The sequence below is a fragment of the Dryobates pubescens genome, chromosome 3, assembly GCF_014839835.1.
Source record: "Dryobates pubescens isolate bDryPub1 chromosome 3, bDryPub1.pri, whole genome shotgun sequence".
In the NCBI taxonomy this organism is placed as follows: domain Eukaryota; kingdom Metazoa; phylum Chordata; class Aves; order Piciformes; family Picidae; genus Dryobates; species Dryobates pubescens.
The window spans coordinates 35,300,394-35,371,351 of record NC_071614.1 but is presented as its reverse complement, the minus strand read 5'-3'; the positions used below and the strand labels follow the sequence as shown (position 1 = coordinate 35,371,351).

The following is a 70,958-nucleotide window of genomic DNA, read 5'->3' as shown; positions in this document are numbered from 1 at the left end:
GCACACCTTCACCATCCAGCACTGATGTGTCTCTAAAGTGTTCAGAATCAACCCTGCCACCCAGGTGAGGTCAGTGTTACTATAACCAAATTGTCTGATATTACTAACTTATGCGTGGAAGAAGTTTGGTAGTGTGATTATAAAGTGCATTAGAAAGATGAGACTTAAGGCTGGGGGAAGAATGCAGCCATTAATCAAAAAGATTTGTCATTAAGAGAGCCCTGTAGCTCATAGGTCCTCACTCATAGAGTATGCCAGTACTGTGTGTTCAGCAATGGACACGTAGCTCATATGCTCAGGCTCACAGGACTCCTTTGGGGAGTTTCAGCATCCTCTGTAGCTCTGCTGTAGCTGCCAGGGCAGCTGGAGTTTGCATCTTTATACTGTGCAAGTCAGTTGTGAAAGACAGGACTGTAAGACCCCAGAGAGCTCTGCCAAGTCTCATGTCCTTCTCTTGTCTGGATCAAAGAGGTCCTCCTGCACCGTCTACCATCTGAGTGACTCTGCTGAGTTTGCACAGGAGCAGAGCCAAGGAGCAGAGCCAAGGAGCAGCTTCATGCAAAGAAGCAGAGACCTTGGTCAGGAGGCAGCAAGTATGAGTTGAGAGGTTTGTCCAGTGGTTGTTTGGACCTAATTTGCTCACGACAGCAGCAGCTCAGCTGGCATCTTGGATTAAACCCCAGAATCTAGGTCCAGTTGACACATGTGGTGTGGATGTTGTCTTACAGGTTGCCTGACATGAACCTCTCCTGGCTCATATCCATTCCTGAGGAGTTGGCTAACACAGTCCTGTGGGGCTCCCTCTATTCTTTCCTCTGCTGTGGGAAACTTGCCTTTATGTCACCCCTGAGGTCATCAGTGCACCCATGAGCACCAAATTCTCCAACATTGACCTATGAAGAAGGACTCAGTGAGATATTAAGTTTATAAGCCAAGGGGTTACAGTTGTAAGGGGGCATTCATGATTCCAGCAGCAAGCACATGCTGATGCTAAGCATGCTCCAGGACTGTGGCAGTGCACCTTGAGGCATCTGCCCTTGGGACTCTGGCCAAGGTGTGCCTCACATACCAGCAGCAGGGCACACTGACATATGGGGGACTGCATGTGTGTTTGAGTGCAAGGACTGGTGGGTTTCTCTTTCCATTCTTCCATGTTTTTCCACATGAAACTGAAAATGCAGAAGGTTTTCATTGCAGTAAAAAAGTCAACCCTGGATCATGCTGTGCAGTTTAAAACAAAGCTTCAAATCCAAGATGTCTTTTCTGCACAACTTGTGTAATGTGGTGACCATTCTAATGTAGTCAGTGAACATTAAGGTGCTTTCTGTAGGACAGCTATTCCCTAAGGAGTCCTTTTCCTGAGCACCAGGGAGCCCAGGTGGAGGACTCTGCAGATAATCCTGCTTTGCCCCCCGACCCGCCGAGAGCCCCAGGCAGCCACTGATGAGAGCTGTCACCCTTTCTTCCCTGCATGCTGTGAGGCAGCTTGGGTGCGAAACACGGCTGGAGGGGACCTCTGCAGAGGAGGACCCCCAGCTCTGGTCGCAGGAAGAATGGCAGTACTGGCAACAAGGGGTGAAAGGAGGATCATCTGCACATCCAGGGTAGAAGCAGTAACACAAGAAGATAAAGGAGTCAGAAGGAGACAAAACGAGGCTATGGTGAACGCAAAGTGCCTTGCCAGCGCTTGTGGATGCCCAGCACGAACTCGTCACTCCCCAGGGAGTGCTAAGGGAGGGCAGGCAGCTGCTGCTGGCCAGGCTAGTCTCCGGCTCAGCGCTAGCGTTTACCACCATCTCGTGGTGAAACATGAGATAGAGACCAGCTCTGTACTCTTTATACTTACTCGTTCATAGCAAGGGGAAGGGGCAGCGAGTTCATGCTCGCGTGTTACAACTGGTGATGTTCCCGGACACCCCCAGCACAGAGGAAATGCCAGGAACTCACTGACCAAGAGTGAAAGAAGCATCACTGAACTAATTTCATGGAGATCACAGGCAATGTGCAACATGTGCCCAGCCCAGGACAGGCCTGAAAAGGGCTGTCTGCCAGATCTGTGCTTGTCTGTGCTCACCAGGGTCACAAAACTTTAGTAAAAGTCCTGCCTTCCAAGGAGCCTTCAGTGTTGAGGGGTGCTGCAAGAGGATATGATGCTTCTCCAACACTGGCATAAGTGCTTTGTTTGTGGGAGGAGATAAAAAATAACCTCCTTGCTCCTTTTCCTGTGAGATGCTAAAATACATGAAACCAACAAAGGTAGCAAGGCAGGTTCACAGTGAAAGAAATTATGGAACTCAGTTTAGAAAACAGAAACACAGAAACACAGGAGGGCAGCGGAGGAAGAGGGCTGCCAAAAGGACACAGAAACACAGGAGGGCAGCGGAGGAAGAGGGCTGCCAAAAGGACAGAGAAGATTTATGACTTCCTACTGAAAATATGTGAAGCAGTTACGAGCTTTGGTTCAGCTGCTTTCAGAAAGCAGTGACATGGTAACAAGCATTAATGCACCATTCTTTATGTAGGAAACTCACTTAATGCACCATGGACTAATGTCTACCTTTGAGATTCTCCCCAGCCTGATAATAAATCAGAAAAAGGTCTCTTGGGTTGGGGGTGTGAGTTTAGCAAGCTGCAATTTGAACCAGATGGAAGGTAGCTGAGGATTAATACAATGCAAACCCAAGGATGCTTACTGAGCACTCCTGGAAAACAATGTATCTCAGCATTGCTCATCCTGTAGCCTACAGGAATAATTTTTTTTTCCCTTCCAGCTCCTGCTTTGAACCAAAATGAGGGAGAGAAAGAGGGATCCCTGTGCTCTGACTTTCATCTCCTGTAGAAAAAAAATAAAAAGCCAATACTTTCTTCTCCCATTTTTGAGGGATTCCTACTGTGGACTGTTTTGCCTGTGCATCTCATGCCAAGCTCCCTGCATTCCTTTGCTTGTTTCTTGGATGTCCTCACATGCAATGTGTGCATGATCTGGCTTCTATGTCTTGACGGCCTCACATAGGGTATCTCACCCTTCTCCCCTTTGGGGATGGGCCTGGGGAGAGATCTGCCCTCCCACAGGGTTTGCTTTCTCTCTTTTCTTGATATCCAGCTGATATGGAGCTATTCATGTTATATGGTGGAGAATGGCAGAAACTGAGTTATACTTAGCAATGTTCCCATGCAAAAGATTGGTCTTGTTAAGCGATGTTTGATGTACTGCATCTGGTGAAGTACGGAGCTAAATGAAAGTGCAATTATGTGCCTACTTTTAGAAGGTAAAATAAAACCCATAGTTAGAGTCATTTCTACCTAACTTTGGAAACTTCTAAAATTAATTTCAGGGCAGTCAGTGGCACACTTATAGAATGACCATGAGAAACCCTCAAAGCTAACCACCATTACCCAAGTTGAAAGCTCAGCATAGTGAGATAGCTGAGGCTGCAGACACTGCACAGTGTTGATCTGTGGCGTGTCATTCCCGTTGGATTCACAATAAATTGCTCCTATATAATTTTCAACAAACTTACATTAAACTTTTGAGTCGCTGGACCTGTTATAAGTTTTATTTCTCCTTTTAGACAAGATTGCTTGCTCTGTGGTGTTAATGATCTCATAAGCATTCCTGTTGTTTAATTCTCCATGTAGAGTGATGCCTGATGAGAACAGGGCTGTATTATATTACATTATAATAGCATTTCTCAAACTGATCTAATGAAATACCTGCAGTGGAGCCAGAATGTCCAAGGCATCCTGGTGTGTATTCAACAACAGACCGCACGCAGCTGCGCATATTTCTGTCTGTGCAGCCTACAGACAGAGAAAACCAAAGAGCAGAAAATGAAGGAATTTGTCTAGCCCCTCTGCAACAGAGCCAGTTTATTTGCAGAGCACCTTGAGGCCTGTCTTCTCAGCTGAACTGTGGAAAGACAGACAAACCCGAACCATCTCTCTGGAAACAGGCAATCATTCTAACTTCTGTCCTCGCTAATACACTTACTACAACTTACCACATCCCTCACCTCCATGCTGTACTCTATTTGCAGGATCTAACACATGCTTTTACTGCACACAGAGAACATAACTTACATTGCCAACAGCTCAGTTTATATTTAGTCATTATTAAAAGCCAGGGGAAGCAAATAAAAGACACTGTTGGCTCTGAGAAGCTCTCTGCTCTGTAGGCAGTCAGATGAGATGACCTTGAGAGCTCCTTCGTTGCTGGTTACTGCGGTAATCACTGCAGTTGAGAAAATGAGCCTGAACAGGACAATTTCAGTGCACTAGTTCATTACATTTTTCTGCACTTGTTTTTTATTTTATGGAAAAGCCTCCCACACTCCCAGCTTTAAAATGTTTCCATGTTCTTCAGCTGTCCTAAAGGTTTCTGTCCTTCTCACTGCCTGCTTCCTTCCCTCTTTTTGTTCCCTTCCTTGTGGTTTCCTGATCACTCCTCTCTGAGCCAGACGCACTGTGTATTTCTTTGTGTACTGTTTACTTGTATCCTTGCTACTTCTGTTACTTTATCTTGCCCCTTCTCTGTCTTTTACTTCTCTTCACTTTGGGGTACTCTTTACCCCATCTGTTTTTGCCTTGTGCTTTTTGTTTCTTGGCTTACATACCATTACTTGGACTGGTTCTTTATGTCTGCATGCAACACCCACTGCATTTTTTTTTACTCTTCTTTAGTGCAGTAACAACATTACTTACAATACATTGACTTCACTGATTTCTGGGGCATGGGAAAGAATAAGAAAGTAATCCATTATAGAAGAGATCAGGACCCACACAGTACCAATAGTGACCCACAGAGTGGCAGAATAAGGAAGAGAAACTTTATGATCATTCTCAAGTTAGATGCTTCTGTGTTACAAAGGGAAAACTCTGCCAGGTATATGAATTCACTTGGCCCAGGAGCAGCAGGAGACCTGCTGGCACAGCTGTAACTGGCTTCATTGCCAGAGTGCAAGAAAGCAAGCATGACAGCGAAATTAAAGGATCAGACCTAATAACAATGAATATCTGAGCCAGACTGTCCATTATTTCTGTCATCTTCCTGATGACCAAGCTTGCAGGGCTGGTAATGCTGTTAGGAGCATAACTGCAAATAGGGTAAGGCTTCTGAGCAGCAGTTTATTAGTGTGCATTCATTAAAAATGTTTCATCTAATCCATTCATATTCAGAATTAATGATTTAATATCTGAAACACCCTCATCCTGTACAATTCCTCCTAGATATGCTCAAAACTCCGTATGTCACTCAAAGCTCTTTCAAAGTCCCCAGGACTCCAGGATAAATATATCCTGTTTCTGCAGTGCATGTCTGCTCTTTTTTGGCTCCAGCTGAATAATTTCCTAGTGTTCATAAATGTTCTTTCCAACAGAGTAATTTAAAAATAAAAAGAAAACCAAAGAACAACATAAACTGGTAGGCAGGCCCCATAAGGCTGACTTTGCAAACCAGCCTGCTGAGTGCTGCCCCAGATCAGCCCAGTGAATGCTGGCCGTGGCCATGACTCTCCATCAGCCTCTGAACACTGCAAATGCAGAGGACAACCCTCCTTAGTAGTGCAGATGGCAGGCTGCATTCTACATTGTTGTCATCACTGGAATTGAATTGTAAAGCAATCTGTAACTGGCTAAAAGACTCAAGGAAGTGGTTACAATCTAGAAGTACATCAAATTGTGTCTTTTTCAATTGCATGACATTACAAATTTCTTAAAAGAGCTGTATGAAGTTATCTTGACAACATTGCTAGTAAAAATGCAGTAATTTTATCTATTTTATCTAGAATAGATTATAATGGGGATATGAATATACTGTCCCTTACATTGAATTGCCAGCTCTTGTACTGAAATAGTTTGGACTTTACAATGATTATATTTTTCATGGCAGGAAAGTGTGAGAGTAAATTTTCCTAATGAATGCAGACAGTAGCATGGCTTTCCCACACTGCCCTGGAGCATGGCCTTACATTTTGTTCTCCAGAGCTGTCAGGATTGTATATGCAGGCTGAACTGGGATATGTTTCCAGCTTTTCACCTGTCTCTCATGCATGTCCTCACCATTTGTCATTCTACCATCAGTTCACATGTTTTCTCATGCCCCATCCAGCAGTCTTCCTGCATCTCACTCCTGCTGCCCGGCAGCCTAGGTTGCTGGGACCTGTCCTTGGACAAGTGTGTCAGGGAAGGTAATATCTTCTCCTGTATACCTTTTCTCAGAGGAAAAATATACCAAGTTTTGTACAGAAACTTCATTTTGACAGCAAATCTGTTCAAGTGGTTAAATCCAGGTCTAGCACTTGGTGATGTAGTTGAAACTCCATCTTCATGACTCTGAACAGGGCAGTTTGTTAAATTGCTCTTCCCTTGCCTCTGTCATTACAGGGCTTGGTGCTTACATGCTCATGGAAAGGCTGAGATGGATAGGGACATTAGGAAATCATCCAGACCAAGACCAGGGTCATCCAGCAGGGCCACCTACAGCAGGTTTCCCAGGACTCTGTCCCATCGAATTAGTATCTCCAAGGATGGTTCACAAGGTGATAGGGTTTAGTGTACTACTTTGATGACAACTCCTGTGTTGAGTTGCTGAATTGCTCGGTGAACCCCTGCTTATAGGCCAACAGTTGACAGACTCCTGTTTTCCACTTTGCTCCTGAAGCAAGAGGCCACCAATATTGTGGCTGCTCCCTGAGTCTGGCTGCAGGAGAAGATATGAGGCAGAAAAAGTAGGAAACACGGACTGATGTGGGAAAAATAAGGATGGGGAGAGGTGAGATAAGGGATCCCAGGTGCTTAAGCAAGGGAGAGAGGCTGGATTATGTAAGGGATCTCAGAATAACTGGTAGAAGAGTAGGATCCTGGACTGAGAGGAAGTTGTTAATAGGAGAGGGGTACGTGGGGTTGATGTACCAGTGTAGTCAGATAAGTTTATATTAAAGAAAAGATAGGGCTGGAAGTGTCTTTTCTTCCCTGCTTGTGTGCAGACCATCCAAGGTGTATTTGGAGAAAAGCCATTTTCTCTCTTCAGGCCAGAATGACAGTGTCCCAACTTAGGACTTGTCTTGTGCTGCCTTACTTTTCCTCCCTGGGATCTATTTTTCAGTAAGCTTTGTGCTCTTAGATGTTTCAGCTGCAAAAATTTTTATCAGGCAGGAAGCCTGATGGTACATCAGCCTTTCAACCACAGGCTGTTTGATCAGCTGCACAAGAGGTAGCAGGGAGAATTAAAATAACTCTCTATCTATACAACAGCTACTGTTTCCTCTATCTCCCAACTCCAGAGCTAGAAAACAAAGATGTTGTCTCCAATCTTTGATTCTAAAAGCCAAGGTTTTCAAACAGCATTTTGATCTTACTTTCACTTACTGTCAAGGCAACCAGTTCCTGGCTTGCATACAAAGGGTGCTCACTCTGCCTTGCCTGCTCAGGTCATTGAACTTCAGGGCCTACGTCACTGCTGCTGTTTGCTTCACGGTGGGAAACTACTGCTTCCAGGTAGGCTTATAATGCTAGCATGACATTTTGGTAAAGTTTCATTTCTGCTTTCCAAAGCCACATGTAAAGCCACACAGAGCTATGCCTCTAGCATTAATCTCATCAATGAATTGCACCAAGAAAAACATCCCTCAATCATTTCAATATGGCATAAAGCATCTCTCAAGAAAACCAAAGCAGCAATGTACAATGAGAAAGAGTGGACAGATAAACGCCATGGTCTTTATGATTTAAAAGCTGCATGCATGTGAGAAGTCTGCATCTGATTACCTTAAAAAAAAATACAGTCTTCTCATCTTGTCTCTCCTTTGCTTGGCCTATGGCAAGGAAGAAAATCCATCTATGCTGTTTTTAATGCTTACTGCTGTGGGGTTTGTATTTATGGGGGGTGGGGGGGGTGGGTGGGTGCGGATCATAAAGAAAGGAGAAAGAAAAATTAGGCAAAGTTACAATAATAAGTGAGATACCAAGCAAAGATTAAAGCAAGAAACAAAATGTTACAGCTCAGTGTGGGGTCAAACAGAGAAAAACAGCATTCTGCTTTTAACTCTCCTCTTCCCTCTTTGTCTATATGTTGTCTTTTTAGACTGTCATCACCTGGCCATCTCACATAGACCTGATATATTTTGCATCCTAAAAACTTAAAATGGCAGAAGGATGAAACTTCACTTTTAAATAAGGCAGATATATTTCACATAGAATACACAAATTCCAACTAACCTCAATGTGTGTGCATAAAATACAGGAGTTTCTTGGGGGGAAAGCAGCTCCTTCTCTTTGGTGTGAGAAGCTTAGTCCATGTCAGACTCCCCACTGGGGCTGTTGCCTTTCACTCCCACTCTTTGTGAACCAAATGGGATGCTGCTCAAGTTTGTCAGGTCTTTGCATCTGCATGTGTATGTGTATGTGTATGTGTATGTGTATGTGTATGTATATGTGGTTTTCATATGTCTGTAAGGATTTTGAATTAATAAAGATATAATCCTGTTGAATCATCCAAATTTGGGTGCAGAGAAGGAGCAATATTCAGAATCACAGCTTCACACAGACACATCTAAATCTTGCCTACACATTCTTTTTGTCTGGACCTAAATCTCTATGCTTTAGTACCCAAAGTATTTATTTTATATGGTAACCCTACTTTGGGATAAATTCTGAGATAAAAAGAATTTTTCTCACATTTTCCTGACCCTTTCTATTTAGGGAAGAATAAAGTTTAAAGGTTAACTGGCAATGGAAAATCTTAAACAATGGACAATGGAAAATTGTAGTGTTTCAGGGATTCATTCTGTTAATGAGCAGGAATAAATAGAATCATAGAATCATCTGGTTGGAAAAGAGCTTAAGATTATCGAGTCCAACCATAAACCTATCCTGGTAGCTTTTGTCTTTGTATCTAGTTATTTTGGATAGCCAGCATTGCCATGCACCATTCCAACTGCAAAGCAGTCTCCCTACTGCTGCTTGACTTCCACCCTGGCCAGGAGTATGTATGTACACCTGGGGAACCACATGGATTGTCATGTAATGAAGAGGTATCCATGTAAATTAGCAACACCGTGCTCATGGCTTCAGTACCACTGAATGCTTAGTTAAGGTGTTTGCAGTTCAGACCTTCTCTGCACAAGCACAGAGCAGCAGTCAGGGACAGGTGTGACTGAGGAGTTCACAGCTGGAGACCCGCTAACAACACACCAAACAGTTTTGTTTTCCCATGGGGTAAAAATCCGTGTTGTCTGGTTACATCTGTGTTTCTGTGCTCAGCTAAGGACATCTGCCCAAATAAATGCATCAAAGCTGAACAAAGATAAAGCTCTAAACACATTGTTGATGACAATACATAGATAGTGAATGTAGCTGTGTACCCAGCATGCTGGAGAGGAAGATATAGCTGTATAAACATGGCACTCTTCTTTGAACATAAAACAGCCATACAGTCATCTAATATACTTGCTTAGGAGTATTCTGCCTGGCAGATAAAGTTGTGCCCACCTCAAGAAGTATCCAAAGACAGTGCAAGACAACCCTTGGAGAAGGCTACACAGAGCACTGCAATACTGGTTATGTGAAAAAATATGGCTAACACCTCCCTTTAAACAGAGAGCAGCTCCCTCCAGATGGTGCAAGAGTTTAACTGGAATAATTCTGTCATTTTAATTAAGATTTACTAATATTGCTATTTCACAGAATCAAAGAATCCAAGGGACCTCTGGAGTTCACCTGGTCCAACTTGCCTGCTCAAGCAGGGTGGCCTAGGGCTGGTTGCCCAGGAGCACATCCAGATGGCTTTTAAATATCTCCAAGGATGAAGACTCCTCATCCTCTCTGGGCAACCTCTGCCAGTGTTCAGTCACCTTCACAGTGACAAAGGGCTTCCTTATGTTCAAATTATTATTAACACTAATAACCCCATAGAAGATTCAAAAATACAGACTTTACAGATGGGATGTGACACAGACAGTAAAAAAACATAATTGCTAGACTGCTGGTACTATCCAGCAGACCCAGATCAATAGCAAGTGTGGCCTCCTAATTCTGCGTTCTTCACTCACAGGGCTTCCTTTTCCTTCTTAACTTGCAGTGTGTCCTCCTTTATCTGCCTATTTCAGCTACCCTTATCAGGGGGCAAGAGCAAGCTATGGTCACTGTTGGAGAGGTAGTAATAAGAACCAGAATGGCCAGTGTCTGTCCAGCACAGGACTCTCTTCTATGCTGGACAGCAGCAGATGCACAACAGCACAAGCAAAGCTATGCATAGGCTGAAGTTTCCTCCCAACATGCACTCTCGACCTCCAGCAAAGAGGCATTTAGGAACTTCTGGAGGTGACAGTTTCATCCAAATCCCTGTATATCAATTGAGGATATTCCATGAACTCTTCTAATGACTTCTGGAATCTACTTGTACTTTTGGCCTCCACAAAATCTTTCACAATGTTGTTCTATACTCATGAACAAGTCTTGTTTGTCTTCAAATTTGCTGCCCGGTCATTTTGTTGAGTGCTCTCTACTTTTTGTACTCCAAGAAACAGTGACTAATCATTCCCTTTTTATCATCTGCTCAAGAGTCATCACTTCCTATGCCTGTAGTGCATCCAGACCCAGCATCTCTCTAGATGCAGAACCCAGCATATTTAGTCTTTCTTCACAGTGCTGTGTTCTATGCCTGGTTCTCCTGCATCTACTCCACAGTGTGGTGAGTGGAACTAAGCAGAGGGTTCAGTAAACCAAGGTCAGAGTAGATAAGGAGAGAGACATAAAGCCATGATCAGTTTTGTTCTCAGATCCTGACATTGTTGGCCTTGACAAGAAGGGCACGAAGTAGAAGTCAAAGTGCATAGTCAGCTGAGAGTCACAGACTTGTTCAGGTTGGATGGGGCCCCATGAAGCCTCAAGCCCAACCTTGTCCTCAAAGCAGGGCCAGCTTTGTGGTCAGACCAGGTTACTCAGGCAGTTCTTGAAAATCTGCAAAGATGGGGACTGTTCAACTTCTCTAGTTAATCTAGTTTCACTTCTGGGCTGTCCTTGTGGGGGAAATGCTTCTCCTCATACTCAGTATGAGCTTCTCTCATTTCAACTTACAACAATGTTCTTCATCCTCCCATTATGCACCGTCAAAAGCATAGCTACATCTCCTTGATACCCTTTCTGCAGGCACTGGGTGTGTGCTGCTTTCTGGTCTCTCTGAAACCATTTCTTCTGCAGACTGAACATAACCAGCTCCCTCAGTCTCTCCTCACAAAGCTTGTGTTTCAGCTCTCACCATCTTGGTAGCCTCTGATGAAGCTCCTCCAGGTTATCTATGTGTTGTAAAGGAAGGACTGAGCAAAACCGGACATCCTAATCTAGATGAGCTCTGATGAGTGCAAAGTAAGGGGGAATAAGCACTGACCACACTCCTATTCGTATAAGACCAGATGCTGTTGGCCATCCCTCCTTCCAGGGCCAACTGTTTGCTCAGGCTCAGCTCACTGCCCACTAGGACTCCCAGGGCCTCTTCAGCAGCACTGCCTCCCCCCAGTCATGCCCTAGAGTGAATCACTGACAAGGTTTTTCACAGAATCACAAATTGGTTGAGGTTCAAAGGGACCTCTGAAGGTCATCTGGTCCAAGACCTCTGTTCAGACAGTTACCTCAGCAGGTGGCTCAGGGTCAAGTCTAGAAGGCATCTGAGTATCTCCAAAGATGAAGATTCCCCCACCTCTCTGGGAAACCTGTGAAACACTTTCACAGTGAAAGTGTTTTCTGATGCTCAGCTAAATCCTCCTGTGTTTCAGTTTGTGCCCATTGCCTCTTGTCCTGTCACTGGGCACCACTGAAAAAAGCCTTACATGATCTTCTTTATATCCTCTCTTCAAGTACTGATACACATTGATGAGATCCCCTGAGCCACCTCTTCTCTAGGCTGAACAGTTCCAGCTCTCTCAGCTTTTCCTCATAGAGAGCTGCCCTCATCCTTTAATCACCTTTGTAGCCCTTCATTAGACTTGCTCCAGTATGTCCATGTCTCAGCCCAGAAGTAGACACAGCACTCCAGTGTGGCCTTACTAGTGCCTGAGTAAAGGTGAAGGATCTCTCTTGACCTACTGGCAATACTCCTTTAAATGTAACTCAGGATACTTCTCTGCTTCAAGGGCACACTGCTGGCACATGTTTGACATTCCAGGTGCACAGCTTTGCATTTGTTCTTGTTGAATCTCATACTGTTGCTGTTGGCCCATTTCTCCAGCCTGTCTTAGTCCTTCTGAAGGGTAGTCTGGCACTGAAATGTACCAGGTGGTTGTTCCCCTAATCCAACTTTGTTGTCATCTGCAATTTTGATGAGAATGCCCTCCTGCCCTCACTTCCTCCAGGTCATTGATGAGAGTGTTACACAGGACAGGTCCTAGGACAGATCACTGCAATATGCCATTTATTACTGACCTCCAGGAAAGAGTATAAGCCATCAGCCACAACTTGCTGAGCTCAACCATACAACCAGTTTCTTTCTGGGCTAAAGAATGCTGAAGGTCCAGAAATTTAAATTGGTCAAAATTGGTTCATGAAAGCTTGAAGCTTCAGTTATGCCAGTTATGACCATTACCACCAGTGGAAGAAATGGCTGGAGGAATTTTTACTTTATAGTCAGTGGAGAAATACAGCAAGAGCCTTATCAAAGGATAACCCATTTATCCACTATAACAGATTTTAAAGACAGATGGGATACATCACTGAGGACTAGCTGGCTCCACTACTGAAGGAGCTTAAGCACTAGTTCAGTATCCAACACCTAACCTGCATGTGGTTCCCATCAGTGAGATGAGCCTTACACCTGCCATATTTTAATTCCCTGTCTGTAAAAGGAGGATGCTAATATTTCTCTGTTCCTCACATCTACTTGAAATGTATATAATCACTAAGTTAGGCTGAAAGGTGTTTTGCCTGGCGTCTAGAACAACTGTTATCTTTTCGAACCTCTCTTATTGGCTTCACACTACCACTGTTAATGAGGGGATGAATATTGGGAAGAACTTCTTCACAGAAAGAGTTATCAGGCATTGGAATGGGCTGCCCAGGAAGGTGGTGCAGCCACCATCCATGGAGGTATTCAGTAGACATCTGGATGGGGTGCTTAGGGACATGGTTTAGTGCTAGTAGCTTAGCAGTAGTGTGGTGGGATTGTGAGCTTTAGGCAAGCAGTTGGACTTGATCATTTCACAGGTCTCATCCAACCTCAATAGTTCTGTGATTCTAGAGCAAATAAAATTTGTGCATCTTCACACAAACTAAAAACCTCACACAGATGAGGCATAAGGAACTGAATTTCCACAATTTCTCATTCTCACAACCTTTTGAACTGCTGCCAACTTTGGATCTTAACCTGGCATATTTCTTATTTTGCTGTTTTTAACAAGAGATAATTATAGCTTATTGTTCCACCGCTTACTGTGTAAAATGCTGAGCAGTACTTTTGTCTATTCTTCTTAGCTCTGAGGAACTTTAACTACTTTTGATTCTTGTGTCCCAGATAACCGCTATTTTGAAGTTAAAAGTTCATTAAAAATTAGACCAAACATAGATGAAAATGCCAACAAAAACATGTCTGAAAAGACAGATTAATAAAATGGCATTGCCAACACAAACAGGTTTTCTCACACTGTATTTTGAAACATATCTAATGAACATTCAATAAGCTTTACATATGTTTGATGAAATGGACTTTCTACAAAGTAATTGTCCTAAGGAACTTTAAAATGTGATACGCTGAAGCAGCACCCAATGAAGACACTTTCTGCAAATATCTATATGCATTTCTTTCATGACCCAGAGTTCAAACTCCTCTACTGTTTTGCACACTATGGAAATAGGTGCATAACTCACAAATCAAATGAAGATGGAAGAAGCACATTTGAGTTGCACTCCTGCACTTTTCCACAATTAGGAAGGCAACAGTTTCCTTAGGTTTTCCTCCTCTGGATGTAAAGGAAAATGGCTGCTTAGTACTTCCAAAACATTTCTGTGCTACTCCATCACATCAGTTAGCTCAACAGAAGTAGGTTCCTTCACTCATTCTTTTAATCCAAACTCCAACTGAAAAGCACAGCATTAGAAAACATTCCTTCAGAGGTTACTTGGTTTTTCTTTCTTCATTTGAAAGAACGCATTGAAAGAATGCTCAGATCATCCCGTCTCACAGCTTGAACTTGGCTAATGAGAAGGTCCTCAGCTTTTTTTCTTCTTTGTGGATGGGTAGGGGGAAACTAGTGCTTTTCTTGATAGCAGAAAAACAGAGTGAACGAATAGGGTGTTAGAATCATAGATTAGGACAGAGATTCATCACTGACAGAGAGAACAAGTAATTTCTTAGTAGAAAATATTTAAAACAGCGAAGCACACTTAGAAGCACAAGTTGCAACCAGAATTCCTGCCCAGGTCACAGCAATATAAAATATTTTCCTACTTTTAAAACTAACTCTAAAAGACTAACAATTATTAGTAAGCTTTTGTTTTGTAGCACTGGTTGAAGAAGCTGGCAGAATCAGGGCTGGCAAACAGGCAGCAAGGCAGGATGATAATCTCAAGAGAGTAATAAAAATGTGCCTGTGTGTCGGCAGGCACACTTCACGTGCCAGATGTCTGTGGAAACACACATTAACTAGTGCCTGAAATAATTGTTTAGAGCACAAAGTAGGGCAGTCCTAGTGGAGATACAGATCAGTAGCCACTACTTCTACTAGGGCACTGGCTGGCAGGAAGAGGATACAGATAATCAGAGATATGACTTTCCCTTATGAAGGGAATGGTTTCTTATTTGCCAGAGGCAGCAAATATCCCCATGAAAACTGTTTACAGCAATTGTTTGCAAAGCAGTCCAATGCGAACCTGATGGTCATTCAGAGATGTGAAATGAGCCTCTTTGTTTGTTCATGTTGTGCTATGGGCTGAGACAAACATGAAGCTCTTAAAGAATTAAAATAAAACCAGAATGGTTTTATTAACCCATGAGAGGCCTGATACTGTACCAAAGACCACTGACTAAACTCAGATTGGTTTTATATGTACATGTTTTGGTGAGAAAAGATAACTGAACTTACCTTGACTGGTTCTTGCTTATGTTAAGACTGTTTTATATAATAGGAATGGCTAAGCACCGCACAGTGAACTAAGTAGGGTATGATGCAAATTTTTAAGGAGATGGAAAATCACCCATATGGTAATTATTTATTATGGAGATGTTCAAAAGCATGCATCCTCCACTAAAAATACCAGCAGCTGAGTTCATAAGTTCCCTGTACCTTCAAAGCTTTTTCTCCTCTAATATCATGGGAATTTACATTATTTCTACATTTTTTCCTTAACTGCTGCAGAACTTAATAAATAATGACCCAACTGTAAACTGTTGTGCCCACATGAACCAGAACAGATAAAAAGGAAAATGTAACAAATTAATGAGAAATGTCAAACAGAAAAGAAACAAATTCATACATGTAATAAGATATAAAATATGAAGCCATTGTGGTCACCTTGATAACTTCAATGAAATTGCCTTTCCAGATTAGTTTTGAGCCAACCTAGTGCTTTTCTGTTATTAAACAACTTCAATGATTTGTAGTCCTGTTTGCATGCTATTTCCTTCTATTTAATCTTCACAGGATCAGCGAAATGTTCGCTCAGGGATAATTCTCTCTCAAGCATAAGAGGCTTAGCCAATCGTCTTTACATAAACATCTGAAAATACATAGATCAACTGATTTACCAAAGGCAGTACAGTATCTAACTTGCCCATTCCTTCCTGTCCTGAGATAGTAAAGATTAAACACATGAGATGCTTATGTTTTCCCTATGCTTGGACGGTCATCATAAAAATGCAGATCTGCTAGGTCTGTAGACTAAGAACCAAGGATACTTTGACTCTCTGTGCTTTACCATCACAACAGTGCTTTCAGGTATAAAAACTGATCAAGCAAGCAGTCAAATCCCAAAAGGTTTTCTTCCTCTCATTTCTGAATGATGGTCAGGTAGATGTGTAATGTGGGGCTGAAATAAAATTGATGGCTACAAATTTGGTAAAGTAAGCCAGTGCTGTTCCTCTTTTAGGGCCTGAAATATACAAAAATAGGATAGGTAGCTCTCTCTGATATTTCTGATTGACACCTTCCATCTACAAGAACCTCAGGGACAGGTGAATGCTTTCACACTGCTGAGAACACAAAACACCCCAGGCAGAATGCTGGGGCTGTGATCTGAAACAGCTGTAAGGACTAACACAGGTAGCTGGAGATGCAGGAAGCAGCAGCTTCCCTTAACTAGAACAAAGCTAGCTAAGCCACATGGATCTACCCTTGATTTAAAGCATGGCCTGTAACATCTTAAACAACTACAGTTTGTCATGACAATGGCCAAGTCAGCATTTCCTTCTCTGGAGACTTTCAAAACTCACCTGGATGCATTCCTGTGCAGCCTGCCCTAGGTGATCCTGCTCTGGCAGCAGGGTTGGACTCAGTGATCTCTGGAGGTCCCTTCCAACCCCCAACATTCTCTCATTCTGTGATTCTGTGGTTTCTGGTGCCACCTGGAAATCTGATGTGCTTGATACACCAATTAACAAACATTTTTTTGGGTTCCAGTCTCCCAAATTGTGCAGCTCTGATAGTCTCCCAGCTCTGCCTGGTTAGGTAAACTGCATCAGGAGTGCAGCCAATCTGAACTCACTGTTAAAAATGTGTGCCTTCACCCTCCTTGTGCTTGGTCTCCCTGACACCTGGTCAACACCATGACCAACAAATTTGATCACTCACAGGTGAATCAGACTGAGCAAAGGACTAACCTCCATCTGACAGTTTTAAAAGCTGTTAAGAAAGAATACACGTCAACATTGATTTCAGCTTCTCTGGAATAGCTGAAAGGAGATCTTCTGTCTTCCCATAGTGTCTGCTTCGAAGCTCAAAGAACCTGCAGACCATGAATGCAGCTGAAACAGGCACATCTGCATGCCTGAACACTATACTGAGCCCCTATTTTTACCCACTGTTACAGCTAAGATGGCTAAATTACAAGGTCACGTATTTTGCTGAAGGCCATATCATGAGTCATTTGATTAAAGCTCTGCCCTTCCTGGCTCTCAGTCCTTTGCTCTACTCATTAGTACACACAATGTAATGAAACGTTGGAATATCCCCAGAAGGGAGTCTTGCTTAGACCACTTCCTCTGTAGTTCACTACCACAGACCTCAAATTTTGGCTTGGGCAACTTTCCAACTGAACTACATGATGCAAAATAAGATTTTAAGTTAAAATTCAAGTGGGATAATGAGCAGCTACAGAACTTCAACATTTTTCTAAATTCAAGCAAAACAGCAAGAGGAATTTCAGAGAGTATTCAAGAGAGTAAACAGAATAGAGGCTAAGCAAATACATAGCAGACACTATTCGCCCTTCCTATTATCCATCTTGACAAGCATTCTTTGATGCATTTAGTAACTTATGACCTCTCCTCACATGCCACTTTTTTTCCCCCAATTTTTAGCCAAACCCCTTTACTCAACTCTCTAATCCAGGATGATTGGAAACTGAAAAGCTGGTAAAAGTAACCAGCTGCACTGCATGATAAGAAATCATCGATAACATCAGATGCTTTATGAAAGTTGCATAAAACTTCTTCTATTTTATAACACAGTTTAAGGAAGGGTTCGTTTTATAAACTCATAGGGTGTTGGAATGAAAGATGTGATAGTTCCCATGTAACCTCATAAATTCTCCTGCAAGTCAGTCTGAAGTCTATGAGCTCTAATAAAATTCTCATGAGAACGCAGTATCCGTCCATAAAAACTCCTGAACCCCCCATGGGAATCAGCTGGTTTAGAAGAGTTCAGAGGTTCAAGCCTGTGGTTTATTTATTAAAATTTTCTCAGTAAATATATCATGGTGTAATAGATAACCACCACACTGTTCTGTGCTAACAATATCTGTCTTCCATAAAATGCATGAACAGTAAGCTTCAAAAATAGAAAGGAAGAAACTTAAGTTACATTTAAATGTGGGTGCACTGAACCTCTTCTCTAAAAGAGTCTGAAATCATAAACAAGAGAAATTGCTGCTTCATTTTCCCCCAAAACCACTCTCATCAGAAGCAGCTATAATGCAAAGCTATAAAAAGTTACTTTAGATCACCTGAGCTTTTAATAGACTGGGATGAAGTTAGAGATTTACAGTCCCAAAAGACAATGGTGGCTGAGACATAGCATAGCTGTAGAATTAGAAGTGTGAATCTGATCAGGAATACAGTCTCAGTGCTGGAGCTTTGCACAGTCTGTGGTTAAAGGCTGTGAACCAATTTTACCTCCACCCTCTGACTGGAAGCCAGTGAACAGCAGTAGGAATGTGAGAGACAGTGGTAGCTTTCATGAGGCAATACTGTACCCAAGAATTGCTCAAGTATTTTACTGATGAGTTTGATAGCTAGTTGATGTCAGACTAATTATTTTAACACAGGATCCACAGTCATTTCCACAATAAAAGGCTCCTTAGGGAGGAAAGGTATCACTAAAATCCAGATAGGTTGGTTTTTCTTTTCTTTCAGTATGCAAAATAATTTCCTAAATACTCTGGTGGTGGTGTCCTGAAGAACACTTCCACCCTTCAGAAAAGTACATCCTTCATTGATGTTTTATGGCAGGGCAGTTCAGGCCTTTAGAGGGTGGTGGGAAGAGGGAGGTGACATGGATTTGACAGATGGACCACTTGGTGGATAAGGAATTGGCTGGATGTGTCATTCAAAGAGCTGTGGTCAGTGGCTCAATATCCAAGTCAAGACCAATGACGAATGGTGTTTCTCAAGGGTCAGTACTGAGACAAGTGCTGTTTAACATCTTTGTTGTTGATACAGACAGCAGGGGTGAGTGCACCTTCAGCAAGTCTGCCTACGACATCAGGCTGTGTGGGAAGTCCACATGCTGGAGGGAAGGGATGCCACCCAAAGGGACCTTGACAGGCTTGAGAGGCGGGCCCATGCAAAATTCATGAAGTTCAACAAGGTCAGGCGCAAGGTCCTGCACCTGGGTTGAGGCACAAATACAGGCTGGGCAATGAATGTATTGAAAGCAGCCCCAAGGAGAAGGACTTGGGGCTGTTGGCGGATGACAACCTGACTATGAGCCAGCAATATGCGCTCACAGCCCAAGCGCCAATCACATTCTGGACTGTATTAAAGGAAGCATAGTCTGCAGGTTGGGGAAGTGATTCGCACCCTCTACTCTGCTCTCATGAGACCACATCTGGAGTACTGTGTTCAGCTCTGGACATGGACAAAGGACATAAACTGTTGAAATTAGTCCAGAGGAGTGCCACAGAGATGATTAGATGGCTGGAGCACCTCTTTTATGAAGACAGGCTGAGAGATGGGGTTGTTCAGTCTGGAGAAGAGAAGGCTCCAGGGAGACCTTATAGTAGCCTTCCAGTACTCATAGGGGGCCTACAAGAAAGCTGGGGAGGGACTGTTACAAGGGCATGCAGTGATAGGACAAGTGGTAGCAGTTTCAACCTGAAATAGGGTAGATTTAGATTAGATACTGGAAAAAAATTCTTTACTGTGAGGATGGTCAGGCACTGGAAGAGATTGCCCAGAGAAGGTGTGGATGCCCCATCCCTGGAAGTGTTCAAGACCTGGCTGGACGGTGTGGTGGATTGAGAGAAGGCCTAGCTCTCCCTCCCCCACAGAGAAAGAAACCACAGCTAACTCAGTCGGAGAAGCAAAGGTATATTTACAAGCATATATGGAATGCAGGTTATAGATATACACAATATACACAGTATTTACAATATATATAGAAATATACAGCAAAGGAAAATAACACAACAAAATTCCCTCCTCCAGACAGAGGAGGGTTCCCCCCCCAAACCCCCTCTCTCCCCCTACCTCGCTTTTTTCCCAAAAAGGGGTTAGAGAGAGAAAGAAAGGCAGTTATTAAGGAAGACAGTTCTTATTAGGCTTCAAAGCACATGCAGGGATTAGTTTTGCTTATCTCAAGATCATTCTGGCTAGTTTGCTCAGAAGCAGACAGGCTGGAAAGGCAGAACATGCTGGAACTGAGAAAAATTCCCACTGCACTAAAACTTAAAGTTGCATTCTACCAATCTACCAATGAAATTAGTTTAGAATATCAATGTTTTCATTGTCTTCACCAAAACATTCAGCCAGAGTGTTCCAACACTGTCTCTTTCTATAAGGCACAGCCTCAAACGGTCACAGACGGGCTTTGAAAAACTTGTTCTAGTGGAAGGTGTCTCTGGCAGGATGTTGAAACTAGACAATCTCTAAGGTCTTTTCCAACCCAAACCATCCTGTGATTCCATGAAAGTCACCTTCCTCCTGGCCCTATGGTCAGCTGCCAGCTTTCAGCTCTGAAAACAAACAGGCAGATGGTCACAGATCTTGTGGTCCAAAAGCCATTACTCCATGCAGGTGTGTAAAGCATCACTGCCCCAGCACACTGAGAGATCCAGGACTGTCAAAAGCACTGTTACTCTCAGTTGATGGGGCTCAGCATGCCACACAGTCTCCACATTCTTTACTCATCAGCTCCCATATACTCCACTCTTCTCCTGGCACATATGTATTAAGAAAGAATGGGAGAGGAGGATGCTGAGTGGAAAGGGTGGAATACCCTTGCCTGTTCCCCACCTTGTCTTCCTGAGGCACAAATGCATAGCTTTCATACCCAGCTGCTCTGTGCTCCATGTTTCATCCCATATTCACATCCCCATTCCCTAAAGCTGATGTGGTGTTCACTGTAGGGAGCACAAGGCTGTGCAGTGACTCCTCTCTCTGTAGTCTGTGAGCATGCAGACCCTGCTTGGAAAAATGGGCTCTGTTCTGATTTCTGCCAGCCATCCACTGAAATGTAAATACGTTTTCATTGTTTATTCTCAAACAACTCCAAGCAACTTCACAGGCTTCCTTCACTTACTATAACAACACCTTGAGTATGTTCAGAAAACTTGCTTAGCTTGGATAATAAAGTTCAGGCTTTCTGTTTCAAAGCAGTGCACTTCAAATCCTTCTGGGACTGCATTTTTGTAAAAAAATTCTCTGTATCTTTCCTTTCTTTCCATGTGAGCTCAGCACATGTAGACTATTTTAACACCTGGATTAGAAAGACAGTTAACAAGATATTCAAACAACCTTTTTTTAGTATTTTTTTTAATTGGAAGTCAAACTTTCTGTCTCGGTGTGTGCATGCTCGTGCATGTGACAGAGCCTGTTTCCTTCAAACTGACAGACCCAATACATGTTGAAATAGAAATGTAGATGTGCAATTCAACGGTTCAACATGTAATGCAATCATTAAAAATCTTTCTTAATTTGTTCATGGAATCAGGAGTTTGATCCTACAATCAGGGTACACTGCTGTATGTCATTAACCAGCTGTAGCTGTGCGCACACAGGAAGCCTGCAGGCACAGTACCTTCACATATCTGTGCATCTTTTCTCTGGTGTTTGCATTTGTTAAACGTTTTACACCATATGGATAAGAGAAAGCAAGGGAATACAACGTTCATTGACTTTTGCAAAGCAGAAACTAGATCTGAATTCCATTTTAGCCCACTCAAAATCCTCGGCTTTAGGGAAAACTTCTGCTTGCATTTTAGCTGCAGCAGTAACAGTGACCTGTAACTTAAATAGCACCTCTTTTGGAAAAAGCTCAAAGAAAGATTTACTGGGGTCACTTCAACAAACAGTGAACTGCAGAGATGGGGGTGAGTAAGTTTGTGACATAAAGAGACAGACCACAGAAATGAAAGTCCAAAGACTAAGGATACTGTACTCCCTTGAAAACTGTAGAGGATAATAGGTAGACACACTATAATTTATAACACTGCATTATCCTTCAGCAGTAAAAAATGTCAGGAAACCTTAAATACCTACAGATAGTCAGCGTTTCCATCTTCAATTACCTCTGACAGAAAGCCCTTCCCTATGGCCCAGTCCTGATACGCTAAGAACAGCAATTAGGGATTGACACAAGGCAAGAGCAGTGCCACACTTTGCACCATAATTACAGTCATATGCAGTTTTCCTTGCACATCCATCTGCAATTCAAAAATGCCACCTGAAGACATATTGAAACAACAGCAGTCACATCGCTCTATCTTCCCACCTTGATTTACCCCCATAAATCATGCTGTACTGAAAGAAAGGGCTATTCATCAGTTACATTAAGACCCCAGAACTTATCTGTGTCCTTTCTAGAAGCTAACAGCTCTGCATATGCTTAATGCATTAAATCATCAATGTAACTCGCTTTCATTCCGAAAGCTGAGGATTCTGTTATAGATCAAATCATCAGTTACACCATTGGCCAGTAATCACAAAACCTGAGCCAACTGCTGACACACCAAATCCACAACTGGCATTTATACTAAATTAATCATGTAACACGTGGCATTTGTTAGCACTTTACCACATTGTACAGAGTCTGGTTATTTCCTGACTCCAGTTCCAGTTTCAATCATGGCTCTTCACTTTATGTAAAACATTCAAAAAAATAAAATGATCCAAATGTCTTTACCACCTCAGAAAATGTAAACTGTGGGAGTGTAAAATGTAAATTCATCACCACCCAGCAAAGCACCAGGTCCAGATGGCCTCTCTGCAGAGTTTTCCAAATGATCTATTCTGCTGCTTCCATCCCATTTATAATTGCTTTATTGAGAATCATAATAGGTGTTCAAAAGACATTTAGTAAAGCAGTTGTTAATTTTATTTTTGAGGCTGAAGAGACTAGAAATAGATTTTCTTGCCCACTTACCATTACCATCAATCACATGGAATGCATCCAGAACATAACACTCTGGTTTGAGCAGTCAGACACATGGCTGCAGGCAGCTGCTTGGCCATGCCCCTTTGCTCCCCAGCTCCCGTGGCCCACATGCCTCCAAAGGATGGTTCTCTCTCACTATGGACCTGGTGGGGCTATGTAGCTCCTGCCTTGACAAATGGCACAATGTCACCTGTGAAGATAAACATGTGTTTGAAGTACGTATGTGTCTGTGGATCAAATAAACCAAACGTCTGGTCAGCACTTGCCTAGATTGATCATGTTACAGAGTTGGCCATCAGTGACATTAAACAGTTACTGCACAATTACAAATAGACTTGACACAAAGCAAGAGTCAGACTGAAAAGAAGATGTGTGAATATTCTTAACAGAAGGGAGAGACCTTGGAAGGGAAATAGCTCTCTCCTTCAACCACCAACTTGTAGGGAGCTGCAGGCATCTGCATAAAGGTAGAGGACCCACATCTCCCACAGCAGGCATGTGAAAGCAGGCAGGAGAAGATGCCTTTTGTAGCTCACACTGCCCATAAGTGAGAGGGTGCATACCACCCTACGTGTATGTCTCCATGTGTTTCTGTATGCATGTGTGTGAACACTAAGAAGGCTTTGGGATTAATTATGGAATCCTGTTTAGAAATTTCTAGTATGGTTTACCTCTTGTATTACTGATATTTTATGCTTTGTTCACTGATTGCTGGTTAATTACACACTGGCAAAAAAAGCAATAAACTGCTTTTTAAAACTGTGTGAACTCAGCAGTTCTTGCCTTCAATGTTTAACGAGTTGCTGAAGCAACCCAAGATCTCTAGTACAAGGATTTTCTGTTTCCTTCCAAAGCACTGACACTGAATAAATTCATGTTCAAGGAATTACATCTAAATGCAGGTGAGATCCCTTAAGTGTATGCAATATTTGTCTCACAATAATTGTTTTGAAGTAGAATACATAGAATACATAGAATACATAGAATAAACCAGGTTGGAAGAGACCTTCAAGATCATCGCGTCCAACCCATCAACCAATCCAACACCCCCCAAGCAACTAACCCACAGCACCAAGCACCCTGTCAAGTCTTCTCCTAAAAACCTCCAGTGATGGCGACTCCACCACCTCCCCAGGCAGCCCATTCCAATGTGCAATCACTCTTTCTGTATAGAACTTTTAAGACATTATACATGTGATTATTCCAGATCAAGACTCTATATGCAGATGTCACATGGTTAGCCTTTGTAATTAAGCATGCTGTTGTACTTCAGTTTGGGGACCAGCTCTCACTGTTTGCGTTGTATTTTCCCTTTGAGTTGTCTGTGAAAATAACAAAGTGGGCTAGATTTGGATCTCAATTACTACAATACAAAGAAGAGTGTAAAGTAAAGAATCACTGAATGCTCAAGTGTTTCTTGCATGTTGCAAAGTTTCATTAACCCTATGGGGTTTGGGTTTTCTGGGATTTGGCTGGGTTTGGGTTTTGGTTTGTTTTTTTGTAACACCGCCACAGAATCTTCCGTTTCTGTAAGACAGACAAATCTTTTCAGTTTACTCACTTAATTGGCCTGACCAATCCTCCCTCCTTCTGTAGCTGTAATAACACACTGTAGTATTCCCTAAAGGATGTTTTGCTGTGCATGCCTGGATATACTAGTCAGTGCTAATTTGCTATAACCCTGCTGTCCCGACTTTCCCAGACTGCACTGATGCAAATGTAGGCAGTCTGGTCTAAAGTGTGGATTTTGTGACAGCCTCACAACCCTGAGTACTGTTCTGCACTGATGCACACCAGAGACAGAAAACTCTCCACACATCCTTGTGGTAAAGATAGGACATAAGGAGGCAATCAGTCAGGAAGGCTCTAACACTTACCAAACATTGAACTTTGAACAACTTGGTAAAGAAAATTAAGAAGAAAAAATAATAAAACTATTTCTGGGCTGAGATTGTAGCTGGATATCCCAGCCAAAAATAATTGTATTTCACAAAATTGCAAACCTCACTTGAGGGTTTATAGTGGAAAAATACTGACAGGCCATTGTCTGCAGCATTGTATACACAATGCTGCAATTATAGCTTTACCACAATGAGTGTAACTCTGTGGTCAGAAAGATGGCCAGAACATGGTATTTTTTCCATGGAATACTTCTTCCTCCATAGATGTTTGGCTTGAATTCTGCACTTTAAGTTGCAGTGTTGTTGGCATTGCTTTTCTCACATTTTCATTTTCTGTGGCAGATCTATATAACGTGCTTTAACTTGGCTTGACCTTTTACGTATAAAAATGAAAATTACTTCATTTTTTAGGCTGGATTAATTGCACAGAAAAGTAGACATGTAAACACTTCCTATCATTTGATATTTATAATCCTCCCCTTGCACCCACAGTGGTAATCCTTTGGGTATTATCAGCCTCAAAAATGAATATAGTGTTTTCCTCTTTTTTCAAATTAGGTCACTGCTGTTATTAGGCAAGATCCCTGAGGCCTCATTGAGCTGTGCTCCTCCAGACTTGCTCAGCAGGAGACCTATCTTAACCCACGCTGCCTGATGACAACCACCATGAGATACCAGCTTTACACCCACTGTGGGCTCTTTTACCACGTGGTTGTAGAAGGTTTCTGGCTCAACTGCACTGGAGGAGCACTGGAAAAACCCTCAGCAGAGACCAAAGATCTGGCTCCATAATCAAGCATGAAATATAGTACTGTCTAATACGCCCTCGTGTATCTAAGTGTGGGATGAGATCTAGAAGAGGAAGGAAAACAACATCTGAACTGTTAAAAATGTTACTCTGATAGGTCTAAAAGATGGGCTGGTAACCACTACTAGAGATTGACAAGTAGTGGGTGGTCCTCCTTATTGAATGTCCCAACTCTAATGAGCTTTGAAAAGCAAACAAGGTCAGAATCTCGCTGGGAAAGTGCTGGAGCAAGAACATTGCTCTGAGGGCCCAAATCTGCTCACCACTTTTTCTCAGTAGTACTTGTGTAAGCAATACTCCCAATGTTAATGTGATTGTCTAAAGGCAGAAGGAATACTCATAGAAATAAGTGTTGGGATTCATGCCTAGTAATCTGGCTCATCTGGCACTCCCTCTCCTTCAGCTGCACTACATGTTTTCCAATAGAAGATTCTCAAATAATAAATCCAAAATACACCAGTATCCTAGGGGAAAAGTCTACCATAGCTTACAAAATCTTTCCTACGAAATAAGTATTCATCAAATTCTGTGTAGACAGAACAGAAGGATCACAGGGGGAAAGTACAACATCAGGAGGGCTATAGTTTAGTGTAAGCATCTCTTTCTAAGTGCTGATACTATCTGGACTGTCCAAAAACTGCATGTTTCCCCAACAGGGTACAATGCAGTGGTAGTGATTTAAGCATCAAGTTGCACTGAGGCAAGAGAACCCTAAGATATCACCTTTATAAAATAAAATACAAACTCCCACCAACATCACATTTATCCTCACATAGCTGTGGACACAGTACCTGGGTCCTAAAAAGGGATGAGTGATGCCCTAGTGGGTCAGAACAACATCCACCTATCATCAGTGTTCTTTTTGCAGTAACAAGAGGTGCTATTTAACAGGACAGACATACACATTTCCTTTGTTCTCCTCCAGTATTCACAATCACTGTAGTAGGGCTGTTAGAGAGCACATCGCTACTCATTCCTTTTAGTATCTCTTTATGAGCCTGTAGTCTATTTAACTGTTTTGTCTTCTTTCCAGTCTGCTGACCTATGTGCTTCCAAACCTCTGCACAGCTAGTGGTCCTCATCTGGATTTATTTAGACCAAGGAGTCTTGAGATATTGAGACAGAAATCTCAATTTCTTCAGGAGATGGAGTCTATCAGCTTTTGTGAACTCAGTTAGGAAAACCAAATTACTATACTGATCACAAATCAAAACAGTTTAATCACTCTTAACATCCACTTTGAGCATGCCTGGTGGGCAGAAAGAGTTTTGCATTTGCTCTCCCAAATCTCTGCATATCCCAATCACTTGCATTCTTCCATTTCGGTCCCACCAATATCTCCATAATAAATGCAACATTATCTAATTTAGCTGCAGATGTCACATTAAAACCATGGATAATGTCAGCTCACAGCAAAATTGGATATTGTCAACTTGTAAGGCGCACAGGTGGGTTTCTTATTTCAGTGTTTGCTAGCTTATTTACCAAGAATTTCAATCAGTGCCATACCATAATGCTTTCTCACAGATGAAATTTCCTGAAAAGTCAGAAGAAATGCACAACTTCAGGTTATCTCACTCACTCTTGGTGATGCCTGAAGAGGCTCTTGCAGCCCCTCACCCAGTCATGAAGTTCCGGCTCACCTTTGTGAGATGCTTGTGAGATCCTCCCAACTTTACTAATGGAAACAAACAACTGACAGAGCTAAATCAGCAGAAAGTTATGCATTTTTCTGCCTGGTTACATTTCTGCTGGGCTACTGAGTTGATGCAGCCATTGAAGATCGGGAGAGAAGAAACAAAACTCATCAATTACTGCAAAAAATAAGGGAGTGGAAAGCAGAATTAGAAATGAAGAGGCTCTTTTGGCCACAGTGAGCTGTTAAATTTCAGCACCATGTCCTGTGAAATCACCACCCGAGAACCCATCTCCTTTTCCTTTGCAGGCTTTAGCCCATGTTGATACATATTTAGTTCACACAAAAGGCCTTAGTTTGTGTGACTGGTTGTTAATGTGTACCTTCTGCCACTTTACTTCATGGTTATTATGAAGAGCAGTATCTCTGCTTTTTACCCTTTGCTTGAATTGCCAGGGATGATTCTGGTCCTAAGCTTTCATACTAAATTTCAACAGATGTGACACCTCAGGACTAAAGGGTAATGACCCATAAAGGCAGCCCAGAGAGGCTGTAGATCAATTTCCTGATGTGTGTGCATGTATGAAAGCTTTCAGAATTTATTTCTAATTTACCCTTTTACACCAGAACGTGATTACTGACTTCTTCCTTCACTCCAGGTTATTTAACCTGAAGCCTCTGAATTTGCCTGTATTTTTTCTCCTCTTCCTTTTACACAGCCCCACCTGAAGAAGAGAACAATCTTCTGCACAAAAATCACAAATAACAGCTGCCTCAGGATGCTTAGCTGCTCCCTTCCCCTCCACTTACTTAGGTGTTCAAGGGGAGATTGGACATGGCACTTGGTGCCATGGTCTAGTTGTGAGGTCTGTTGGGACAGGTTGGACTTGATGATCCTTGGGGTCTCTTCCAACCTTGGTGATACTGTGATACTTAGGACCTTTTCTCCTGTCTCTGGTAATTCAGTCTTCCACTCTGCAGATGCCTTCTGGCATTGCATTGTGTTCTGGGATAGCAGTTATCTTTAAATTTTACTTGAAGCTTACAACTACGAGTGACCTTTAGTGTCAACACGGGAAGAGCAACAAAAACTTCAAACAGCTTAAAGCAGGAGACAGGTCTTTCATGAGATTCATCCTGCCAACATCCTCTCTAGTGTCGGGTAGCCTGAGCAAAGATGTTCAAAGGGAGGAAGATAGGCTGCTACACAAGCCCCTGAGAGGCTTCTTGTTTCATACAGAACACTGCAACTGCAAGGTACAAGTTCATACCGTCTCTGGAGAGAGTGCATAGAGTCAGATGTGAACGTAGGTGGGCCTCAGAGGCAGTTACACATGATCAGTGCAGGTGGAACTTTCTGGGGACTGGGCTTTACAGTTTTAAGAAGCCTCCAATCAACATTTTTAACTCTCTTTCTCTTCAGGTCATATATTCATGAGGATGGAAAAATATATCCCTGAGATGAAAACAACTTACTTGGCAAATTTGAAAGCTGTTATTCCCAACCAGAGAGATGCTAGAGGCTGTTCAGCTAAATTGTTATGTTTATAATGGACAAAACCATGTATTTTCCCCTAAACTCATCCTTGCAGTTGGCTTGATTGTTGTAAATGGAAGTTTCCAAAAACAAAGCAAACAAATCATAATACAAAACAAAGCAACCAAAAAGAAGCTAAAATAAAACAGCTGGAATCAGATATCCAACAGGGGAAACCTCAGCTCAGACTAGCAGTTATGAAGAACTGAAAACTAGAATAGAAAGTGTTGAGCAACATTAAGTGTGCTGCTAGCTCTATTATACTTCACTGTAAGGACTGAGGGGGTTGACTTATCATGCTACCAACAAACTAATTTAATGAATTCTCCTCTCATTAAAAACCTCCCATGGCAGACTACCTGTGCTGTAAAATACAGTACTCATTTAACATCCGACAATGGTTTAAGAAGCAGCTATGAGAAAATACTACCAAGTACTTTTCATAGTTTAAAAAATGGAAAGGAACATAACAGCATGTAATTATATGAATTTAACTTTAACCCAGTGAATTTAAATTTAGCCCAGTCTACTTCAGTGAGGAGTATCAGTGAATCAGTAACAGCTGGTCATTACCCTACAAGTGCCACATGACATTGCGTTTGTTTCACTTTGGAGCCCTCTCAAACAGAATTGCACGAGTTTGCTCTGTTTAATTCATTGTTTATTTTACTGTCCTTTTAAAGAGCCACAAGTCTCAGAATATTTCCTAAAGAAATCAAACGTTTCTGGATTTCAGCTTATGAATCTGTTTTTGGTTTGCATTTTGGAGCCGTCCTGCCCTCAAGTGTCCTATCTTTGTTTTCCAAAGTTGCTGTATCTTCAGTGCTCCTTCCCACAGACACTGGTGAGATAAGGAGAGCAAATCTGTTTTCCACTGAGCAGACAGGCTTGGACAGCTCACATGAAGTGGTTTTGTGTCACAGCAGTTAAACACTAACAGAAAAAACAAATGTAACATTAGAAGTGGAAATCAAATGCATTAACCCTAATGAGAATACCTATTTGCTTTCCAGCAAGCTCTTTGGAGCGGAAAACTCCCACATCTTTCAGCAAAGAAATCTAAAGGAAACACAAGATTTTGGCAAGGATTTTCAAATGACCTCTGAAGAAGGCAGGTATCCAAATCCTGTCACACGGCATTGTGCATCTCTCCCTGCTGTGGCCATGTTTATGCTCAGGCTGTTCATGGAAACAAGGAAAACATGGAGAATGTCACACGCAGGCACCCCTGAAATACTGCTGAAGGACACGTCCTGCGGTCAAGAACAGCTCTCGTGAGAGAAAGATAAATACTATGGAAGTTGACAAAATAAAGGCAAAAGTATCTTGTAGTAGAATAGCTCCAGCAAACAGGGCTAGCAGGCATAAAGTCAAGGTGCTAACCACATCAATTTCAGTAATTGGCTACTTGTGTACTTGTTGAAGTCTTGGAGTTTGCAGCTGTTGGTTTCCCCCAACAAGTATCAGCAGCGCTTGGTCTTTGCTCGTCTCACTTCATGCAAGGAACCCTGAACTTTCAAAGATGGAAGTGAGAAAGAGGACTGGATGACAGCGTCTCAGGCGGGGGGGTGGGGAGGGGGTGCAGGCAGGAGACTCTTGCCCCAGCCTGTCCTAGATGCAGAGAACTAGCACGGCACGACCCTTTGGGACCAAGCAGCTCTGCAGACATGACTCTCCATGAGAATGGGGGCACGGGCAGCGGGTTTAGGCTTAAAAGGCTAAACTGAGCCACGAATCACGCCGCTGCCCGTGGAATCCGGGCAAAGGCGCCACCTGAGGGCAGGACGCAGTCTCACAAGGAAAGAGCCACCTCAAAAGGACCTGAACCCTACTGCTGGAGAGCCCCGACAAACACGGTGTGAAGCCCCCCCTGCCCTGCACCAGCCACGGGCACGCCTCCCCACCTCCCGTCTCAGCCAACTCTCACAAAGAGCTCCCTCCACGCACAGGAGCTCCGCAAGCCACAGTGTAGCGAAACCCCGGCGCGACGTCGCTATCATGACGGCAGGCGCCCTCCTTCCCCTTCGCCCAGTCACAGGCCCGCCGAGGGACAGAAGCCGGGCAGAGAACGTGACACGGCCACCAGAAAACCAGCGAGCCCGCAGCGCCCAGCCCGCGATGCCCCACGGCGCCTGCACGGCGCGGGAGGCGGGGCCGGGGGTGGTCGTAAGGCGGTGGGGCGGGCGCGGCGCTGTGGGACGAGGTACGGCGGGGCCGAGCTGCGGAGGGCGGGCGAAGCAAGCGTTGGGGCTGCACGGAGCGAAGGCGAGGGAGCTGTGGCGAGGGACAAGCTGCGGGAGACGCGAAGGGGCGCGGCGGGCTGGTGGGACAAGGGGTGGAAATACCCAACCGAGAGAGAGCGGCTGGCTGCTCTCCGCCTCGGCCCGCCAGCCTAGGCCACGAAGGCCGTGGGGATTAAAGGCCGAGCGGATCAAAGGCCGGGCTTTCAGCCTGGCCCCGGCCTCTTAAGACCTTTTGGGGACCCTTAAGACCGTTTTTGGGGATGCCATGGTCCTCTAGATCGGCCTGTTTTGCTGTGGTGGTGTTCGCTGTGAGTTGCTCACTTCACTATTAAAGGCTTGACCTGAAATGATGTGTGTACGGGCTTTCCTGCCACAGCCACCCCTTTAATGCTGTGATCAAGGACGTACCTGCTCAGCTACAAAGGAGGGGACAGGTGTATCCCTCTATAACTAGTTGGGGAGAGGCCCTAAGTGCTGCTTGGGCTTGTCAGGCTGCAGTCTACTGCCACTTGTGTCTTTACAAAGCACAGCCAGGGAAGCAGGGATCAGGGATCAGCATTGCAACAGTAATTTAAATGCCTTTTGAAGGGCGGAAGCCTGACTTCAGACAATGCATCAAAATCTAAAGGTGAAACAAAAGGAGTATAGATGGATAGAATTAATCTTCTGTCTGTATAGCTTTCCAAAGACTGCCTAAGGTATCTGTCTGAAAACTTTGAGCAGACTCTCAAAAATCCTGCTTTTGCCTGGTGTTTCAAGGCCTGTGAAATTCTGCTGGGGGTGAAGTACAAGTACCTGGCCTGAGGCACCAAGTACAGACTAGTTAAAATGCACTAAGCTGTGCACTCAGAAGACCAGTGCACGTGTGTGCCCAGATGACCTATGTGGAACAAGTGTGACAAAATTGCTGCTGAGTGGTGTCAAGATTTTTTGCTTGCATACATGTATTTTTGACTGAGAAGAATGCCTGTCACATCCCCGGAATACCAATTTTCTCTAATGGAAATACAATATATCTAGAAACTCAGGTGCAAGGAATGGCAGCAATTAGTGTAAATATTATACAACAATTGGTAGACACACTTTAACCTTTAAAATATTTGACACAGTAGTCAAACATGACTTTGGGGTTATTTAGAACAGTTTAAGTAATGATGTTTGTTTCATCAGAAGGTAGGAACTTGCTTGTCTTCAGCTGCAGTGTGCTTTCTTCTCCAGAGTTGGGACCATGGCTATTGACTGGATTGGTTTTGCATATGCGGCAATGCTGGCTGTTGGAGGTGTTGTAGGATACACTCGTAAAGGTAAATACTGGGACAGCAGGATTTGGAAATGAAGCATTTTGAGTCTCCTCATTGCTATGCTTTATGAAAGCAAATAATTAATACAAGGCATGGAAACTTGGCTATAATGAGTATGACTGCATCTTAAAAGCATCCTGCACTGCTGCAGATGAGCAGAGTCTCATGAGATTTACTTGTGTCAGTGTAAGCATTTAATCTGACTAATGAGTTTGTCTGCAGGGCAAAAAGGGGCTATAGTATTTGACCCTCAGTACATTTGGGGCCTTTTCACATCCTTTAATTATTCCTGTGCTGAGCACAGTAGAAGATCTTTGATTAAAGCATATTTTGTATGGAGAGGTCCAGGCTTGATTCTGAGATTTTCAGATGCAGACTGGAAAGGAAACCATTTACTTGTATATTCTGATTTGGTGGTTAAGTATCTCACACTATTAGAATTGTGCAGTTTCACTCTAAGATCATCAGGCAGGTTTTAGGTTATCATGCACTACAAAGTACATTTTCCGTATTTCACTATTTTTGCAGTCACTTCCCGAGAGCCGGGCACAGTGTCCCGGCAGAGGTCGCAGTAGTACCGAGGACGAGCAGGCGGGCACGGCAGGCTGCTCCCCTGAAGCTCTCCTGCAAAGCACATGGCCCTGCAGCACATCCGTTTTCGCTGTGGCCATTGCCCACCCTTATTCTTGTGATTCAGAGTCACTGTTTCCCTGCACGCACATGCGTGGCTTTATATCTGACTTTCTGAACACTTTTGCTGTACTACTTTGCTTGCACCCAGCTGCACGCACTGCCTATCCCATGTGCTTCTTCTCTTCACTCTAATAGTTGACCAGTCCTTGTGGCAAATCTAGAATTTTTTATTATTGTTATTGGTAATTATTGTTTTCTTGCAAATTCTCGATTTAAAATATTCACTGTAACAGGACTGGTAGCTAAATGACATCTGAGGGTCTGGATTCTTTATTTAAAAACATTTGGGAATCAGCTTAATCCAGATAATGCCTCCTGTGCTGATGTTATGCTTTTATCACAGTATCACAGTATAACTAAGGTTGGAAGAGACCCCAAGGATCATCGAGTCCAACCTGTCTCCACAGACCTCATGACTAGACCATGGCACCAAGTGCCACATTCAGTCTCCTCTTGAACACCTCCAGGGACGGTGACTCCACCACCTCCCTGGGCAGCCCATTCCAATGACAAATGATTCGCTCAGTGAAGAACTTTCTCCTCACCTTGAGTATAAACCTCCCCTGGCGCAGCTTGAGACTGTGTCCCCTTGTTCTGGTGCTGGTTGCCTGGGAGAAGAGACCAACCCCTTCCTGGCTACAACCACCTTTCAGGTAGTTGTAGAGGGCAATGAGGTCACCCCTGATCCTTCTCCAGGCTAAACAATCCCTTCTCCCTCAGCCTCTCCTCATAGGGCTTCATCATATGGCACTGAGTCAAATACCTATTCAGAAACCTGTGTGTTTCTGAAACACTGAGCTTTATAAGTCAGTTTTGTAATAGCACTGAAAGAAGGTACTGAGTTACTTTAAAAGGCTGTATTTTCATCCTCATTGCCACCCAATTGTTCTATAATTAAATGTGATATTTGTGATACCATTCCTTTGTCCAGGACTGATGCCAGACTGAAAGGCTTATGACTACATGTGTTGTCCAATCTACCCTTTTATACATATTGACTCTCATTTTTGGAGACTTCCAAGTGCTGAGTCCAGAGAAACTGCAAAAATACTTCTGAAGATGTGTATGGTAAACAGCCAAATGCAGATTTGTGCTTCGAAGATTTATTTTACCCAAATTGCAAGCATTATCAGATCCTGATCACCTCCCTCTGATTTAGTCACCTTTGCCCCTAATGCCATATAAGAGAATGACTCAGTTACAGAAATAATACTGGGTGGCAATAGCTACACTGTGGTGAAATTGTTTCTTTTTTTAATATATTTGGATAATACCATAGGGAGAGAGAGAGAGAGAACTACTTTGTAAAGATAGAGCTCTCAGATGCTGTACTGAGAAATAACACTTCAATGGTTTCTTGCAGGTAGTAAAATCTCTTTAGTTGCTGGTCTGACGTTTGGTTCTGTGGCTGGTTATGGAGCTTACTGCGTAACACGTGACCCAAGAAATGTGAAGATATCATTGTGTAAGTGTTTTACTACATAGTTAAACAATCACAAAAAAGGAATCACTTTCCTTGACTGCATGTAAGGTTCTCTTTTTTATTAAATTTGGAGTATTGCCTTGCTTTACATGTTCATTTTTAAATAGCATTCAACACTTCAACTTAGCTTGCAAAATTCAGTAGTTTATCTGTGGAACCATAAGCAGATCATTAACACAAAGCCAGGAGGTGTGTGTTACCATCTGGCAGTGCCTCCTTTTATTAGATGATTACCTAAGATTACAAATATTGTGCAATCCAGTTGAGAAATAGGGGAGTGTACTGTGGTAAAATCATTAGCACTACAGATTAGAATGCAATTCAAGAAGTAAAGTAGTTGTGGGATCCAGTCTTGTGTACTGGAACATATCCTCAGCTCACAATTAAACAAATCATTTGACTTAGGGTTTTTCCTTTGCTGCTGAGAAATACAGGATATAAACTATGCAATAATTGTCATGATAGCTACTTTTGCCATGGAACCCTCATGGAAGCAAGGGACTACAATGTCTTGGAGGGACATTACCATCACACAACTGATTTGCAATAAGAGCCATTGGGAGCTTGTCTCATTGTTTTAGCAGAGGTGGCTTAGGCTGTGGTTTCACATGCAGAAATGCATTTGCAATAGCATTAATCCAGACTCTCTGAATATGCAGTTTTTTCTAAGTTTAAGTTGGAATTTATGGTATATTGTTCATGCTTGCTTTGTGCTTTATACCAGCCACACTGTGACCGTTTGAGGCTGTGCCTTTAAGAAAGGGACAGTGTTAGAACACTCTGGCAGGTGGTCTGCGCTAACTGGCAATTTTTGCCTGAAGTGACTTAGGATGTATTCATACGAAGTACTGTGCAAGGGTCAGCCATTCAGGCCGAGTTTAATTTCTTCCAGACTGACGTATCTCTGTCTGGAAGAGGGTGTCTTCTAGCTTCTGTATACATAGATCTCTTAAATGAATAAAGAACTCAGGATAAAGACTTAAGAATTAGACACACTTGGAAACATCTACAGGTCTACACCTTAAAAAATGTTGTTGGCTCCTGTATCTGCTACTTTCAGAATCACAGGAGCTTTCCATAATAAATGTGTATTGCTTTTGTGGAAAATCAGAATGTTTTCACTTGTGCTTAACCTCCTGAAGTGCCAAAAGCAACTAGGGCAGAAGGGAAAAGGTGATTAAGTGCATGGAAGAAAGTTCCTGCATGCTCTGAACTTGAAATACAGTAGAGTAACTTGCAGCGTCAAAGGAAGCAAGTACCCAAACCTTTGAAAGGTCAGGAAAGTTAAAATAAATTTTAAAATCTCCTTCCAACTCCAAAATTAGCTATAGTACTTATCACCTATGCAAGAGTCTTCTACAGTAATGTAGGTAATATTTCAGCACAATACTGTCATAGTAGGGTTCTTGTAATGTGTCCTACATGCAAAGAGTACATAGAATAAGATGCTCCTGGTAAATTTTCTTACTCATTTTATAAATCATTCTTTCAGGTATTTGCCTGCTTCCCCTGAACTTAAGTCTGCACTTTCCTGAATACTATATTAATGCAATTTTATGTATCTACAAATTCAGAGTTTGGTATGCAATAGGTAGTGCTATTTAGAGTGCAAGTTGATGCACCTGATTTGTCGAATTTCTGATCTGAATCCAATTTACTGAATTGACTTTGTGGTGATTTATTGACTAATTTAAGGTGAGACAGTGAGCATCTAGCTGAAAATAACATCTAAAAGTTGGATGTCTTATAAACTTACTGGCACATGGTAAAAGCCGGATGGTAATAACTGGAAAAGAACATTACAGAATGAACATGCTGTGTAGCTTGTAATTCATTGTAAATATGCTCAGGGCTCTGGCACGACACATACTGTGGAATAGTCCACTCTACATACATTTCTGAAAGGATCAAGACTATGGGACCAGAAAATAAGAGCAATGGATAATGGAACATAAGATTTTTTTTCAGGGTATGTTTAATGAGTGCACATGCATGGCTGGTAGAGTTTTTAAGATACTTGTAACTGTCAGAGCTTATTTTGTAATGCTGGAGTGAGCTTAAGACTAATTCTTGACACCTGTGAGCACAGGACTGTCCACAGACATAGACAGTGGAGTTTGAAGAGAATTAGCCAGATGGTTCAACTGCTCCATAAAAATGGGAAGAGATTTGTATAACTGCCAATACTTTGGTTGCAAGAATGATAAAGCCCAGCTGCCCATGAGAAATCCTGCCTCTCCACCCACTTCTAGGAAGCATTTCAGGTGACAGTTCTTTAACAAAGCTAGCTACTCATACAGTTTTATGTATTCTCACCACTCATTTATGTAGCAGTCTTCAGTCAAGAGTTTAGTATGAAATCCCTATGCCTGATCAGTTCATTGATGCCTCCATTTTTAGGTAGAACTCCTCCAAGAAGCTGCAACTCCTTTCATGATGTTTGTTCACTGCTGTTTGTGCTGCATTTGTTGCCCTTTTGGGCTGCCCACCTCAAGGATGGTTCCCTCGTAGCAAAAGGAAATGAGAACTTGTGGTCATGATGGAGATGTTCTGTAGCAAAGACAGGTAGCAAACCTTCCAGTCTAGTGTTTCAGGCTCCACAAATAAAAACAGATCAAGTTGGATGCTTCAGCTTCTTGAGTAGTTGGAAAACAGCTCTGATGATCTAGGGTGGTGGGATTTATGAGACACTATTGCTTTAAATTAGCATATGTGTTACTGTTAGGATGAAGACTCTTCCTACCTTATTTGTATCCCCTTGAAAGTAGATGGGGGGGGGGGAGGAATGGTGTCAGAATTTAGTCTGAGAAACTTAGTATTTGTGGAGTAGGATTTTGCACTCTGTTGCATATGAAAACCTTATTTGTAGCTGACAGAAATCATAGCACTGTATTTAGAAAAGCAAGAACATTTTTGCAGACCCCATCTCTGGCCTAATGTTTCACTAAATTGCAGTTCATAGCAAAATATAGCAATGACCTTCAATAACTCTCCATGTTCCTGAATAGTTCATTAGGAAAAGTGAGAACATAAATATATTGATTTGTCTTTTACAGTTTCATCTTTTCTTTTGACCATTATAATGGGAATGAGGTTCAAGAGGTCCAAGAAATTAATGCCAGCCGGAATAGTAGCATGCCTGAGGTAAACACACTGAGCATCTTAATGTAATGCTTTCACTGATTTTTCAAATACTTGCCATTTGCCATCCAATTTCAGCCAGTATCAGTGGAAGTTACTGTCATCCAGCAACTGTATGGCTTAAGTGAAATTGGTCTGGAGGTCACAGTCCTGTCTCCAGTGAGTGGCTTGTGCATCTCACTGGGCATATACATCCGACATGGACTGGCTTTTTCAGCACAGAAAGGACAGATCTGCATTTAAATATTAATGTATATTGATAAGGCTCTTGGAAGACCCTGAGGTAAACCTCAGTGTTTTCAAACACATCTGCATAAAATTAGACATCTAATTTAACACAATACAGTTATCTGAAAAGAGACCAACACTTGGTTTAGAAAAGCTGCATGCAAAACTAGTGGAAGTGCAGCACCTGTGAAAACTAGGACATTTTTGACCTAATCTAAGACCTTTGCTCATTATTACTGCAAATTACGATGTTTCTAACCATTCTGACTGCTTTATTGCTGTTTATTTTGGCATGCTGGAAAACAATTTTATGTATTTATTATTTTGGAATTAAATTATGGAGTACTTTTTATGGATTTTTTTCCCTGGCAAGTCTGTAATTCAAAATATTTTTCAACTGTTATGTCAGAATCTCCATCCTCTGGTAAAAATGATGAAAGTTATTCCTTCAGAGTTAATACAGCACCATTAACCAATTTGCACCATTGAGATACAGGGAGGCAAAAATTCAATGCAAATCATCAAGATGCAAAATTGAAGAATCAGGACTTAGACTGGAAAATGTTCATTTCCATTGTGGATTGCTTTTTAAAGCCTAGGTGGATTGGGCATTTCAAAAGGCTGTAGATTTAGACATCTTTAAAGATTGCATGCTAGTGGTTCTAGCGTTCGGCATTTATGAATGCACTGTTATTTAATGATGACTTTCACTGTTTTTGTCCATGCACAGGCATATTTATCTTTTTTGTTCTATTTTTCTTTGCAGTCTTTTGATGATTTTGAGGCTTGTTTTCATGCTGCTGTAAGAGAATTTGGAAACTCAGGAACCCAAGTATGACTGCCAAGCCATACCGAACAAGCTCTCCATACTTGAAAGAGGAGTTTGAACCCAAGTCTTAAATTGCATTTATCTTTCCTGTAAAGATCTGTACCTCTTAACTGACGATTGGCATTTGCTGATATTTTGCAGTATGTTTTGATCTACTTACATTTAAGCAGTCTGTTAACTCAAAGAATCTCTTTAATTTTGATCTCTCAGGAGTGCTGAGCACTCCAGAAAATTGAGTTAGCCTTGCACTGTATCTCTGAGAAAAGTATATAAATAAATGGTTTATGGTAAAAATGTATATTGTATTGAACCATAATTTTGTAGCTTCTGGGATTCGGTAATCAATTCTGGCCTGTACTGTGGTGTAGTAGAAAACTCACCTTCCCTTCCAACACAGGCACTTAACTGTTTCTAAATGCAAAAACTGTTATCAGTGATCAAATAAAATGTAAAATGTGTGAAGCTTCCATTTTTTACACAGACTACTGAGTTCAGGGATTGGCATTACTTTAGATGGCACAGGTAATAATTAGTTTCTCAGTCTCCAAAGTGTGGCTGAGACTATCTTCTGCTCCACAGAATGTGCAGCCAGATCACTAGCAAACTAAATACTGGCAAGTGCAGTACTGAAGACAAAAAAATTGCCTTTTTTTTTCCTCTTTTCCACTTCATGTTTTTCAAACAGAGCTTTCTTATAAAGGCTATCATATACCAGCTCTCAGTGCTCCACAAAGCCAGCAGCAGAATACCAAGCTTATTGTTCTTGGCAGAGGCTTAGGTGGTGACAAGATAATGGGAGCAGCTCAGCTGTCTAAGGCACAACTGACCAAAAAGTGGAATCCCCCCCAATCAACCCCAAACCACAGCCTCCAGCTTTGGAATGTTGTAAAGAAGGCAATACTGTTACCAGTCGCCTCCAGGTGTTGCCACACTTAGAGGTGATTGAGCAGTATGTTACAGACTACAAATTGGGATGACAGCTGGACTCCTAAGATGTGGATCATTTCCTCCTGAAGCTGAGCTTTAAGCCATGTCAGAATGGAACTGCTGTGTACCATAACAAGCTTGGGTGACCAGTGCCAGTTGGGATATTTGTACTGAGCTGAATCCTGCCTGATATTAAAATCCAGTGGAAAGTTTAGGCAACCTAGTGCTGAAATGTAGAAGCCAGCCTGCAGCTGCTGCTACTCCAGATCCCAAAAGCATGAATATGTTATATTTTTGAGCATCTCTAGAGTTGGGCCTTCTGTGCAGTCCCTGAAGGAGCTATAGGGGCAGGGTGATGGGGTAGCCTCCATGCTCAACTGCAACCCAGAAGCTTTTGCTGCAATTCCTGAGCAGCCCAAACTACTTGGCATGGGACTGGAGAAGGTAAAACCTTACAGAAAGAGTCAAGTGGCATTTTTCTCACTGTTACCACCTAGCCAAGCTGCAAAAGGAAAAGCAGTGGAATAGATGCTTTCAGTGGATGAAAAACACACCAGGCTAATTAAACACAAGCATTTTGACCTTTCAGTGAACAAAACTGCTTCTAAGACAGTCATGTGGGGATTAAATAAGATTCTTGCTTTTGCCCATAAACTTAGGAGGATCACAAGTTTAAATGTTTTAATTATTTTTTTTAATTGCAGCTCTAAAAGTACAGACAGCAGTGGAATACAGCATGATGATGGTGAGCTCTGAACCATGACACCAACTGGAGAGCAAAGCAAAAGACTGTAGGCCTAATTGAAATGACACCCCCATTTTTATAGACTATCTTCTCTGCTGCAGTTTATAAAGGGGGAGAGAGGGGGCTTTCTACAGTACTCTGGAATACAGAATTAACCAGGTTGGAAAAGACCTTTGAGATCAAGTCCAACTCATGGCACTAAGTGCCTCATCCAGTCACTTTTTAAACGCTTCCAGTGATGGTGACTCCACCACCTCCCTGGAGAGCCCATTCCAGTTGTCAATCACAGATGAAACACTTTACCCCAGAGGGCATGTACTGGAATTAAGCAACACAAACTATCAGCATATTTTATTTCAGAGAAATAAATGTTAGCCTTTCACTCTAATTTAAACATACATCCTTTTTCAGCAATTAAGTCAGTGGCTGCATGATGCAAGCTACAGAATACATCTATGCAGTCTGCATGTCAAAGGCACAGCTCTGGTAACAGATTACAGTGGTATTATCGTCAGCAGCCACATGATTAGAAATTGAATATTTTCCTCACAAGAGCAATGAACTTCTCATCTGTCTGTGGCTTCCTCTGGCTGCCAGGCTGCAAGAATTTTTTGATTGTTGGGATGTTGCTTGTTCTTCCTTTAAAAGCCTGTAAGAAGCAGCAGTAAAGCCAATGAGAGTGAGGAAATTATAATTTCATTCCTTGTATTTTAAAAATCGGGTAACTTGGATTTTTACTTCTCAGACGTATTTATTAAGCAAAGAAAGGTAGTAGCAACTTCTAGACAGCTCACTCAGTATTTTCCATTGAAAAACCCCCAAACAACACAGTAAATTGGCTTTCTTGGAATATTCTGTGTGAATATTCTGATCTGCAATGCTGGTGCTATCAAGAGCACCTGTTTCAATCAATTGTTTTTAAACTGGGCAGTGAAATTTGTATGTTACATTCCATATTGAGATGAGATGACGACTAACCTGTAGCAGAGGGAATGCAGACAGTATATCAGGCTTACATTCTTCTGCCATTAAAATGGCTTCCAGCAAATGGACATCTGCCCAGCTTAATTTGTTACCAACAAGGTAATCTTGGCCATGGTCTTTTAAGGCCTACAAAACACAAACAAATTTAAAAAGTCATAGAGGATGTAACAGTTCTATGTAGGTATTTAAGTACAGAGAGATTTCTATAAAAATGCAGGGCAGGGCAAATCCATGCAAAACCCCATAAATTAGAAAGGGATAGATAGGACAAAAAGATTAAATCAGCTCCCATGTTTCAATGTGTGTGGACCTATCGCTCACTCTAACCTTCTACATCAGGGAGCTGTAGCAAGCCTCATACCCCAAGACTTCTATAATAGAAACGGGAATAAAGTGACTGGAAAAGGTAGTCAGCACGGTTTACTTGTATATTTTGATTTTTTTTTTCCTTTAAGTGAACTCCCAAATGTTTCTGCAAAAACTGAGATTGCAGATTATAGTTTGAAACAGGTATGAACGAACACAGCTCTTCCACCCTTCATCTGGTATGGAAGGATTTGTTCATGGCAAATTGCTGATGTAAGGATCACAGCCTGCCAAAGCTACTAATGCTGTTAACGGGCAAGCCATGGTGAATGCTGCAGCACGGCTTCAGAGCAGTTACCAACTGTCCAGCCTACATTTTCCCTGAGGACTATCACCCTCATAGCAGGAGCAAGTGAAGGAAATGTGTCTGTGCCTAAGCTACTCTAATGCCACACTTAAAACAACTGACAAATGTGCAAATCAGTCTGACTTTGGAAACCAGTTCCTTCTCTGGTCCCATCTGCCAGTCAGAGGCAATAACCTCTGACAGAGGCAAAGCTCACACCTTCTGGTAGTTAACTTCCTACACTACTCTAACAAGGTCCACCACAGCTTGTCTGTCAAAACCATATGGAAACTCCCAAACAGAGTGTCAGAACCAGATTGCCTTTAATGTTTATAGTACCTTTTGCTGCTCTACCTGGCTGCTGAGTGTTTAAAGTGAACCCTCATAGCTAGGGATTTTTTCTGTCAGGACTGTATAATGCAGTGACTGCAAACTTGGATAAGCTAAATCAATCAACAACTTAAACAGCTGGTACAAAAGGAAAATTATTAATCGTTCTACCAAAATTAACAGCTAAAAATCACGGAAAAGTTTCACTGTGAACTAGGATTATTTTAAAGACTTTCCTTCAGCAAGTCTACACACTAAAGCATATCGAACAGTAGTTTATGTCACCCAGGCATAGGTTCAGAGAATATTGGTGTCTAAATTTGATGGGGTTTAAAGTATTTAGTAACTTAAATACTTCTCAGACATCAAATCTTTGAAAGATTGATGTGTACAATCAAGCTCTCAGCACAGCCTTCCCTTGGCATGGCAGTGGAACTGTGTGAACTCTGATTATAGCAGCACTGGCTTACAATGTTTATGTGCATTTTTTTCACAGGGCAGCCTCTGTGGATTTCATTTGTGCAATCCAAGCTCTGATAAAGAGGCATGTGAAATTGCATCAAGTCCTGTATTTTCTGAATGGCCTTCAGCTGCCTGTGAAACAAGGGTTCAACCAGAAATGCAGATGTGCTCTGAAACAACACAGCTTTGTACCCTTGGCACAGCCTTCCATGCTCTGAAAAAGCACTGTGAGGAAGCCTGTATAGTACAATCATACAACGTACAAAAAGTAGTTACTTAAAGACACAGGCTGGTGAGATAAGGATTGCAGCTAGCTCAATTCAAACAAGATACTAACACCAAAACCATTTAGAATATCCTAATGGGAAAAACAAAACAACAGAATAAACAGCAAGGTCACAGAAAATGGCAGGCCAGTAACATCCAGACTACATTACAGGCAGAAGCAAACAACTCAGCTCCTCCTGATCAGCTCTCACCTAGGCAAGAAAGACTCATGGGCTTTTTGGGGGTGGCAAGCATAGCAATGTTTTACCTTGTAGCTCATTGGAGGCCAACTCTACTGCAGGCTAGACAGGAAATAATTGCTTTAAGCATTTATGCTAAATACATCCTGTTTGCAGAGCCATTTTGTGCAGTTTTAAGGATGCCCAAATAATGATTCGGGAAAAGATAGCAATAGTCTCCGAGTACAATATATTAAAGCAAAGAGATTGAGAAAGATCACAGAATTAAGTCCTTAATTATAAAGCACAATTATATTTAACTTTGGACAGCAAGAGTATATATACTTTCAGGCAGTAACTTCTGAAGGCTGGCACAGACATTTAAATAGAGCATCTATGCAAAATACCATGAGCTATCAGCCACCAAGCTAGGTTTAAAAAGTAGGGTGTGCTCTTTGAGGAGTCTTAAAGAAAAAGCAAAGATGCTCAGTACTGAAAGTAGTTGAATATTATTTTGTGGCCCTCCTTGTACATTGCTGAATGCTGGCTCCATCCTACAGCTCCAGAGCTGTAAGCACTTGCATTCCTGATAGTTGGTGTGTGGGGCCACGGGTGTGGTGTAGAGGGGGAACCTGTACCCACCTTACTGTCTATGCAGACTACTGATGATTTATCACTTACCTTTTCATAAACAGGAAAGTACCTGGTTGTAGCTCGTTCAATGATTAAGGCAAGATTCTTTTCTTTTGCTTCAGCTGGTTGAAAAGGGTGGAACATGATCATTCCCATTAGGTCTGTTGTTCCCTCTACATACATATCAATCCTGAAACAAACATTTCACATTTAGAATCTGAACATTCCATTTTGATTATTTTCCTGAAATACAATGCTGAAGTGATCACTGAGTAAAACACTTATTAGTGAGTGTAATATAAGACACTAGTTTGTTTTCTCATTCTCCCACTTTGATTGCAGGTTATTTTTTTTCAAAGCACAGGTCTGTATAAACAGGATCACGGTGTTGGCAACAGGTAAGAGTCTGCAGGTTATGTATTTAAAGTGGCATTCATGCTGTTTTCCATTGATAACCTATTCATTTGTGCTGTGGGAGAAACGACCACAGCACGCGAGAGATAAAAAGCAGCTTTGAGCCCTAATCATGAAGGGGTCTCAGCAACAAATAGCTGCCAATTGCCAGTTCAGATATGCCAGTCCATAATAATCCCCACAATCTCTGAAGCTGCCCCCCTCTATTATCATAGAATAAATCCTTTACTGGAAGTGGCAGTCAGTTAGGTTAAGGATTTAACTGAACTTCTACATGACATTTTCTTTTAAAGAAAGAATATGCAAGGACTTATTGCATTAGCCCTTTAATTATGACAATGGAAAGTATCCACATCTTACATAGTAAAGTACTATTAGGAAAATACTGCTTTCACTTTCAGTAGCATTAACCCACTGAACATGCCTTTTTTGGTTTTTAAAACCAGCTATTGAAGATTCTTTACAAGGAGAAAGGAAAGTTTGACAAAAGGAAATTAAAACACCTGAAGACAAGCAGCTGTAGTTCTTCCTACTGTTTTCCAGTTCAAAAAGAAAAAAACGTAACAGGCATATTTAGCTTTTAGTATTGTATTAAGGTTCTGCAATTAATTGCTTCTGGTCTCTGTGAAATCAAACAATCCTGAAGGTGGCCATAATATTCTCAATACAAACATTTATCAGTCACAAGGTCTATTCACCCAGTCCCTGGATGTTAGGAGACAAAGCACTGACAGATGTACATAAGCCTTTACATGGAGATACTTCACAGCAATCCTCTCCTAGATGTTAAAAATCACGGGGGACTATCAGTAAGGACAGTATGCACTGTTACTGTACCAAGCTCTCTCCTTCAGGTCCTTCCCATAGAGGTTGTACTTTGCTGCTATGTAGCTGAGGATGGCTCTGGTCTGCACCATCTTCATCCCATCAATCTCCACCATGGGGACTTGCTGGAACATCAGTACTCCATCTAGGAAAGAAAAAGAACAAAACTATTCCAACTACTGCAGTGCTATACTAAATCTGAGAAAGAGACCTGGTAATGTATCAGGAAATTCCAAGGAATGGAAACATTCACAAGCAAGCAGGCCTCTCAAATCTTCTCTTCATAGGTCACATCTTGTACAATGTCTTGCGAAAATCTCATCTGATGTTTTTTTGTTACCTTGGTGCAAATTTATGTTTAGAGTACAGTTCACTGACTCACCATTGCGCAGTTTTTCTAGGTCGTCCTTTGTCTCTATGAATTCTTCCTCAAACTGCAAAGCAAAAATTGAAAAGAACTGTCACTCCAAAAGCAGTGGGGGAAGGGGAAACTGGTCTGCAAGATAGCCTCCACCTTTTCATGCGATTCTCCACACTTCTCATGATGATGTTGAACTCCCCACTCCTATTCTTCACCTCTGCTCCAGCAGTGTCACCAACCCCACAGTAATGTACAATGCTTTACACTTCAAACCCCGCTTCTTTCATTATGAAGGTAAGTCTCCTTGCTTGTGCAATTACCAGACACCAAATCATTCACTAAAAGCAGCTGACACCACGTGAAATAGCATGAAATTTTTAGTAAGTCATGCCTCTGTTACACAGCATTTATCTCCCTCTTTGCCCCGCTGGCTTTTTTTGGTTGGCTGGTTTTTGAGGACATTTGAATGAAGGCAAGATCTTTGTTTCCTCAGCACTCATGCTCTGCAGCTTCACGGTCAGCAACATTTAGAAGTGACCACCATTTAAAAAGCCTTTTATTTTCAATACAGCATAAAAAACCCCAAACACTTTCAATGTACCATATTCAAGCAAAAATTGCATGGAGGAATTGAGATGCCTTAGAAGGGTTTTCACCTTACATGAACCTAGATAGCTGCTCCACTGCCTCCAGGGCAGCTTTGCTGATTTACACTACTTGGGTCCTGACCCAAAGAACAAAAAGCTCTTTGGAGGTAACATTCTACCATTTTTCATGTGCTACACATGGTCTTTCATTGGAGAACAAGCATGAGACAGAGAAGTAAGGGGCACTTATTAAAAGCCAGAGATATAGAGATCTGGAGCAACAATTTAAGATCTCCTCAGCTTAAAGCACCTTTTGAAAATAACAACAATTGTTTGTGTATTAAAATGCTTTAACCAGGCAACTGTTGCTCATGGAATATGTTAAATAAGGACAACCAAATCTTCATATTCTGCATCACAACATGCGTGTCTCTAAGCACAGATGTAATTGGGAAGCCATTCCAAAGAATACTTATTTTAATCACAAATTAATCTGATCATGTTACATTCTTACAAAAAAAAAAAGAAAGAGATACAAACCTCAACCCCAGCTGCTGCTAACAGCCATCGGATTGACTCCATCTTCCCCCTTCCCTTGGTATAGTGCAGTTTGGGTTTTCCCGACATGATTTCAGAGTTTTTGTTTCCTGATAAATTCAAGATGATGATCTTACTGGAAGCACACTTCAAATTAGCATTTAAAATGTTTCACCCCAAACTACCAAATACAGTTGAATGATTATGAAAGCAGAAGGACAACAAAGACTGTACCTGGGCTTGATACATTTCCTGTGGATTTCTCTGGCAATTTGAACAATCACAGTATCACAGTATCACAGTAACTAAGGTTGGAAGAGACCCCAAGGATCATCAAGTCCAACCTGTTCCAACAGACCTCACAACTAGATCATAACACCAAGCGCCACGTCCAATCTCCCCTTGAACACCTCCAGGGACGGCGACTCCACCACCTCCCTGGGCAGCCCATTCCAATGACGAATGACTCGCTCAGTGAAGAACTTTTTCCTCACCTCGAGTCTAAACCTCCCCTGACACAACTTGAGACTGTGTCCCCTTGTTCTGGTGCTGGTTGCCTGGGAGAAGAGACCAACCCCCACCCGGCTACAACCACCCTTCAGGTAGTTGTAGAGGGCAATGAGGTCGCCTCTGATCCTTCTCTTCTCCAGGCTAAACAATCCCAGCTCCCTCAGCCTCTCCTCATAGGGCTTGTGCTCAAGGCCTCTCACCAGCCTTGTTGCCCTTCTCTGGACACGTTCAAGTGTCTCGATGTCCTTCCTAAACTGAGGGGCCCAGAACTGGACACAGTACTCAAGGTGTGGCCTAACCAATGCAGAGTACAGGGGCACAATGACCTCCCTGCTCCTGCTGGCCACACTATTCCTAATACAGGCCAGGATGCCATTGGCCTTCTTGGCCACCTGGGCACACTGCTGGCTCATGTTTAGGCGGTATCATGACAGAATGTAATAAGCATCTACTAAAAACTAGTTAGGCCACATCTTGAGTCCTGTGTCCAGTTCTGGGCCCCTCAGTTTAGGAAAGATGTTGAGATGCTGGAACATGTCCAGAGAAGGGCAACAAACCTGGTGAGGGGTTTGGAGCACAAGCCCTATGTATGAGGAAAGGCTGAAGGAGCTGGGGGTGCTTAGCCTGGAGGAGGCTCAGGGGTGACCTTATTGCTGTCTACAACTACCTGAAGAGAGGTTGTAGCCAGGTGGGGGCTGGTCTCTTCTCCCAGGCAACCAGCTCCAGAACAAGAGAACACAGTCTCAAGCTGTGCCAGGGGATGTTTAGACTGGATGTTAGGAAGAAGTTCTTCATAGAAAGAGTGATTGGCCATTGGAATGGGCTACCCAGGGAGGTGGAGTCATCATCACTGGAGGTGTTTAGGAAGAGACTTGACGGGGTGCTTGTTGCCATGGTTTAGTTGATTAGATAGTGTTGGATGATAGGTTGGACTTGATGATCTCAACGGTCTCTCCCAACCTGGTTAATTCTCTTCTCTTCTAAATCATATACATATCTTTAAAAATATTAGAGAACGAGTTTTACAGACTGAACAGAATTGTAGGGTATTCCTGAATAAAACCAATTTTAACCTACTAGCGATGCAATCTTTTCACTAATTGTTGGGGTTTGTTAACAGTATTGGTATCATCCCAGACTTGAAAATGTGCTATGTCCAACAAGTTGCTTCTCAAGAACACCAGCTCCAAGACGCCAGCATTATCTTTGCCTCCCTTATTATGACATTTCAGAGCCCCATGCTGCTGTGCCTTGATGAATATGAGTTTATAACAGCATTACATATCCCAGCATATATTTCAACCAGGCCTGCCAACTGTATTTAACTAGTTGTATTTTGACCATTAGCCAAATCACAATACACCCATCACTGAGAATGTGCACCAACTTCAAGAACCATTCCAATCATAAGAACAACTGTTAAACTGTAATGGCAATGTATATCCTATTGTCTCTGAAAATGCAACTTCAAAATCAAACAAGTGAGATTATGACCTCTGTTGAGCAGATGAGGCCTGGTCAATGCCCCCAGCAGCAAGGAGATTAAGTCAGCCCACTGGATGATGGCATTGGGATGAAACATTTTGTCCTTTCAAATTCACTAGCAAGTGCAGTCACATGCCTTAATATGAACTCATTAGCTTATGTGAGCTTGCCTGGTGCTGGAAACAAAGCTAGCACTGTATTCCTATCTCTAATGGGTCCTGGAAGAATGAAGCAGGTTTAATAAGACAAAGTCACAGGCTAACAGACTGCTTCATCGTTAAGCCAAGGTTTTATCTGTTTACAGGCAGATTTATTTATTCTTGCACAGATTTCACAGTAGGTAACTAAGCCACAAAGTGGAAACTTTGTCCATAATGCCAAAAGCATCGCTGCACAAATGGTACAACAGTGAGAAAGGAGACCAAATACTTGGCCTTCTCCACTGAAGCCCTTTGTGTGGGTGGTATCTTCAATAGGACCTATAGCAAAGGGTCTGGATTTCTACTAGGGGCTGGACTCGCAGGAGAAACCTGGTGCCCCAGTACAAAATACAAGTCTTCATAACCACTGCTCAGCTTACACCTAGCTCTAGCAATGTCTCAGTTGTCCGAGTCACAGCCACCGCTGTGATCACCACGTTAAAAAAAACAGTGTTTTGCCCAAAACAATTCAGGCACTGGGGCTCCAGTGAGAAGCACGGAACTGAATCTAACAGCATGCTCATGATGTGCTGCACGATCTTAAACTTTCTTCCTAATTGGATGCAGACCCCAAAGCAGTTCTCTGCCACACTTTGTTCCTAGAACACAGCTCACAAAAGGCTGCTCAAGCAAAATGGTCTTACAGCACAGGCCACATCCCGCACTGAGCCTGGATCAGTCACAGGACCACCTTAAGACTGAATTGCTCTCCAGCTGTGTCTTCTATTGGGTCTCAGGCAAAGCCTGGATTCCAAAGACCTTCTTTCTATCACCCAAAATAAGAGGAGTGTTTGAACAAGGGGAAAGGCAAATCACCCGGAGAGATTTTACAGCCTGAACTCCAAATAGCACTTGCTCCTCGGGTTCCCTGGTGATCCTACCCAGCACCAGGCACAAATGCCCCCTCTGCAAAAGCACCCCGCCCGGCGCGGGTCCCTGCTGCAGGAGACAGGCTGCGGAGTAACCCCTGGGCAGGCCAAACACCCTGGAGAAGCGCCGCAGGGCGCTCAGGCATACTCCAGAAGTGAAAAGCGGCCTGCCCCGCACCTCGCCTTTCCCCTCTCTGGCAGAGGCCGTGGCTGGTCGGCCCTAGCCGAAAGGCAGGCGGTCTCCTTCCCTTCTGCGCAAGTGGTCTGGAGAGGCCAGGCATACAGCTCCCCTTGCGACCCGACCCTGCACTGCCCTCCGCACCTAGCAGCGGCGGGAAACAAACTCCTGCCGGTCCGCAGGTGCTCGGGGGCACACGCCGTACTTCGTAGCCACGACCACCCCCACCAGAAGGCCGCCTCCCTCAACCCTGCCCCCCTGCGGGGCCATTCCACCCCACACTCCCCTCCCGCCCCCGCCGCCACCAGTAACCTACGTACGGGTCGCGCCGCCGACAGACCCCGGCCCAGGCAGCTGCGTGCGTCCTACCCTCACTGTCCGGCCCGCCTCCAGGAGCTTCAGCAGCCCCGGCGGCTGCCCTCTGTGCCTATGCCGGGCGGCCCGCCCACGGCGCGGCCCCGCCCTCCCCCGGGCCCCGGCAGCTCCACTGGGGCGCTGTGGCTTGGCATCCCGGTGTTAAACCGCTTCCCTAAGCCCTACAGGCGTAGCTGAGGAAAAAGCCAGCCCGGCTTTGTCCCTGAAGTCTTGTGAAGCGACTTTTTCCACGGGGCTTATTTCGAAGGTGGCAGGGTACCGCGGCTGCACAGGGACACGGCGGCCGGGGAACCAGGGGGTAGAAGAAGGGCTTTGAGGCCTCCGGGCTGGCAGTGGGGTCACAGCCACGGCGTGCCTGTGGAAAGAGCCTGGACACAGCCCTGTGCATGGGGTGCCCCGCTCTGCTGGGCTGCCAGGCGCCAGGGCTCTCGGGGTCCGTGCGCAGTACTTTAAACGCTGCCGGCTGTGCCGGGGAGCCGGCAGGGCAGAGGCAGCAGCTTGGCCAAAGTTCTTGTCTCAAGTTTCTGGCAACTCTCAGGAGCCGCATGCGCTGTCCGAACGCTTCCCTGAAGCGGCAACAAAAGAGCTCTTGCAACAACTCACCCTGCTGTGCTGCAGGAGAATGTTTTTCTTCCATTCTTGATGCTAAAATCTGGTTCCAGCCACATGGCATTGGTTATAAAGAAATTATCAGTGTTAGCAAGAGTTTCAGTGCCCTGAGTTACTCAGACATTAGTTGAGTTTAGGGCACTGCCCATTGCATCTACATACTTAGATTAGGAGTTTAAATAAAGTGCATATTGTTATGTTCAATTGTCTTGGTCACAGCAGTAGAGCTTCATGTAAGTGATTGTAATGTACAACTTCTATTGAACTGAATTTGTAATATAAAGGTGAAGCCTTACCTATCAAGGTCGCATATGTGCCTGACACCAATCTGACCCCTCCTTCCTCAATAAGCTTTCAGCTTTAAAGTGGGTGACAAGCATTTGTTTCTCAGTTGAGCCTGCAAAGTGCTTTTAGCTGCTACAGCACACCCTTAATTAAAAGAAATATTGGTTACAGTACAAGTCTTTAAATGTCTAGTGACAAAACAGAAGCATCACAGTATCTCTGGTCCCAGCATACTCCAAGTTTAGTTCAGAGGAAAGCTGAATCCAAGCCTGTCGTTGCCATCAAACCAGAACGTGCAGGCCTTTCTTGGCAATTCCCAGAACAGATTCATTTCCCACGCTTTGGAGTCTGCTCTCCTCCTTTTCCAGCAACTCTTGGTAATGTCAAAACCACAGAACCAGAAAGCCCTTAGGTATACAAATAGCAGCAAGAAGTCATTGAACAAAGTGGGTTTGATTGTCACTAGCAAGGCTTTATTTCAGGTATTCTCTTAAGTAATTTAAGACATCCTGTGTAGTTCAGTGTACCAGTAATTCAGTGAACTGTGTTGTTTGATAGTACACTCGTGTAGATACACCTTGGAAGCATTTGCAGTAGGCTAAAACTAGTCCTGTAGCTAAGGAAAAAGAAATCAACCCCCTTTTCACTATTTTCATTAATTTCACTTTGCCACTGTCAGCAAACACAAAGGGAATGACACAGAGTTTCTGCAGGTTTAGATTGATGCTTAATGGAAAATTTTCCATGCTTTTTGTACATCTTTTTCTTCTGGTAATGGTTTCCTCTGGCTGCCAGGCTGTAGGAATTTCTTTATGGTGGGGATGTTACTTACTCTTGCTTTAAATTTCTGCAAAACAAAACCAAAACAGCACTCTCTTTAAGAATCATGGTACCTGTTAGACATTTTGATGTTATCCATGCTTTAAAAGTAACATTAGGGGTTGATCCTGCAGAGTAATCATATATACTTCATCCTATTATGCTTTGGTGGCTATAGTGACAGAAAACAGCAATAACCACCAATATCTGAAGCTGGCTAAAAGAACTTGGGATATTTGCTTTTGATTTTGTATCTTTCACTTCTTTCCTCACACACCCCCACCTAATTTCTCAGCCAGTTTAAGTCAGTGAACCTCCTTTGATTCATTGTTAAAGTTGTACGTTCTATTACCTGCAAGAGCGGAAATTTGGCAAGTATATCAGGCTTGTACTCTTCTGCCATTAAAAGGATTTCAAGTAATTGCACATCTGCCTTGCTAAACTGGTTGCCAACAAGAAAGTCTTGTCCATGGTCTTTCAAAACCTAAAAAGAGAGAACCAGAAGCAAATACAATGTTTTTTAACTTTTTTTTTTTCCTGTATGACATAACATGGTATCTTCACAGCAAGGTCACAAACTGCATAGCATTTTCCTTGAAAGAAGGAAATGTAGTAAGAACATCTGTAGTACAAACAAATTATCTGACCACACTGTCATCCTGGGTGTACTTTATCAGTCCTTTCTCATCAGCATTTCTTTCTGACATCTCAGATATATCCCTCTGGCTCTCACATCTGCAGCTCATGTAATCAGCGCTGCTGTGTTGAAGGCTAAGCTCTATGGAATTCAATCATCACTGCAAATGCCTATAGAAATTCTATGAGTAGCTCCCTTACTTCTCACCTATTTCCTATTCACTTTTGGGAATACTGTATTGGAGCTCTCCACCTGTGCCTGATGGTCTTGATGCTCAGCTAGTCCATCCTCCCTTTTGTTACAGAAGGAGCGGCAATGCTTTTACACAGCCTGTATGGTAGAGGGGGTTCTGCACTTCAGGGGGAAACTGTGTAAAACTGATGCTCTAGTGTCTTGTATGAACATTCTGCCTGAACACAGACATTTGGTGAGCTCTGCATCTCTCCCAGATTTGTAGTGCTTTTTGTCCCCTTTCTAGTGTCCTGTCTCCATCCACATCCCAACTCCACCAAACCCATAGCATTTACATTTACATTTTTTTCCCCGTTTTCCTCAATAAAAGGGGTTGTGTAGATCCAGGATAGAGTTTCAGGAAAACAGTATCAATTAAGCTACTAAATCTTTGCCACATACCTTCTCAAAGACTGGGAAGTATCTGTTTGTGGTCTTGTCCAAAGCATTAGCAAGATGTTGCTCCTTTTTATCCGCTGGTTGGAAAGGGTAAGACATGAGTAACTCATTCAGATCCATCATTCCTTCTGCATACATATCAATTCTGAGAAAAATAATAGATCCAGCTGTCAAGTCAAACACAGTAGGTCTGAATAGCACCATAGCTACTGGCATAATCCCACTGAGATGCTGGCAAGTCTTGGAGTGCAGTTTCCCTTCGAGTGCAGTAGCTTTGAGGAGGAAATTGTGAATGAAAGTGCAAAGTGCCTAACCAAAAAACTAAAAGACTGCACCCCCATCAATTTTTTTTTGCTAGGGGTGATACTTCTCTGTAAAGTTTTTTTGAACCTGAGTACAAAATTGGCTTACATGTCATACACAATGCCAATCTAGTCAGGCATGGTGAGTTAAACAGTAGGTCTGTACAATTCCTAGCAAATATCTTGATGTGTTACCAGTGCCAATTAGCCTGAAGTATTTAAAATTACTTATGTATGGTTAAGCCATGTGCCTTAAGAGCCCTGCCTTCTATGAACCAGTGATTCTAATTCCTGGTTATCAGAAGGAGAAGTTTTTTGTTTCCATCAAAGACATATCCCTGAATTTGATGTGGTGAAAGTTGTGCTGTGCACAACTGCAAGAGAATATGAAAAGCAGCATTGGTAAGACAGTCTGACATCTGCACTCCTGACACTTTCTTCTGATGTCTGTATTGACCTTTGATCTTAATGAACAACCTTGCACTATGCTGTTTATCTAAATCTAGGTGGTTATTACTGGTGTAGACATCTCCTGCAGTCACAGTTAGCATATGCTACCTGAAAAACTGCTGTATCATGCTGACTCTAACTGAGAGCTGGGCCATTCTGGTGTTATGCAGAGAGACAGTATGAACTTTAACAAACAAAGATGGTAGTATTACAGTACAGGGCTCTCTCCTTCAGGTCCTTCCCATAGAGATTGTATTTCCCTGCTATGTAGTTGAGGATAGCTCTGGTCTGTGCTAACTTCATTCCATCAATCTCCACCATTGGAACTTGCTGAAATAGCAGGGATCCATCTAAGGTAAAGGGGACAAGACAAAGAGAATGAGATCCATTAGTTGGTGTTTGGCAAAGTAACTACTTGTATTTTTTATTTTTTTTAATTTAGAATTATAGAATCATTAAGACCTTTAAGATCTTGAAGTCCAACCATAAACCTAACACTGCCAAGTCCACAACAAAACTATGTCCCTAAGTGCCACCTCTACACATCCTTTAAGTACTTGCAGGGATGGCGATTCAACCACTTCCCTGGGCAGCCTGTTCTGATACTCTATAACCCTTTCAGTGGCAGTCTTATTCTCAGTGATACATGGAAAACGCGTAACATGAAACCAAGAGCTGCAGTTTACTGAGATGTTAATAAGTTCATGTATTAGAAATCAGCTTCTCGAAGTTTCTTCAGATATGAGGAAGCACCTAAATGCAGAACTCTTAGCAGTCATATGCAGAAAAAAAAGACAATTCATGTGCTGCATGGCTCTGACTCAGACAATTTTCATGAGGTAAATACAGATGACAAGGACTGAAGGATCTGATCCAGCCAGTTTCTCTCATGCTTTGGTAAGTATTACAGAAATATGGACTATTTAAGGACTTGGCAAAGTATAATGTGAATATAAATGCATGTAATATCTTTGTGACTACAATGGCATACACCTGGGCAGGAAACAAGGGATGATTTTCATAACATTCTTGCAAAGATACTAGCTCGTTAAGAGACTGTAGCCATGTAAATCCCTTACTGGTCTGCAGAAGCCTTTTTCTGTCAAGGAAAAAGTCAAAATAACACCAGGAACCAATCAGAGAAGCAAGTCAGATCACTGATGGACTACATCCATCTTTGCATCCATTCTAAGGTAACTGTCTGCTATTAAGGGAGCATTTTGCTTTATGCTTGTGCCTCAAAATACTTTTTCAAAGCCAGCAGGTGGCAGGGTAATGAAGTAATTGTTCCTAAAGGAGAACAGGAGTGCAAATGCCAACCCCAGCAGAGATTTCTTTGAAAAAACAGGTGACCTGGAAGAGCAGAGACATGTAATTTGGAGGAAATGTGAATATCATGTTTACAAAGATAGAAGGTAAAGATAGCGAAGTGAGTAGTTGCCTTAGGAAACAGGAATGCACCAGAGGTAGAATTTAAGTTCTGAAATCTGGAGTTCTGGTTTCATAAGGATTATAAGGCATAAGGACAACCTAAAATACTGATGACAGAAACCTGTATTGTTGTAGGACAGGAGGCAGTGGGTACAAAATGAAACAAAGAAGAATCAGTCATCTGAAGTTAAGGAAATGCTTTTGACTGTGAGGGTGACTGAACACTGACATGTGTTGCCCAGACAGGCTGTGGAGTCTCCGCACTTGGAGATACTCAAAACCCAACTGTCACTGTCCTGGGTGATTTGCTTTAGGTGCTGCTTGAAGAGGGGGAGGCAGAGCAGACAATCTCATGAGGTTCCTTCTGATTTCATCCCTTCTGTGATTCAGTGAATACTGAAGCAACTGGATGGATTATACCATCTGCCACACTGCAGTGTGCATCTGTGATATCTCATGTACAGTCTAGTCTGGGATTTCTTTTAAGAGACATAAGGCTTCTTAGGTGTTCAAAGACAAACAGTTCTAATTATTACTACCCAATTATTAAAAAGTGAAGGAAACTTACCCTTTCGCAATTTAAGCAGATCATCCTTTTTTTCTATAAAACATTCTTCAAACTACAAGAAATACAGAAGACAAGTTGTGTTGTCATTGCATATTTTAGCTTCTGCTTTCCATGAGACAATGAGAGCACAGAAAGCTGTGTTTTGGGGGGGTTTAATAGATTTGGAAGTGATATCTTTCAAATTTTATTTTGTCTGGCTCACATCATCTCCTCTTCCCTCTCACATGAGTCATAACTTTTGCAGGTGAGATTTTGGCTAAAGCTGAGGTGACTGAAAGGCACAAAACCCTATCTGCTGAGAAACAATGACCGTTCTGCTGCTGCTGTTGTTGGAGCTGGCAGGAGCTGGTGCAAGGAGAGAGGAGGATAGGTAAATTCACACTGCAGCAGCAGAACTGTTTTACAGCTTTTTTTGCACAAGCTGGCAAAAGGAGGGAGGAAGATACCATGTGCCTGATTTTTGTCAACATTGCCCATCACTATGACAAAAACTCACAGCTTTTAAAACATGTATATGCCCACACTCCCTCTCCAGTTTAGAATCAGAAACTGTCAGAGGTAAAAGCAATTGGTTTGTGCTTTATAATATACGGTACCTTCAGGGGCAAGCTACATTGTAGGAGGCATAAGGAGACTGGATGGGGCATTTGTTGCATGGTTTAATTGATTGGATAGTGTTGGATAATAGGTTTGACTCATGAACTCAAAGGTCTCTTCCAACCTGGTTAATTCTATTCTGCTATTTTGGACACTGGGATTTAACTGAAGGTCTTCAGAATTGAAAGTGCTCAACCCATGTGATCAGAAGGTAAGAAGCCAGATTCTGCAGCTGAGGTTTTTTCCATTTCACTAGCTACAAGGGGGAAGCATTTCTAGTGCTATTACTAATAAGGCTTGGCACACGATGATTGGAAGTGAAACAGGAATTACTCTCCTGCTTAGGGTAAGCTAGTGGTCATTGTTGGCTTGCATTGTGAGCAATGCACTAAATGCAGATCTCAAAACTGATGGTCACGTTTTTATAAGGAATTGTAAAGATACATATTTATCACATGCTCTTAGTACTAAAAAAGAAACAGAGGCAAACCTCAACCCCGGCTGCTGCTAGTAGCCACCGTATTGGTTCCATTCGGCCTCGTCCATTGAAGTAGTGCAGCTTAGGCTTCCCAGACATGTTTCTATGTGCCTAATTTCCTGCTATCTGGAATAAAAAAGCAAGTTTTGCAAAATAAATATTCAGAGTGCTGACTTTGAGCCGCCGATTGGTTCTCAAGAATTGTTAAAGCTGTCTTGTTTGAAACCAATGATTTATGGTCCAAGACTCTCATCAAATTACTAGAGAAGGTAAACTATTATATTGAGAGACTACACTAAATCATTTTGTTTTAAGATGCCTGTTATAAGTGCAGGTTAGTTAAGCAAAACTCTATTCTGAGAGCAATTGGCCCATATAAAACCTGTCTGCATCCCAAAGTGTTCTGCTCTGACTGGAAAGCATCTCAGGACACAGTTTAATCAGACACACAGTATAAACTCAGAAATTGCTGTGTTTTCTCCAGCAACCATTATGCTCCTTTATAAAGTTACAGGAAGGATTGTTAAGCTTTCAGTCTCATTTACAACACTCCCTTCTCCTCCCTTTTCTTTAGGCGATCACCCAAAGACATGGAATTTAATTTTTGTCTCTGGTAACATTAGATTTCCTAGCCAAACCCAGGACACACAGACAGAGCCAAAGTGTAATTATCTGCTTAGTCCAGTTCTAATTCTGCTAGAACTTAAAGCAAGAAGGGTTTGTAGACAAACTGTCATCCACCCCATTCTGAACCATGTGCATGCACATCAGCAGCAGATGTGTAGACAGCACCTGGTTTATAGTAGCTTCACAGTTACTAACACTGCATCAACAACAAAGCTGAAACATGCACAGCAGTGGGGGAAAACCAGCAACAAACAACTAGAACCACCCCATATACCCCTTGTAAGTAATATCATCATCTCTGTAGTAGGAGGAAGGGGGTGAGAAGAAGCCCTCCACACTTCTGAGATTTACAATTCTTTCTTGTAAATCTGTACATCTAGAAGGCAGTTGATTAACAATTTCATATTTGATGCACATAACCATGCTAGTAAGGAAAGTACATACAAATACTTAATCCAAAAAACTCACTGGCTGACAGATTTACAAGTATGCCAATTTCCTCTGTGTGTGCAAAATGCAAAAAGCTTACCTTGTACGACGTATTCCTCACTCTGGTAGCTTTGCCTTGAGATTATGTAAGTCTGTAACCCCTCCTACGAAGAGAACTGCAAACAGTTCTCTGCCAATGGGAAACTTTCTTTCCTTAGATAACAACCTGGTCTGTTTAGTAAAGTAAATCCCTAACTAATTCTGATTGTGCACCAAAGAAAGAGTCACAAGAGGTCATCATCATTGGGAGCATTTGTGCTAGGAAAAAAATTGTGTGCTTCCTCTTTTCAGTTTTTGGCAACCTGCTAGTGAAAAATAATTAGAACATCTGAAAATCTCCCACAGGTAAAAAAACCATACTGTGATAAAATAAAAGTTTGATTGCTAATATTTTATGGCTTTCTTTTTTCCACTTTTAACAGATTGCTTTTTTACACATGTCACATCAACTAATACTGCTTGAATACTTTATAAACTTTCCTTGCTTCCTTAGTCATGGGGAGATTCCTTAAGGATGTGTTCTTTTCTGCTGAATTTCATTCCTGGGCACAGGGGTGGCTTTTTTTTTCCTGTTTCTGTCAAAAATGCTTACCTGAATCTGACTTGGCAAAAATGCACACCAAAGATAACTATAGGAGACACCGAATGAAGACCTACACCAGAAGACAGAAAGTGCCCTCTGTACTCCTGACTGCTTGCTCATGATAACTCTATTGACCTCAAAGAAGTCAATACAGCATAAACTCTCATGCACCATGATACCTAGTCTGCCAGGTGTTGTAGTTTGAGTTGGGTGCCCCCCTGGTGCATTCACTTCCTGTGTCCAGAAGTCCAGCCCAGAGGGATGGACACAGAAAATTGTGTATTTCCTACCATAATTCTTTGCACCACTATAAGATCCAGTGCGGAGTCTGGCACTTTCTCTTTCCTTCCCTCTCCGAGACTTGGTAACTGGGGGAGAGATCTCCCGGCCATGGGCCTGATTGGGCCCAAGGCCACAGGGGAATGGGCAGTCTCAGGCCTGGTCAGCTGAGACTAGCCCAGCAGAGGGAGGGGGAAGAAGGAGCCCTGGGGGTTTTGCATGCACCCTCAGGTGGGGATGGGATCTTTCTTTGTCACTGCGCTTTGGGTTTTCTGTAACATTCACCGCTTTCTATTTAAACTTTCATCACTTTTGCAATCCGTTTGTCTGAGTCGTTATTTCTGCCTGTGGTGGGGAGGGGATCTGCCCCAACCCATTACACCAGGTTAATGCTGTTATAGATAGCACCTGCAGGCAAGGTCAACATGCAAATCTACTGAATCATACTGAATGTAACTCCAGGGTGGGGTGTTCTTCTCATACTGTACTGGGAGGTTAGAGAAACTATCAAGCCAAAAAAAAGAGCTAGTGTACAGGGCACTGTCTCCTTCAAGTCCTTCCTGTGGACATACTTTGCTGCTATATAGCTGACAGTGATCCTTGTCCCATCAGTCTCTACCACTGCTACCTCTTAGACCAAGATGTTCCATGCTTGACAATCAAATAAGCTTATTTATTTAGAGCTAGAACCGCAGAAGGGGGCAAGCATAAAAACAATGGCCACTGCATATCTTGTCTTTTAGGAACTACCTAGGCCCCAAATGGAATACTCTGTACCTTATATCACACGCAAGGAGACCCAAGCTTCACAGATGGGCACTCCTTACTGACATCACATCTAATTGCCTCTGCCTTCTGATGTGGGCTCTGTTCTTTCTTATTTCCCTACAGCCCCTTCTTGCTTTTTGAAGAATTCTTTTGCCAGCTTCTGAAAGCTTGCAGCATGGCTCAATCAGCTGTGCAGAGGTATCCATGCTGCTGTGCATGTTTCAGGGCATCTGCTAGACTCCAACTGCTGCTCCAGAGAGTCCGGCTCTGCAGCATGAGCTGTGGCATGATGACCAGCCCTGTAGCAGTGTCACAGAGAGCTCTATGCTAAGTGCACCAGAAAGCCATTCATGGTAATGCTGAAGAAGCACAAGCTGCCCACATTTTGTTTTCTGTTAATATCCAACCTGAAATTGTTTGTATTTCATAATGAAATGGAAAACTGCATAAGAATGTTTTATTTGCTCAAGAAGTAACTACTTTCTCCTCTAGGCTTCTGGAAGTACTGACTTTGAGTAAAAGATCAAAATATACTGCTGGAAATAGTGCTTCTGGCATTCCTGGTCAAAGATGATATATGATCCAGACTCCAAAATACTGTGGAAGACTGAAGCTTTCCCTGAATAGAAGCTTTCCCTGCACTGAGGTGTGTCTAGTGGTGTTTCACAAGCCCAAACTCACTCTTGGGTAGCTAGTCTAGATTAATCATTTGTAGGCTTGGCCATGATAAACTCTGAGATATCCCAGATCTGCTGACTACTCCTTTCAGGGGTTGACATCCATTGTGTCAGAGGACTGCAAGATAAGAGAACATTAGTTCAAGCATGAAAGTTAAACATGGTGTAGACAGCTTTGTAAACACCTACATCTAGTCCAGCTTTCTAGTCTCCTTTAATAAGTATAAAGTAAATTCAAGCCTAAATTCTTGAGGAATCCCCCACCATACACTCAAGCTACAGCTGATACTCAAACTACTCAAAAGGATGCTTCCTTAACTGAGGCAGTTAAAAGCTTCGATGAAGTTAGTAGCTTCAATCTTCCCCTACTCCTAAGGGAGAGGAGTAGAAGTAAGTCTTCAGAGTGTGATTTAGCCCAACATTGACATTTCTTACCCTGTCAGAGGTATCCATCAATATTTCAGGCCAGTTATTTTCAAGTCACTAGCAATTACTAGCCTAAGCAAAAATGAAAAATACAATACTGTCTGTCTTCTATCTTAAAAGGACTTTTGGAAATGTGGTTTCATGGTGCTTGTAAAGTATTTTAGAAAGCATTATGGAAGTGTCATTTGTATCATTCACATTTGAAGGTGTCTGATCTCTTAAGAACCTTTAGGTTCAGATTGACCATCCAGGAGTTAAACCTAGAGAAACGTCAAAGATATAGCTAAAACAAAGGAGTGAATACTCACCCCAGCTGCTCTGTTGCTCAGCAGCTTGTTTCCATTTAGCCTCTTCCTTTAAAACAATAAAGTATAAATAATTTTTTGTTGTTGCTTGGGTCCACTTCCTTTGTGAATTTGTCCTCTCTACATAAAACATACCAGAATTAGGTTATTTTGGGTTGGAGCTGTGTTCAAAATTACACACCTATAATATCTAAAATGTACTTGCAAGGAAAGTAGGTGCACAGGCACTTATGCATTAATTGTTTTAGCAGCAAGGATAGGGACTGTAGAGAAGGGAGCTTCATCTGTGGCTAATGAGACCTGTTGTGTCAGCCTGGACCTTTCTTCTTCCTATATGCAATTTTTTCCCCATGGAGGCAGTCAGTATGTAAGAGTAGAAAGGAGCATGCTATTCACAGGCAGGCAATATCAGGACTTGTAGAGCACCTGAAAGCCACCTTCTTATCTTACCTCTTCTCAGCTCTCCATCAGTCAGCATAGAAAAGGCCCTAATATTTACAGAAATTCAAGGGCCTCCTAGATCACCAGCAATGATTTCCTCCTCTCTGAACCCAGTATTAAGGAATTAACTTCCTCTGTAAGTATTCCCCTAAGCTACCCACATTTCATTCTATGCAAAGTGTGAGCTGAGGCTCATGTTTTGTTCTTTGAAGTTCTACAAAGATGACATCAAAACCAAGGCAGGACCATGGCACAAGCACTGAAGATGTCCTCTACATTACTGAAGTGACAGCAGCTTGCTCAGGGCTGTTGGTTTGTGCCCACTGTCCCCACTCAGACGGCTCCCAGCCACAGTCAGTTCATGCCAGGGCCCAGCCACAACAGGCTGTTGAGATGTGGTTACACAGCTTAGTGTGTATAGGGCCTCTGAGCCAGGGAATGGAGCCTATTGCTTGTTTTATTAGGACAAAGATGTAGCTGGCCATTGGTGTCCAGAACTGGGGCAACTGGGGCTAGGAAGCAGCTGAGTCCCCCAAAATGGCAGAAAGAAGCATGAATAAATGCTGAACCTGAATGATTGTCTATTTGAGGATGTGGCTCTGCTCTCCTCCTTCTTTGAAGAGGTTAATCACATGAAGGGATGCAGAGACTCCAGTGCACTGGGAACGATAAACTAAGGTTCACATTAAAAGGTTAAAGGAAGAAAGTAACGGAACATTGCAAGAGCTGGTTCTTAGACAAGACCTGAGAAGTTTGAGATACCAAAGAGTTTTGGCTTTGGTAGCAACAGGTGAAACTAATACCAAATTGGAAGTTTCACTCACAGAATACCATACAAATAGTGCAGTACAAGTGCCTACTGACCAAAACTGCTCAAATCTGCCCTTTTTTATTTTTTAAAATAAATGATTCAGTGAATCTTTGTTTTCATAGCTCTCAGTCTGAAGCCTAAATATCTTCTCCAAGTTACATTGACAACTGCATTGGTCTTTCCAAGGGAGTATAGTCCTGAGCCTGCTTTGTTTCCATGCTTTGTTATCTTGTCACCAAGTGCTTGATAGCAGTAAAGACAGAGCAATTGTCAGAGTAATCAGAATACTTTATTATTATTTTCTACCATTGGTTTTAACTACAGTTACACTAATTTGCTGAGATTCCTACTTCCTTTGGTTTGGAGGTTCTGTGGGGTGGGTTGTTTGGTGGTGGTGGTGGTTTTTGTTTGTTTTCTGTTTTTCTCTTCAGTATTTTGGGTCTCACTGAAGGCAGCAAGGCATTCACTTAAAAATCTTGAACACTTTTTCTACATAACAGTCATCTGGTGGGGGTTTCTTTGGGCTGCCAGGCTGCAGGAACTTCTTAATTGTAGGCATATTGCTCATTTTTATTTTAAATGCCTAAAAAATAAAAACAGCAAAAGAGAAATTCCAGCTCACTCAGTAGCAAACGGTGCTCCTCACACAAAACAAATTCTTCCCCCTGCTGCTGGAAGAGATCTTTGTGTTCATTCAGATCTTGTGACATCTACACAGTCTCTTCTGTCCAACATAAGGACCCAGCTGCTGAAAATAGCTAATCTTACTAATGAAAGCAGTACTGGAACAGACAATATCTAAATCTCTGCACCTGAAAGAAACTGAAGGCAACAATTCTGTTTCCAAGAGCATTAAGGGATGGTTTTGAAGCTGTAAATACACTAATGTAGCTTATGACCTTTTTCTTTTCATTGCTGGTTCTGATGGTACAAACCACTTTCATTACATGTCTGGATCTAGCATGGCCACTGCTGTCCCACTGTCCTGGCATTTCTAGGATTCTGTGGGTGAGGACGAAATGGCTTGATGCATCCTCAGTTCAACTTGGTTGTCCAGTGTAACTTTCTCATGCTGTATTGTAGCCTAGAGCTGTCAACATGAGACTGGCAGATAACACAGCACCTCAGGGAGACCTATCCCCTTCTGGAGCAGCGGCTGGAGGTCAGAAATAGGATCAGGGAACAGTTGGGCACCTCTGGTGGAAAGGAATGACTCCGTTAAGGCAACTGAGTCAAGGGTCCTAAGACATCTCACTGTACAGACAGCCAGAGAGGACTCAATGGTACAGACTGCAAGCAACTGGAAACCTCATAGGTAGCTGGGCAAACTTGTTGGCAGATACACGGGCATAATTTCCTCTTTCTTACAGCCACCCAAACCTCAATTTCTTCATCAGTTCCAAGCAGAAAAATCTACCTGTGGTAGCCTGATGTTTAACTGCTGCTTTTGCTAGCAGGAATAACACTGAAGTCTTTGAGCACACCCCTTAAATTAACAGTTCATAAGTTCTAAGAAGCATGACCTGAAGTCTTGCACCTAAATGTCTGTTATCAGCACTGCTTTATGACTATGATTACATGTACATGGGAGGGCCACTGAACACCAACTGCCTTTTTCCCAGTTACAGATTACTTGGGTCCACTGTACCTTAGTGACTCCTGCAGGTCATGTCCCAGGCTTTTGATTTCTGGTCAAGTCTCACAGCAGAAGTGCCTAATTTCTATTTGGTTTCAAACTTTGTACATGGTACAGAGGTAGAGATTTTATCTTCAGCTGTATTAAGTTTTCAATAATCAACTTTGGTATAAGGCAGAAGGGAAGTCATTAGGATCCCAAAAATGAAATAGCAGCCCGTATAAAAAAAGGCACATTGTACCTTCTTCTACCACAGACTTCATTTTTAAGCTGATATTAGATAGCATCTACTGGCAGGAAACAGGAAAATTAAAACAGGACAGCTTAGATCAGTGATTCCCTTGTGATGACATTAATTTCTGAGGAGGCACATTCCACTCAAAGAGGGATAGGCATACCTGGACAGGGTTTATCAGGAGCACAGTGTCATACCACAAACCAGCTAAATCAATTCCCTCATGCTTCATGTTAAACATGACCATGATAGTTCCTTGAAGAGGCCACACTCTCACTTCAAGATTGCCCTCTAGATTCTGAATACTGCCACATTCAAGTACAAAATTACCTGCAACTGAGGAAACCCAGAGAGCACAGCAGGTACTTTCTCCTCCACTGCTAAAATGGCTTCAAGTAGCTGAACATCTGCCCAGCTGAATTTGTTGCCTACGAGAAAATCTTGGCCATGCTGTTTCAAAACCTGCAGAATACAAGCAAATGTGGGCTGCAGATGAGAATAGGACATACAATGCCTGGCAGCTAAGCCTCAGCACAGCTGTAGAGCTGAACAGCTATTATACGTGAAATTTCAGGGCCGAGTTTTCCGCTGGAGTTTCTAAGCCAAAAATCACTGCATTATGGTAGGGGGGGGAACAAAAAAGTCTGAACTCTTGTAGTACGCAGACTAAAAACTTTGGCCACCCACTAGTGATGATAGGTAAATGGAACAGGGACAAAGCCAACACACTTGAATAGAAACAGTTACAGAATTAAAATAGATACTGAAGGAACTAAGAGGAACTTGGAGAACTTACAAATCTGACATTTTGTTATTATCTCCAGTGTTGATACCAGAGTGCAAACTTAGAAATGCAGAGTTACAATTGCCAACCAAAGAAAAGCCCTGCCTTTGGGACTAAGTTATTCTAGTCATAAGAACTTTTAGTATCATCAGCCTTCATTATTGTTTTCTATCAGAACTAGATGAATGTTACAAAAATGAAAAACATTGCCAGATGTCTGAGTCATATGGGTTTGGTTTGTTGTTTTTGAAACAGGGATGTGCAGAAATCTGACTCTTGTTTTACTAAAGTATTCCTAATCTCTCTACCTGGTTTATTTGCAAGGACTTTCTTTTTCTTTTTTTTTTTTTTTTTTTTTTTTGCATTCTTCTAATAAAAATGTTACAATTAAAATTAAGTGTAGGAGAGAGATATGCTCTAAACAAATAGAAGTGTGGAACTACCCTCTTGGGGAAAGAGCAGAAATCAGACGTGCTTACTTTTATGTTAGTGAAAAGTTTTGCTGCAGAGCTGAGAACATACTGCTTTGCTTGCTTTATAGAGGTTCAAATACCACAGCCCTGACAACACAAACCAACAAACAGAGAACACATGCTGCCATGTTTCCCCCTTCTTTGAATGAACCAAGAAAGCTGAGGATTCACAACCAACCTGCACTATAGTAGTTACTTCGGGAGAACTTTTTGGCAATTCTACATAAAACTTTCCTAGACATTCTCACTGTCACTTACCTTTTCAAAGACTGGGAAGTACCTGGTAGTTGCTCTCTCCTTAATTGAGTCAAGATTTTTATCCTTTGCCTCAGGTGGAGAGAAAGGGAACATCAAAATCATTTGCATCAGATCTGCTATTCCTTCCACATACATGTCAATCCTATGTGGGGGGAGACAGTAGAAAAGACCATAGCAGTTATTTCATCTGTTTTCCAACTGACTAAGGCAACTTTTGGAAATGTTACATCACCACCATAGTGCCAATTTTCATAGCCAAAACTAAACATGAAATAAAGCTACACACTTTTTTTAATGACTAGAAGCCTGTTTCTGGTCATCAACACTGCAGCAGCAGTGATTAAAATTTAAGCAAAGGCTGGAGTACTTGGGTTTTTTTTAATTGTGTTAGTCTTTCTCATGCCTTGGTACTGGATTTACAGGATTGAATTTGTTGTATATAATGCAGCTATCAAATAACAGACTACTCATTAAGCAAAAAGAGGTGTTACAATACAGGGCTCTCTCCTTCAAGTCTTTCCCATAGAGGTTGTATTTCCCTGCTATGTAGCTGAGGATGGCTCTGGTCTGCACCATTTTCATCCCATCGATCTCAACCAGGGGCACTTGCTGGAACATCAGAACTCCATCTAGGGTGGAAAGTTGAGGGAAAGCTTGTTAGTTCCTCCTAGACTGCTAGCTTAACAGGAGAGCAAGAGACTGAGCGCATTTCTTTTGCAGTGCAGGAGGTCACTGATGTCTTAACAGTAAAATTCCATGCAGTAAACTGACATTGTAGGAAAGGCCAAATATTGGCTAGGCTGCATTACACTTTTGTAGCTAGGTCATTGCACTGCAGCTGGGCCCCTTGCTTTACAGCATTGCCAGATATTCATATGGCTTTTGGGAGCTGGCATGACCTGGTCCTTCGCATTTCTGGACCCTGCCTCATGCTGGCAGGAAAAGCTTGAACCTGAACTTTTAACCTATGGGATCAGAAGAGAATAAAGACCTGTGTTCAATTTGAAGCTTAAAAAAAGTAAATCTATTATTTTGAATGCAGATCAATTCCCTGTCAGGGGCACGTACACAGGGTTAGCATTGCAGCAAGACTGAGCTACTGACATAAAGGAAGAGGTCAGGCCATTTTAAACATCCTGAAGCTACAGAGTTAAAAGGCAGGCACTGCAACAGCAGTTTTACAGTCACTCCAGGGACAGGAGTTTGAGAGTCCCTATAGATTTTCATTACAGGCCTATATTCAGTGTCATTCCACAACATTTTAAGCCTCTTTAGATACACCTTTGTAGTCCTGTTTTCTTCTGGAGCTGGTGCATGAGCCTTCAGTGAGACACTGCTGAGACATAAGCTTACAGAGATTTGGCATAGCAGAGTCAGTCTTTTCTGGGCCAGTTTTCTGCTGGACTAATTCACTGTCTTTGGAGATACTCCCTCCCCCAATTTACACATTAAGGGCAGCCAGAGAATAATCCTGCCCTGTTAAAATCACAGCAAAACTCTAAATCCACCTAAGCAGCTGCCACTCTGCATTGCTCAAAGCTAATAATTTATTTGAATTGCTCAATTTAATCTGCATCCTTCTGTCAGGCAATAAGGGTTCATGATGACAGGCATGTCTGTTTTTTTCCTCCACAGAGCTATTAAAATAATTAGCTAGACTAGAATTAAACATTCTTCACTCGTTCAGTATTATTAATTTACAGTGTAAAGTCAAAGAGCAATTCTCTCAGCAGCAATGAATATGCTGCATTTGGGTTTTTTGCAGACATTCACAGATTATCAGTTGGTATAGGCCAAAGTCACACCTGGACCATTCAAACAATGTGGTGGTATCTAAACCAGGGCCAAAAAAGCATCTTGGTAACAGGGGAGAGGTAACATGGAGTTATTCATGTTCAGTCCTGCCCTGCATGACCAGCAGCATTCCAGAGGTCCCCTTATCTGGATGACTAATTTGCATTTCTTCAATGCATCACATTAAACTTTACCTTTTTCTTTGTGTTGTCACTCTCTCAAGCTTCAATATACATACATAATAGCCTTTGATCTTCTTTATAGAACTTCCCTATCCTTTTCATCACCATTTAATGCTTCTCTTTGACACTGTAGAGAGGATTGCACCACTCTAGACTAATTACTCTTGTGAAGCAAATTCAGTACCTAAGCTGTCATATTTAGAGCTACAATTCATATCTTTACACTGCAGCATCCTCCCACATTGTCAGATTCCCAGTCAGCTGGACATGCAAATTTAATTCTGATCTTCTTAATCGCACTTGTCTCACTCCCAGAGTTGACATGAAACTTTTGCAGCTTGCTGCTATGACCATGTCAGACTTTCTGTAGTGCTACCCACAGAAGAGAAGGCTCAGGGGTGACCTCATTGCCCTCTACAACTACCTGAAAGGTGGTTGTAGCCAGGAAGGGGTTGGTCTCTTCTCCCAGGCAACCAGCACCAGAACAAGGGGACACAGTCTCAAGCTGTGCCAGGGGAGGTTTAGACTCGAAGTGAAGAGAAAGTTCTTCACTGAGTGAGTCATTCGTCATTGGAATGGGCTGCCCAGGGAGGTGGTGGAGTCACCGTCCCTGGAGGTGTTCAAGAGGAGATTGGACGTGGCACTTGGTGCCATGGTCTAGTCATGAGGTCTGTGGAGGCAGGTTGGACTCGATAATCCTTGGGGTCTCTTCCAACCTTAGTTATACTGTGATACCCATTAGCTACCTGCACACACACCCACCTCCCTGGAGAAAGCTTTGTGGCTCAGGCTTATCCTGCTTAGGACTGTCTGTTGTACTTCCACAGAGCATAGCACAACTGACTTTCCAGAGAATTTTGGTTCCACTCAAGGCTTTGTTTTGGAGATTTATCTCACTGAGCTACTGAACAAACATGCATCTATGTATGTTTGCACATCTATGCACACAAGTACATCTATGCTAGTCAGTTCAACAACTTGTGCTAGCTAGCACATCCTGGTCACTTCACTCTTTCTAGCACTCTCTCTGCCTGTAGAGCACAGTAGGCACACCTAAATAACATCCCTTGGACTGGGACAACTCCCAGATGATGGCTGGAAATTGCTTTGGGGAATGATATTTGTTCCTAGGTCAAAAATGTGCCAGGAACCATGCTAACAGTTCAACAGCATATATAATTAAGTTGCATTAAATAGGAACATTTGCTACCACCGTTGAATGTGCTACAATAGACAATTGCAGCAGCTATGGACTTTAGCTTGTAAGAGTTATTTGGCACTGGAAAGAACAAGTTACTCAAAACTAGTATTTCAGTATTCTAGGTGTGCACCCCAAAGTTTGCACTGGTTTAAACAAATTAATATTAAATCAGAAATGTAGCCAAATTGCAGTGATTTTTTGAAGGACTAAGCCTCAGGTGTCAGGATTCTTACCTTGGATTAACTTTTGATATTGCTCTCTTGTTTCCAAAAAATTTTCTTCAAACTGGATAAGGAAAGAGAATAGTGTTACGTGGTTGTATTTGAACCAATTCCTTCTTAAAGGGGCTGTACATAATCAAGCAGAAGAGAATGGACCGGATCATCAGCTGCCTTATTTCGCATCCATCTTCACAGCTGGAGAGGAACAGAAGGGCCGGACCACTTCTGCCTTGGGGCACTGATTCAGCAGTAACCTAAATGCCGGTACAAACAGATCACTGACATCTACAGGAGAAAGAATGTTGCAGCCAAGGGAAGCATCAAGTAAATCGATTATTTCTAACCCCAGCCCACGGCACGCAAGTCAACAACACTCTTATTTATATCCATTGTAAAACAAATGAGATAAGACTGAATTAAGGTAATTTTGTACAGCTGGAAAACTCTACTAATAATCTACATGTTTAGCCATTATGATTAACTGCTTCAGAGGACTAATATTAGCTCTAATAAACTCCAAGTCCCACTGAGTTTGCATTCCAGATATTAACCACAAAAGAATGTAGAATTCATATAGAATACATATAGAATAAACCAGGTTGGAAGAGACCTTCAAGATCATTGCGTCCAACCCATCAACCAATCCAATACCACCCAAACATCTAACCCACGGCACCAAGCACCCCATCAAGTCTTCTCCTGAAAACCTCCAGTGATGGTGACTCCACCACCTCCCCAGGCAGCCCATTCCAATGGGCAATCACTCTCTCTGTATAGAACTTTTTCCTAACATCTAGCCTGAACCTCCCCTGGTGCAGCCTGAGACTGTGTCCTCTTGTTCTGGTACTGGCCGCCTGGGAGAAGAGACCAACATCCGTCTGTCTACAACCTCCCTTCAGGTAGTTGTAGAGAGTAATAAGGTCACCCCTCAGTCTCCTCTTCTCCAGGCTAAGCAACCCCAGCTCCCTCAGCCTCTCCTCGTAGGGCTTATGTTCCAAACCCCTCACCAACTTTGTTGCTCTTCTCTGGACTCATTCCAGCGAGTCAATGCAGTTACAAACAGGTAGTCCCACTGGCCAAGTTAATTTAGCCACCCTCTTGCACATGGAGAATAAACAGCTACATGTTAAATTGTTCCTTACTGAAGGCCAGTGGAAAACATAAGTTTGAAACACTGTACATCAACTAACCTCCACACCAGCTGCTGCCAGCAGCCATCGTACAGGCTCCATTCGCCCCCTTCCATTCAAGTAGGTAAGCCTGGGCTTCCCCGACATGCTTCTGAGCTCCTTGTTCTCTGAAAAATATTAAGCTGAAAACAGCAACTCATAACACTGGTGCACATGCCATTAATTTGAGGGGACATGGAACCTTTTATCCTCACCATACCTGCTGAAGTTTAAACTACTTCTGGTTTAAAATGTAAAATGAGAGATAAACCAGCAGCACCACTCAGCCTGCAATAGGAAAGGAGAAGCACAGATTTCTAAAGCCTTACCCAGTGCTGCTAGGCAGGTTTGTTATAAGCAAACAGATGTGTTTAAACAAATGGCATGAGTCCCTGGCTACAGAGGGAACCTTGCTGCATTAAGACAATTACACAAAGCCACATCCTCAGGGAAGTTATTCACCCTTACTGCCATCATCCTCATTGTAAAGATGAAAAGAAAGAGAAAACACTTTACTGGTTTGTCTACCTTTGTTTGCCATTTGCCTAGCTTCAACTGCTGTCTGCTTCTTTCCTCAAGTAGAAGCAAATTATTTGTCAGTCTTCCCTTTATTCCATGAAGCAGGCTGAGCTTGCTTGGGGGTCCTATTGAATAGCTACAGCCCAATTGAGTGCTGCTTGTGG

The 70,958-nt window shown here is 42.5% G+C and overlaps 4 protein-coding genes across 4 annotated transcripts; 1 reads left to right on the top strand and 3 right to left on the bottom strand.

Annotated features, from left to right (window-relative positions):
* The first annotated feature begins 30,827 nt into the window (after nt 1-30,827).
* Nucleotides 30,828-39,124, top strand: TMEM14A (transmembrane protein 14A). The gene is made up of 5 exons (XM_054179965.1): nt 30,828-30,875; nt 32,134-32,219; nt 34,273-34,374; nt 37,449-37,536; nt 38,528-39,124. Exons 2-5 carry the CDS (start codon nt 32,144-32,146, stop codon nt 38,565-38,567), a joined length of 306 nt encoding a protein of 101 aa, XP_054035940.1. The 5' UTR covers nt 30,828-30,875; nt 32,134-32,143; the 3' UTR covers nt 38,568-39,124.
* Nucleotides 39,125-40,598: 1,474 nt separating this feature from the next.
* Nucleotides 40,599-46,632, bottom strand: LOC104303537 (glutathione S-transferase). Its single transcript, XM_009904173.2, has 6 exons — nt 46,497-46,632; nt 45,391-45,442; nt 45,021-45,153; nt 43,818-43,959; nt 41,241-41,372; nt 40,599-40,911 (listed from the first exon to the last, which is right to left on the bottom strand). The coding sequence occupies exons 1-6, from the start codon at nt 46,581-46,583 to the stop codon at nt 40,789-40,791; spliced, it is 669 nt and encodes a 222-aa protein (XP_009902475.2). The 5' UTR covers nt 46,584-46,632; the 3' UTR covers nt 40,599-40,788.
* Nucleotides 46,633-51,598: 4,966 nt separating this feature from the next.
* LOC104303536 (glutathione S-transferase) lies at nt 51,599-57,085 on the bottom strand. Its single transcript, XM_054179967.1, has 6 exons — nt 56,929-57,085; nt 55,842-55,893; nt 54,060-54,192; nt 53,094-53,235; nt 52,166-52,307; nt 51,599-51,877 (listed from the first exon to the last, which is right to left on the bottom strand). The coding sequence occupies exons 1-6, from the start codon at nt 57,013-57,015 to the stop codon at nt 51,732-51,734; spliced, it is 702 nt and encodes a 233-aa protein (XP_054035942.1). The 5' UTR covers nt 57,016-57,085; the 3' UTR covers nt 51,599-51,731.
* A 5,631-nt stretch (nt 57,086-62,716) lies between these two features.
* On the bottom strand, nt 62,717-70,429 carry LOC104303535 (glutathione S-transferase 3). Its single transcript, XM_009904169.2, has 6 exons — nt 70,297-70,429; nt 69,119-69,170; nt 66,205-66,337; nt 65,709-65,850; nt 64,524-64,655; nt 62,717-62,905 (listed from the first exon to the last, which is right to left on the bottom strand). The coding sequence occupies exons 1-6, from the start codon at nt 70,381-70,383 to the stop codon at nt 62,786-62,788; spliced, it is 666 nt and encodes a 221-aa protein (XP_009902471.1). The 5' UTR covers nt 70,384-70,429; the 3' UTR covers nt 62,717-62,785.
* Nucleotides 70,430-70,958: the final 529 nt, after the last annotated feature.

Coding starts and splice junctions, on each gene's coding strand:
- LOC104303537 (XM_009904173.2), bottom strand. CDS start 46,583: ATGTCGGGAAAACCCAAACTGCACTATACCAAGGGAAGGGGGAAGATG. Junction 45,443..46,496: donor TAGCAGCAGCTGGGGTTGAG/GTTTGTATCTCT, acceptor TTTGCTTTGCAG/TTTGAGGAAGAATTCATAGA. Junction 40,912..41,240: donor CTGCATTCCCTCTGCTACAG/GTTAGTCGTCAT, acceptor TGCTTCTTACAG/GCTTTTAAAGGAAGAACAAG.
- TMEM14A (XM_054179965.1), top strand. CDS start 32,144: ATGGCTATTGACTGGATTGGTTTTGCATATGCGGCAATGCTGGCTGTT. Junction 32,220..34,272: donor TGTAGGATACACTCGTAAAG/GTAAATACTGGG, acceptor GGTTTCTTGCAG/GTAGTAAAATCTCTTTAGTT. Junction 37,537..38,527: donor GGAATAGTAGCATGCCTGAG/GTAAACACACTG, acceptor TTTTCTTTGCAG/TCTTTTGATGATTTTGAGGC.
- LOC104303535 (XM_009904169.2), bottom strand. CDS start 70,383: ATGTCGGGGAAGCCCAGGCTTACCTACTTGAATGGAAGGGGGCGAATG. Junction 69,171..70,296: donor TGGCAGCAGCTGGTGTGGAG/GTTAGTTGATGT, acceptor TTCCTTATCCAG/TTTGAAGAAAATTTTTTGGA. Junction 64,656..65,708: donor ACTTCCCAGTCTTTGAAAAG/GTAAGTGACAGT, acceptor TGTATTCTGCAG/GTTTTGAAACAGCATGGCCA.
- LOC104303536 (XM_054179967.1), bottom strand. CDS start 57,015: ATGTCTGGGAAGCCTAAGCTGCACTACTTCAATGGACGAGGCCGAATG. Junction 52,308..53,093: donor ACTTCCCAGTCTTTGAGAAG/GTATGTGGCAAA, acceptor CTCTCTTTTTAG/GTTTTGAAAGACCATGGACA. Junction 51,878..52,165: donor GCTCTTGCAGGTAATAGAAC/GTACAACTTTAA, acceptor ATTCTTAAAGAG/AGTGCTGTTTTGGTTTTGTT.